Source organism: Populus trichocarpa, chromosome 11 (genome assembly GCF_000002775.5).
Source record: "Populus trichocarpa isolate Nisqually-1 chromosome 11, P.trichocarpa_v4.1, whole genome shotgun sequence".
Lineage (NCBI taxonomy): Eukaryota > Viridiplantae > Streptophyta > Magnoliopsida > Malpighiales > Salicaceae > Populus > Populus trichocarpa.
The window spans coordinates 6,257,354-6,321,728 of record NC_037295.2 but is presented as its reverse complement, the minus strand read 5'-3'; the positions used below and the strand labels follow the sequence as shown (position 1 = coordinate 6,321,728).

Here is a 64,375-nt window from a genome sequence, read left to right as displayed (position 1 = left end):
GGAACAAGAATTTTCTTTATATATTGTCTTCTTTGTGCTTGATGTGGGCTTTGTTAGGTATGTTTATGGTTACATGTTTGATATGATATTGGAACAAGAATATGATATCAAGACTGGGCTGTTAATTTGGATGCATATATTGATGGTGTGCTTGTATTGAGTTATGCAAAAGAGCAGGAGAGAAACATAATCAACTGTTTTTTGTTAGCTTAAAAAAGTCATACATTTTAGTTCTATCTTGAGGGTTTTTTTTTGCTAATCTTTCTCTTAATTTTCACTTATTTATTTGTAAAAAAAAAATGATGAATTTGATTACGTTGCAAGGCCTATAAAATCTTGATGAAGAAGAAACTTACATTCCTGCTGGATTTTTTTGTTGTTGACGTACTAGATCTTTTTATTACTGACTTGTTGGTTTCCTTGCTGACTTAAAGTTACTTCTGCTAGATTATTTTTTGCTTAGGGTTGAATCTTTCCACTAGTTTGTAACTTACAGTAGACAATTGCTTATTTTTGCTTATTTTTTTCTTAGGTTTGAATCAATTGATTGAATTTTCCTGTGTTTGGGCACTTGTGGATGTTGATTTTGTTCATTAGTTTATAACTTGCTTGGGTTTTTTTTTTTTTTGCTTGGGTTTAAATTAGTAGATTTGGTGGATTCTTATGCCAAAGTTCTGTCAAAAAAATTAAGTTGCAGGTCTTTTGGAAAATCTTCATTTAAAGTTATTGGGTTGCAGTCTCGCAGGTAGTGTTAGTTGATTCAATTATAGATTTTTTACATGTCCTGTTTATAAATTAAAAATTTAATATTGAAAAATTCTCATGCATGAATATTGCACTGTGAAAATTTAAAGGTATTGCATCATGAGTTGCATGGAGTTGAGCTCGTTTAGCTTAAAAAGCCTAATAAAAAAGCCTAAAAAAGCTAAATCAATAAGAAATTGTTAAAGTCCAATTTAAAATAGTCCCATTAAAAACAAAAAACCTATTTAAGGCATTTGGTTTCCCTGATTTTCAAAGGAAAAAAAACTCAAACTAACCTAAACTAGTTTAGTTTGAACTGGTTTCTAGTTTGGTCTGGATCAAAATTTCTAAAAATTAAAAAATTTGGTTCGGTTAGATTTTTTGATTCATATCGAACTAAACCAAACTGTGAACATCCCTAAATACTACTATTTCTGCAAGATGCCCAAGATATTTATAAGAAGGTCTATTACTTTTCCATAATTCATATGTTTTCTTCTCTATTTTTTTATGAAGTACTTTATTAACTAAATAATTGACAGTTAGAATTGACACCCTCATAAATTTTAAGATGCTCATGAACTTATCAAAATGACATTCATAATTTCATTTTCTACTATCCACTTCTATCACTTTTTATTATTTTTATTTTCTTATAATTTATTTTTAACTTTATTATTCTAATGTTTAAACATTTTAATAGCATCATATTTGCTTATAACAAGACAAGTATAATAACACCTGGTGCAATTATATATAAAAATAATCTAATGTTTTTTTTTTCCTATCTTTAGTTTGTTTTAAATCACTAATATCCAAGTGAATTAATCTAAAGTTTCACTCACCACTTATTTCAATTATTTGGAAAGAATCTTTTGTGAATTTTGATTTTTGCAAACCTCTCATTTATGATTTTTTTTCTAAAACATGATACTTGATAATAATTCAAGATTAATTAACCTTTGTATATAATTATAATTTACATGTCCTAACTTTCCATGCCATAACTCATAAGACTTAAATCAAGTAAGAAGAATATTTATTATTTTTTATTAATCTCATCCTTGGTTACAATGATCAATATATTTATTTTAAAGATGCAATAACAAAAATACCCTTTAATGAGTACAAATCTGTCACTTCTAAAGACCATTTTTTAAAACCATTTTTGCTTAAAATCGAGCCAGATACTAAGTTCTTTATAATGTCAACAACTTGAAGCACATTGTTGAGGGTGTGAAACTTTTTAGAAGTCTTTTCAGTATGACCTTCCCAACGTACTTTAAAGGTTGCTGAATTATCCATGTACAAGTATTCACTATCCACTTCTTTTTAAGTGGAAACCATCTTCTTCTCGGTGCATACATGTCTTGTTGTACTGGTACCAACTCACCATTTCTAAAGATTGTTGATTATGTTAACTTTGAAAACAACAATAAATAAATTCATTTTTAAAACTTTATTTATGAGGTAAACAACCTTGGTGACATTGGTTTTAGAAATACTTTTTTTTCCTAGGATTTCTCCCAACTAAGCTCTCTTTCTGCAATCCTTGACCTGATGTCCAATCTTGATGTAAATGAAGCACTTGCCATTGAATTCTTGAAAATTCCCTTCCCTTTCATTACAAGATTTTTCTTTTGATTTTTATTGTAGGACTTTGCTACTTGCTCCATAATGTTTGCTTTAGAGGCCATACTATAAGAGTTGACTCTTCTTTCAAACAATTTATTGTACTTTTCTATACCCAACCTCAAAATAAGTCCTTCAACTCTCATTTTCTTGTGCTTAAGCTTAATGTACTTTTTGAAGTTTTTTCACGATGTTGGCAATTTTTGAATAATGGTAGTGACTTGGAAAGATTCACTAATAACCATTTCTTTAACTTTAATATCATGCAAGATGAGCTAAAACTCTTGAACTTGACTTATCAAGATCCTTGAATCAATAATCTTGAAGTCCAGAAATTTAACGACTATGAATTTTTTCATACTAGCATCTTTAACCTTGTACTTTTAGTCTAAAGATTCCTATAATACCTTTCAACTCTTGATTGAACCATACACATCATATAATATAATGTGTTGTCTAATCCATTCAAGATATTGTTCTTGTACATAAAATCACTATGATTCCATGTTTTCATAGTTACCATAATAGCAAGATCTGATTCATTATTGGATAACTTTGGCACTTCTTCATATAAGAACTTTACCAAGTTTAAGAAAATTACATAGAATAATATCTTTTCATGTCACCTATTTTTATATTTTCACCATGCACCATAGAAGGTGATGATGAAGTTCTCTCTATTGAAATAATACTTGATGAAACAATATTGGTTAGAGCATTAATCTTGAGAACAAGACATATTGACATTTCTAAAAAATAATAGCCAAAAATTAAAACTTGATTATTCACAGTGATAACTTAGCACCAAATTAAACAATGAAACAAATAAAAGTTTTACAACTAACTTGATATCTTAACTACAATTTAATTGTTTGTTCCAGTATTAACAATTAAGATTAGAGTTGTTACAACCTCAAAAAAAAAAAAAAAAACTAAACTAGTTTGCAAAGATTTATATGTATAAATTTATATAGAATCTAATATCAATATAGATGAGTTATTTGTTTAGTTTAACTATAAAATATAAGCATGTAAATACTATAAACATAAGATCAAACTACAATCTTAAAACACTATGAGCATGCCTGAATAAAATTGAATAAAAAGGATTTAAAGTAGTATTTCAAGGCATGGAGTCTTGCACTGAGCCCATGCTCGCGTGGTTTAAATTCAAAATCCACTTCGCCAAGAACCTCATCTTTTTAAAAGCTTTGGTGCCATGCAGGTCTATTTTTAATTCTTTAACTTTCACTATATAAATTATAAAAAAATCTTGTATTCTTCTGATATGGGAAGGAGAGTTTTGAGTTTCATAAAAAAAACCAACCATATATTTTTTGAAATTAATTTTTTATTTACCCATAATTTATTTTAATCATATTAATATTTCATGCTAAAGAAATTTTATTAACTATTGGGTGTATTCAACCTATCTAACACTCATTTACCATAAAAAAAATGAAAAATTAACTATTTGTCTTGTGTGAAAGACATGAAAAATATAAACTTTATATATATATATATATATTAAAAGACCTAGTATAGTAACATTGATGCATATTGTAATTTCTCATTGATGCTTATGCAAATATTATAATACATTAAATTTTTTTTATATATATAAAATTTGTCAAAGTATTATTGAGATTATCAATAATCCTTTCGCAAATATTATAATACATTGATGCATATTGTAATTTCTCAATCTCAATCTCATATTCGCTTCTTTAATTTTTTTACATGGCACAAGTTGAACATATTTCGATTCAATTATATATGTCTTAATATAAACCAATGCATTTCTTTTTAATTGAGGTTTTAAGTCATAGTTTCTGGCATCGATCTTATGCACTTCGATTTTGTGGCCTCCTATATATGATAACACTGTCCTCTCCAGCACTACTCGGGAAGAAGCTGAATATAGGTAGATTACTGCTGCGCAAAATGGAGTCCTGACTGATCCTGATGGTCCTTGTTTATGTTGGAGAAATACATGCATCTTTATATATTGCTCTTCCGTAAGCTCTCCTGATGATGAGGGTAATCTAATTTAAGTGACTGAATTTATACTTTGTCATTTGTGCGTTAGTGCGCAGTCAAAAAGATTGAGAGAGAATGCAGGGAAGAAATAATTATCTACATTTTACAAAGGAATTGAAGGTGCTGGCATGCATCCTTCTGGGTTCAATAAAAAATGAAATGTTGGGCTCAATAAATGAATTCAAAACGAGAGAAAAAAGATTCTTCCCAGGACAAAGAAAAGGGAAGGCGAATGCAATCATTCTCTTTGCAAAATCATTGAATGAAGCTTTAAAGGACCGTATCAGTTCCATTAGGATATCTTGAGAAGAGTGATTAAGAACAAAAGAAAGGAAAAGGATTAGTAACCTAACGATCTTGATCAGGGATTTCTTTTGCTTTCTTCCTTTTTCTTTTTTTTTTCTTTTTTTGTTTTTTTTGTCCTTTATCAACTAGAATCAAACCTAAAGCCATGTTTATTTTCTGAAAAGTAGTTTTTGGGAAACCACTTTCTAAATTTTCTTATGTTTGTTTACTATTAAGAAAGTTGATCAACGGAAAACACTTTCCAGTCAAAGGAAAATTTGGCTTGGTTTCCAGGAAAGTGTTTTCCCTTTTGGCTGTATTTGTTTTTTGAAAAGTGGTTTTCGGGAAACAACTTTCCAAACTTTCCTATGTTTGTTTGTCATTAGGAAAGTTAGTCAACGGAAAACACTTTCCAGTCAAAAGAAAATTTGGCTTAGTTTCCAGGAAAGTGGTTTCCTGGAAAATTTGGACGGAAAACACTTTCCGAAAGTTGTGAAAAATTTAGAAATGTCATTATTTACTGATTATATCAAATTTAATCCTCAAACTTTTGATTGCTATATATATTTTGTTTTGAATATTTATTTTTTAATTTCATCTCTTAAAATTTAATTTTTATATTAACTTTGGTCCTTATTTTTATAATTGCTATTTACTTTTTCCTTATAATTTTTTTATTGAAATTTTTTTTCTATCAAATTTGGTCCTCATTCTTTTGATTGTTACTTATTTTATTTGAAAGAATTTATGAAATTTTAATTATTATTATTATTTTAATTTCTTCATCTTTCATTTTTTTTTAATTTTTTAGATTTGATCTCTATTATTTTGATTATTATTTATTTTATTTGAGATAATTTATGAAATTATATTTTTTTTCAATTTCATTCTCAATCAACTTTTTAATTCGTAAGATTTGTTCCTCGTTATTTTAATAAACTTGAGAAAAATAAAACATTAATAAGCTATTTTTCAGCTCATTTTCCATGACATAACCAAACACTGGAAAGTGTTTTCCAACTTATTTTTCATTACACTACCAAACATCAGAAAATAATTCACTTTTCCGGAATTCACTTTCCAAAAAAAAACTACTTTTCGGCAAACAAACGGGACCTAAAGCTATTTTTTTTTTTTTTCCGAAGTGGCCTGTGGGAATCTAGATCATTGCGATATATTAAAATCTAAACTCGTGGTGCTCTTGTTTCAAGCATGCATGCTTTGCCATGACAAAGTGCTTTTGATGTTCCAAACAGAGGCTTGTTTGTTTGCTTAGCAATGATGGTGTGCCTGGAGGAGCCGCCTAGGTGGTGGCTTTTAGGGGTGTTTTTATGATCATGCTAGAATTGTTTTATAAAATATTTTTTATTTAAAAATTAATTAAACTAATATTTTTTTATTTTTTTAAAATTATTTTTAATATTAATACATCAAAATAATTTTAAAATACTAAAAATTTATTAATTATTTTTTTTAAAAATATTTTAAAAATACAAAAATAAAATGCTCAACCTTCATACGATTCCACTAGCTATTCAGTTCCTGTTTTTTTTAATTACATTTTTTTTTTATGATTGTGAGTGTCCGGACCAGCTTACGTGCACCTCAATTAATCCTTCGAAGCTCTAAAGTTAACAGCTAGGTAAGCTTTCAGTAGCCCTGAGATTTATGACACTCAAACTGATGATTTTTAAAAAACAAACCCAGAATCTAACCTATACCCTTCTAATTATATTAGTTGACAGGACTGACTGCTACCATGTATTTACTTTTAATATTAAATAAAGATGGAAATGCTAAAGTAGCATGATAATTTAGAATTTATGTCAAGATATCTATCAGTTATTTATTTAGCTAACTTTAAATCTTGGCCAACCTTTTGTCCTGTATTACCTTTATTCTTTGTGTTTTTTCAATATTAAATATCAACACTACATTTGATTATTGCATTTGCGGCCTCCAAAGAGGAAAATAAGACTCATATAAAAAAATAAAAAAATAAACAAAATAAAACAAATATATGACTCCTAAGCCAATTATTAAAGCCTACTTGGTTGTATTATTAAAGTGCTGTGTATGTATAAGAAAAATAAATAATGTAAAGATATGTTTTTTTTAAGGCTCTAATAATTTTTATGTTCTTCGTCTTCATTCCAATTTACTCTAATAATTTTAAAATATTTATTAAACATGATATTTTAAAAAACCTTAATCCTTATAAGATATTCACTAATTATTAAAATAATTCGTGAACGAGATGACATAAAGATACTCTAGATAACTGAGGGGTTACATACATATATTCTTAATTATTTTAAGAATTTAATAAATTAATATATTTATAATATCTTAAATTAATTATTAAAAAACATTAAATTAAAAAAGTACAAAAACAGCTCATGCATCTAGCCTTAATAATATGCCTGAGTTTTTAGCAAACTCCCGGTCATCCTGGTTAGTGAATTTAGCGAGAAAAAATTTGTTCCCCAAATCAACAAACACTAAATCTCATTATCTTCCAAAGCATCTAAAGCCTTTTTAGAAGAAAAGTATACCCTACTTTTCTTTCCATAACCTTGATGATTAAACATGATCTCCAAGGTTTCCTGATCCTACATTTCTCCTTTGTAGATAATCAGATTAACGAACAGTCTAGTTTATTTTCCTCTTCATGCTTCTCCTTATCGGATATGTAATCTTCAACTTGTCCCTCCTCCATGGACACAAGATTGATTAAAAAATTAACTTCCCATAAGGGAGTCTCTGTAGATGATTCCAGTCCGAGCATTTTTTGTGTTGGAAGCCATTTTTACATAAGAGATTTCTTCATTACGGTTATTGTTTGTCCCGACTTTGATTTTCTTGTTTGATCTCGATCATAAATCAGCTTCCTCATTGTTTTTTTTTCCCACATACTCCTATGTAGAATTGTTTTTCCACGGACTCCATTTTCTCGTACGGGAATTAATGTTGTTAGCTTTCACTAAAGCCAAAAACAAATGCGAACGAGTCACACTCAGCTTTGACAATGTTAAAGCAGAGTGATCAAACAATCGAGTAGCAGTGATATCGAGAGTGGAGAGAGAGAGAGACACGGTTACTCAAACCCCATAGTTTTCGAAGTAGTTAATGAAGCACTTTGCATTTAATTGGGTGTTGAGAAATACAAAATCATCATGAACTTCTCCAGCTAAATTGTCGTCTTGCTCCTTATTACCCATATAAATACCGGTAGAAGACAGCTCGGTTGGTCATCAAGAGTGAAACAAGATTATATTCGTTGCTAAGAAAATGATGCCAATCATGAGAGTTCTAGCCTTTCAAATTTCAAGGTTTCTATTATTTGGTGGTTTCCTATGTTGCCAAGCTATAGTTCATCATACTTTTGTGGTACGCGAAATAACTAGGAGAGATTAGATGTTTTACTTTATAAGCTCATTCATAATTTGTAGTTTTGCGTATGTGCACATTCATTGTAGGTAAAAGATGTTCCATACACAAGACTCTGCAGCACCAAGAACATAATGACCGTCAATGGACAGTTTCCTGGCCCGACACTATACGTTACTAAAGGAGAAACCATCATCGTGGATGTTATTAACAAGAGCCCTCATAACATCACCATTCACTGGTAAGTCCCTCTATATATATCTGATCTTCTGTCTGGAAATTTGGGCTGTTTACGCTGCAAATCCACTATATGGCGGCCGAGATATATAGCAATATTAACACTGTTAATCCTAGGCATGGAGTGAAACAGCCAAAATATCCATGGTCAGATGGTCCTGAATATATCACACAGTGTCCAATTCAACCAGGAGGAAAATTCAGTCAGAGGGTCATATTCTCTGAAGAAGAAGGAACGTTATGGTGGCATGCTCACAGTGACTGGACACGAGCAACTGTTTATGGTGCGATTGTCATATATCCCAACGAAGGAACCAAATATCCTTTCCTTGCGCCTCATGCAGACGTGCCGATTATTTTAGGTATTCTAGCATCGATTTTAAGAGAAAACTTCGGTTTTTAAAGCCGTGGAAGATTTGAATGCATTGACCACTGATTTCATGAAATGCAGGAGAGTGGTGGAAGAAGGACATATTTGATATTTTTGATCAATTCCGTGCCTCGGGAGCAGACCCCAATGTCTCTGATGCTTACACGATCAATGGTCAACCCGGTGATCTTTATCCTTGCTCAAAATCAGGTACAATGCCACTATACAATTGCTTAGATTTTCTCTTTTACTTTTGCCTTATATTTCTTTAATATCCAGAGTAATCCTACCCCTTTGATTCAGCTCTGTTTTTTTCTTTTAAGAAAAAAACTGTGTTTAGATGTATTACAAAAATATTGTGTGTGGTTTAAAAATACATTAAATAATTTTTTTAGTGATTTTTAATAGTTTTAATATGCTAATATGAAAAATTTTAAAAAACTAATTTCAAGCAAAATCACTTTTGAAAAGTACTATGCAGCTGTGTTTGTTCTAGCAGTTCAACTGCGCTTTAGAAAATTTTTGATTTTTTTTCTTTAAATTAATTTTTTTTAGTGTTTTTGAATCGTTTTGATATGTTTATATCAAAAATAATTTTTTTTTAAAAAAATATTATTTTGATATATTTCTAAGAGAAAAACATTTTAAAAATAATTTTTATCACAATCTCAAACACGCTCTACACCACAATATCAAACACACAAAAAGAGTTCTATTCAAACTTGATTTTTATTTTTGTTTTTGTTAATTCAATTTGTTAATAATTTTTTTTTAAGATGACATTGAGATATTTCATAAACACACACTTAGTGAAAATGAATGGAGGGGGGGATATTGGAACAAAAGTACAAGATAGGGGGGCTGGTCGGAATAAACTAAAAGATGTGGAGACTGATTGGAAGAAGATGAAAGAGAAAGGATTTGATTGGAATAAATCAAAAGTTTTAGATGAAAATGAGACAATATATAAACCTGTGGGGTAAAATGAAAGTTACCCATGATTTCTTAGAAGCCTATTTTCTTTCCTCCGGGCCTAGACAATCAAATGGTTGCGACATTGCATCCTTAATTTATTACATGTTAGTGTTTTATTATTATTATTATTATTATTATTATTATTATTATTATTATTTCAAACTAGAGATTCAACTTGAAATTTGTTGAGAGAGGGAGGAATCTACAGCTCAGTGGAACGTTTGTATTATTTAAAGCTATTAAATCGAAACCTTGTCTTTCTAACTGCAGATACATTCAAGCTATCGGTGGACTATGGCAAGACTTACCTTCTTCGCCTAATTAACGCTGCCCTTCAAGACATTCTCTTTTTCTCCATCACTGATCATCAAGTCACGGTAGTTGGCACAGATGCCGGCTACACTAAACCACTGAAAGTTGATTATGTAGCAATATCACCTGGCCAAACCATTGATGTTTTATTAGAAGCAAACCAACCACTAGACCACTATTACATGGCTGCCAAAGTTTACTCTAGTGCCAATGGTGTGCAATATGACAACACAACAACCACAGCCATTGTCCAGTACAATGGCAACTACACTCCATCCTCCACTTCCTCATTGCCATACCTTTTTTATTTTAATGACACAACTGCACTGGTTAATTTCACTGGCCGTCTTAGAAGCTTAGCTGATAATAATCATCCAATTCATGTCCCCTTGAGCATAAGCACTACATTATTTTTCACTGTTTCTGTTAACAGATTTACGTGTGCAAACACTTCTTGTGGGGCGACTCAGTCTAGACTAGCTGCTAGTGTGAACAACATAAGCTTTCAGACACCTACACGTATGGATATACTAAGAGCTTATTATAATCAAATCAATGGTGTTTACGGTGATCACTTTCCTGATATACCACCACTGTTCTTCAATTTCACTGCGGATTCTATCCCATTGATTTATGAGACACCATCAAAAGGTACAGAAGTGAAAGTGCTCGAGTATAACTCGACGGTGGAGATTGTTTTTCAGGGGACAAATGTGGCTGCTGGCACTGATCATCCCATGCACATACATGGAACAAGCTTCTATGTTGTTGGTTGGGGATTTGGTAACTTCGACAAGGATAAAGACCCTTTGAGATACAATCTTGTTGACCCTCCTCTTCAAAATACCATTGCTGTTCCCAAAAATGGCTGGTCTGTCATAAGATTCAAGGCTACCAATCCTGGTAAATATAAGTAGCATAACCAATTAAATATACAATAACCAGCAAAGTATAAAATTACGAGGCAAATCTAACATCATGTGTCCATTTTATTTTGTTATAGGAGTATGGTTCATGCACTGCCATCTGGAGCGTCATCTGTCATGGGGTATGGAGATGACATTCATAATCAAGAACGGTCGAGGCAAAAAAGCCCAAATGCTACCACCACCTCCCTATATGCCACCGTGTTAAATGCTTCTTGTTTGTTTAGCATATGTTATGTCAATTATTTGGTGGCATTATTTATTATTGTATGATTTGCAAGAATATTGTAACCCTAGTTCTGCTATTTTGCTGTAAAGCTGGGAAATATCCTAGGTGCATGTAGGTTTTGGTTATTTCTATTCGTAGTCGCAGTACTGACCTCTGCAATAAAACTCATACTTGCGTGAATACGTATATATATTTAAAAAAACCTAGTATAGTAACTTCAACATTTAAATTTGTTTTATTTTTTTTTTTATAAAATTTGTCAAAGTATTATTGAGATTATCAATAATCCTTTTGCAAATATTATAATAAATTGATGGATATTGTAAATTATTTTTTTATATGGCACAAGATGAACATATTTCGATTCAGTTATATATGTCCTTTTGTCTTAATGAATTTCTTTTTAATTGAGGTTTTAAGTCATAGTTGCTGGCATCGATCTTAGGCACTTCGATTTTGTGGCCTCCTATATATGATAACACTGTCCTCCCCAGCACTACTCGGGAAGAAGCTGAATATAGGGTAGATTACTGCTGCGCAAAATGGAGTCCTGACTGATCCTGATGGTCTTTGTTTATGTTGGAGAAATACATGCATCTTTATATATTGCTCTTCCGTAAGCTCTCCTGATGATGAGGGTAATCTAATTTAAGTGACTGAATTTATACTTTGTCATTTGTGCGTTAGTGCGCAGTCAAAAAGATTGAGAGAGAATGCAGGGAAGAAATAATTATCTACATTTTACAAAGGAATTGAAGGTGCTGGCATGCATCCTTCTGGGTTCAATAAAAAATGAAATGTTGGGCTCAATAAATGAATTCAAAACGAGAGAAAAAAGATTCTTCCCAGGACAAAGAAAAGGGAAGGCGAATGCAATCATTCTCTTTGCAAAATCAAGCCTCTGTTTGGAACATCAAAAGCACTTTGTCATGGCAAAGCATGCATGCTTGAAACAAGAGCACCACGAGTTTAGATTTTAATATATCGCAATGATCTAGATTCCCACAGGCCACTTCAGAACAAAAAATAGCTTTAGGTTTGATTCCAGTTGATAAAGGACAAAAAAAAAAAAAAAAAGAAAAAAAAAAGGAGGAAAGCAAAAGAAATCCCTGATCAAGATCGTTAGGTTGATAATCCTTTCCCTTTCTTTTGTTCTTAATCACTCTTCTCAAGATATCTTAATCTACTGATATGGTCCTTTAAAGCTTCATTCAACTTGTTTTTTGCTTAGCAATGATGGTGTGCCTGGAGGAGCCGCCTAGGTGGTGACTTTTAGGAGTGTTTTTATGATCATGATAGGATTTGTTTTATAAAATATTCTTTATTTAAAAATTAATTAAAATAATATTTTTATTTTTTAAAATTATTTTTATATTAATACATCAAAATAATTTAAAAAAACTAAAAACATATTAATTTTTTTAAAAAAATATTTTTAAAATACAAAAATAAAATGCTCAACCTTCATGCGATTCCACTAGCGATTCAGTTCGTGTCTTTTTTTAATTACATTAGTATTTTTTTTTGATAATTGTGGGTGTTCGAGTCAGCTTACGTGCACCTCAACTAATCCTCCGAAGCCCTAAAGTTAACGATTAGGTAAGCTTTCAGTAGCTCTGATATTTATGACACTTAAATTAATGATTTTTAAAAAGTAAACCCAAAATCTAACCAGCTATGCTATACCCTTCTAGTTACATTAGTTGATAGGACTGACTGCTACCATGTATTGACATGCATCACAATAGTAGTATTTACTTTAATATCAAATAAAGATGGAAATGCTAAAGTAGCATGATAATTTAGAATTTATGTCAAGATATCTATCAGTTATTTATTTAGCTAACTTTAAATCTTGGCCAACCTTTTGTCCTGTATTACCTTTATTCTTCGTGTTTTTTCAATATTAAATATCAACACTACATTTGATTATTGCATTTGCGGCCTCCAAAGAGGAAAAGAAGACTCATATAAATAAATAAATAAATAAAATAAATAATGAAAGTTATTACACATAACAAAATACTCCTGAGATGAATTTTTTTATATCTTTTGTCCTTATCCTTGGAGAGCGTTTAGAGCCTACTTGGTTGTATTATTAAAGTGTTGTGTATGTTTAAGGAAAATAAATATTGTAAAGATATGTTTTTTTTAAGGCTCCTAAGCCAATTATTTTTATGTTCTTCGTCTCCATTTCAATTTACTCTAATAATTTTAAAATATTTATTTTTCATGTAGTTAAATTCAAGTTCATTTGTTAAAGTTACAAATAAAAATGTCACAACAATTCAACTATATTGTTTTGATAGAACGAACTTCACAAAATGGATGAACAAGCTGGTGTTATTGCTTGCTTCATAAAACATTTCTATGTTCATTATCCAAATTTGCTAGCATTATTTAAAAGAAGATGAATATAATACTATTAAGGTTGGGATTGAATACACTAATTGTTAGGTTTTGTTTTAAATATTTGGTACAAGTAACATAATACCCATATACTTAGTCTATTTAAAAATATAAAGTTGTTATATTTTAAGGTAAGATTTATTTGTGAGTGCTTTTATTCTTTTACTTTGGTGGCAAGAGAGAGGAGATAAAAAATGAGTTTTAGGTTACATTGAAATTTTAGATGAGAGAGCAATTATGCATGACACCTAATAATCTCTTATTTTCTCAAAGTGATTTTCTTTGATCGTCCGCTCGTGGAGTAAGCTTAAGTTATTGAATGATGTAAATCTCATGTGTTTTTGTGTTATTGATTATGCTTGTCTTTTATTATAAGGATCCTGATTTTCATATTAAATTTTAATATCTTGAATGGTTACAATCACGTATAAAGAGCTATTTTTTTACACTATCTTATCCCTATTTCACTCAACATAAATTTACATAGATTATGATACTTGTGGTACTTTAAAATCTGCATTCAAATATGCCAAGGGAAATTCCATTTAACAAATGATGAGTGTATCAAATTCATACAAATTCTAGCAAAGTTTTCCATGCATAAAGCTCTACCTAGAATTTCACCCCGCATAAAAAACTTACAATCACAATTGCAATCCAACCACATTCAACCCATGTAATAACAATACCCACATCAATGTAGTCTCCAAGTCATCACCCATCAATCCCATCAATAACATTTACAACACAATATACATATATAGATTTATAAAATCTTATTTAAGCTTGAGATTGACATCATGTAAGAGTTAACAACTCTCTTACAATTTGAAAATTATTTTTACTAAGTACTTATAAGAAACATATGTACAATAACATAGTTAAAATTTTACAAAATAACTACCTATAATGAAACTAATAAAACTATAGCTCGAACCATCTAGGTGGTGGTCCAGTGGTAAGAGCTTAGGACCAAGAGGTTTGCTCCCTCTGTGGTCTCAGGTTCGAGCCCTGTGGTTGCTCATATGATGGCCACTGGAGGCTTACATGATCGTTAACTTCAGGGCCCGTGGGATTAGTCGAGGTGCGCGCAAGCTGGCCCGGACACCCACGTTAAACTAAAAAAATAAAACTATAGCTCGACATCAAGATGACAATAGAAAATGAGAAAAGCCTATAAGTCACTATATATATACACACACACTTGAACAAAACCATAAATTGTTAATGGTAACTTAACATACAATCTTTTGAAAAATAGAGAACCGATAGTTCTCAATCGTTAGTCCTTTATAGTTCATTATTGCTATTAAACCCCTGCCACTTCGACAAGTTTATTGTCATGTATTAATTCTTACCATTAATACATATATCATATCACAACATATTTCCCACCAAAAGGCATCTTCATTTATAGTTCTTCCCTGAAGGCATAAAACTATTCAATTTTCTGCTTTGAAGGCATATCATTAATAATATCTTGCCTCTTAGACATGTCATGATTACTATCCTGCCTTGAATGCATGTCATTAATAATATCATAATATCCTGCCTCATAGTCCTGCCATTACTAATATTCAAAGGTATCGTAACCCAATTTTTGTAAAAAAAAAAATAAAAAAATCCAAAAAAATGTCTTTTCAATAATTTTGGCTATTTTGATATTTTTTTTATTTTTATTCATTTTTATTTAATTTTTGTGTGACAAAACATCTTGAAAATCATAAAAAAATTCAAAATGCAAAAGAAATTAAAGAAAACAATACAAAAATAATGAGGGTTTGAAATTAGACTGATAATTGAGCATCATAGACAAAAACAAAGTTTGAGAATTTTTGGGTCATAATTGAGGTTTCAATTGAATAGGAAATTGAGAAATAAACATAATTTGATTTAATTTGGCTAAGAGCAAAAGAAATTTGAAATTCAAGGATGATTTTGAAATAAATAGCCAAATTAGAAATCAATGAAGGGCTTAATTAAAAAAGAAAATCAAAATTAGGAGTTAGATTGGTCAAAATTACATAATTTTAAGAACTACTAATGAATTTACAACAAATATTAAATCTAGAGGTCTTAATTGATTCAATAGGATGCAATTGAAAAGAAAATAAGGATTTAGGACAAATTCAGTTAAAACTGCAAGAATTTGAGAAAACAATGACTAAATTAAAAATAGACTAAATCGGAAAGATTTGACTTAGGGATTAAATTAAGAGAGAGTTCAAGATTTAAACTTATTTAAGTAAAATTGAAAAGATTCATAAAACAAGGACCGTAATGGAAAGGAGAAAATATTCAAGGACCAATTGACTTTCATTTCAGTCCCATTTATTTCATTCAAATCAATCCAGCCCAATTTAGTCCAATGATTTTGTTAGATTAATTCGATTTAGTCCCTAGTTAATTCATGATTCAATTTCCTTAATTGTTCAAAATCCCAAAAATTGAATTCATATTTTTCAGTTACAATCCCAACATATAAGTCTAGATTTCAATATTTTAATTTTAGCTCAAGATCCCAGGATTCCTATCCAAATCTTCAATCAATCCCTTAGATTAAGTTCAGGAATTAATCTCAAATTGGGCATTCTCCTTTTAGCATTGCTAGAAACAGTTCAAAAGGGAGACCTACTCTCATTCACAAAGGGAGGAAACACGAAAACAACTAGGAAAAACAGAGCAAAAAATAACATCATAGCCTCCACTCTCTCTCCACACCATTCATAATCTCAAGTTTGCTGGGCATTTCTAGGTTTGACTCTAATCTGGGTTGATGTTCTTGCCATGAACTTTGCTTTAGGTAATTGATTTCGGTGTTATTTTGGTCAATTGATGGTTCTTACATGTGTGTGGATGCTTGTTAATCTTTAATCTAAGTTTTTTTTTTTTTTTTATGGTTTAAAAATATCAATTTAATGTTTTTTTTTTATTTTCATTTACTTCGTTTATCTTTTGAATAAAATCAAATATTTATAGCTTTTTTTTTATTATTATCGTGATGATCCAGTCCTAAAATCTTGCTTGAATGATTTCACATGTCTATGCCTTCAATTGGATGTAATTTGCTATGTTTTCAAAATCATGTTTCCGGGTTTTGTCTTTACCAGTTCTTCATGTTCTTCGACAGATTCAAGCCAAAAATGTTGTTTGATTTTCTAATTTTTGTTTTTGTTACAGACTTTGTTTGTGGGTTTGGACTAGGAAGCCCAACTCATGTGGTTGAGCTAAGTTCATTTATGCTAAGATAGCATTTGGTAAACTTAAAATTCTTAAAGAAAAAAAAGTTAAACATACCTCAAATAATTTCTAAAAATTCTGAAAAACTTCAGGGATCATTTTAAATTTATTTATGGGTCCTTCACATATTTTCCAACCATTTTATTTAACATTTAGGTTGTAAACTTACACTGTATGGTACTGACTCGGTATTACATATACTTACTTTTTCTTCAAAATTTCAGAAAACAAATTCCTAATTTGAAAAAAAAATACAAAAATAAATTTTATTCTCATGCACCAAATTATAAATTTTCTTATTCATATCTTATAAAAAATAAAATTTGCAATCTTATCATATTTTGAAAATACCAAAAAAATAAAAATAAAATCGGGTATGAGAACAAGTTTGTGTTTATCAATTAGGATTTTGCCAAAATTTTAAAAAAACCATAAAAATAAATATGTTTAATTAATATTTGGGATATGAATTTTACAGTGCAATGCATATTTCCAGTATTAAACTATATAAATTAACAAGAATACATATTTATTTTTTTGGGCTTTAGAATGCTCAAGTTTTAGGCTAATAAGATAAAAACTTTCTTACTAAGCAAGACTTTTTTTAAACTTTAGACATGCCAATGAATAGACACGTGACTATGACAAATAAATAATATAGCTTATCTTATGTACGATGTACTAGGGGTGATACGTCCTCTCTATATACAATCAGTCTTCTTATTAAGACTTTAAGACCAGTTAAGATTTATAGTGACTAAAATATCAGGTGATGACTCCATTCTATTTTTTTTATTAATAAGAAACAATAATTCCTTGTTCTTTCCACTCATCACGAAGAAAATCCTGATCCATGAGGACAATTATCGCGACGCCACACATTGCGACATTTAGACTAACCAATCCAATACAACCAATTTAGTTTAAGCATATTGTTCCCCATTCCTCACTTCCACACAATAGATCAAATTAAAATAACAAGTATAATCAAATTTCCAACTTTCCATCACTCCCGTACGCGCACACACACATTTTCCCACCCTAAGTACACTTTTAATGAATCATATTAAAACACCTCAAAACCATTCTTAAACAGTTTTAACATTATAAAAAACATCAATATCACACAATTTTATCAAATTTCCAAACACTTTAAAATCTATCATAGCCAACCACGGTAGGAATCAAATTCTCCAAAATTGATTTCAATTTACCCTAATTATTTTCCATCACAATATTCTTTATTCCAAAACAACCTAAAAAATTGATCAATTTCTATTTCTCTACCAATTTACACAAACCCTAGAAATTTGAAATTTTGGGATTTTCTTTTCCTCCTCTAAAAACAAAAAGAAATAAAATTAATTGAAGGTAAATGCCTTACCTTTCCAATACCTTTCCAATTTAACTCAATTTAATGAGTTTTTGCAAAGATACCCAAGAATCTTCTTCTCCTCTTTCAAATTTAAAGCTTTCTCTCTCGATTTCTCAACTCCCAAACCTCTTTATTCCTCTAGAGTTTTCTAATTAGGTTGGTTTTTTTTTTATTATGATTCACTTGCAATCACTCCCTAAATCCATAATTTCAAGCAAAGCTTGTATAATATTAAGAATTAAGAGAAGATTTTGAGCACCTTTTCCCTCTCATGGCTACTAGATGCCGTTAAAAAAGAGAGGGGTTTTGTTTTAATTGTAAAAATGCCGCTCCTAATTATCATATTTTCTATCAATTACCTGACCATCCATGCTTTTCACGTATCAATTTATTACTTTAATTCTTCCAAATTTTTAAGGTAATCTAATGGGTACTTTCGACCCTAATAATAATAATTCTTCTTGTTAACTTTTTGTTTTTTTTAATTGAGGGTTACACTATTCAATACTAGTTTATAAATTCTAGACCGAGGGTTTACATTTTTATTTTTATACTTGCCAATTGATTTGAGATTTTAAGGTTGTTTTCACTAGAAAGTGATATCAGAGCTTGTTTAATTATTAATTGGCTTTTACGATGGCAATAAAAATAACATCAGTATTGAATTTTGATATAGAGAAATTTAATGGTAGGAACTTTAATCTATGATGTATTAAGATTCATGTCATGTTAGTTTAACAATGTTTATTTAAGGTGCTGAAAGGTGTAGACAATCTGCTTAAGAAGATAAAAAATGAGGATAAAAAAAATTCTTATGGAACAGGCACTTAGTGCTATTCAACTTTGTTTATCTAATAAGTTTGTAGGATATGTTGTTGAAGAGACTACAACTGCTAAATTATGTATAAAGTAAGAAACTCTTTACATGACCAAATCCCTAATGAATTGATTGCATCTAAAGCATCTGCTATATACTTCCTGGATAAAAGAATGTATGCCAATTAAAGACTATATTGGAATTCAATAGAGTAATTATAGATTTGTAAAATGTTGATGTTAAGGTTGAAGATGAGAATCATGCTTTGATTTTATTATGTTTGTTATCTCTATTTTATGATCATTTTATTGATATTTTATTGTATGAACGAGATAGTCTTAGTTCAAAAGAGGTCAAAGCTTTCTTAAACTCCATGGAGTTGAAAAACAAGTGTTTGATTATAAGAAGTAGAATAAATAATAAAGGTTATGGTAGGGGAGGCAAGTATAAATCAAAATTGAAGTATATAAATATTAAATGCTTTAATTATTATGAAGTACAAAAAAAGAATTTAAATTCTTTGAGTCTTCTTAATTCCTTAGGTTTTGGTCATTCTAATAAAAGTGGAGTTTTGAGGGTGCTATTATCATTATAAAAGGAAAGTTGGTTAATGGTCTCTACTATCCTTAAGGTTCATAATTTATTGATTTATCTAGTGTATTATCCGTGGTTGATTCAGATAGTGCTTCTACTTAATTATGTCAGATGCGGCTAAGATATATAATTGATAGGAATAGCTTCAAACTTGTTATTGATATTTAATGGTGATTATGTGTTGGATAGAAAATACTACCTATAGCAAATACACCATGTTTGGGTATTGTAATGAATCATGGTGGGTTGATTTGATTGGATTGATGTTTTTGACTTTTAAATGAATATTTGGAATATTATTATCTATTGAATACTTTGGATAATTGTGGATACCATTAATGAATGATGAAATTGTGATTAATTTGGTTTATGCAGAACAATTTAAGATCACATTTGTTTTTTATTATCAATCACTACTTATGATAAATGTATTACTGGTGTGCATTGTCTTAAGTTGTGGTTAATAGGTAATAAAATTGATGTATTACTGGCGTGCATTGTCTTAAGTTGTGGTTAATAGGTAATAAAATTGATGATGTTAAAAAGCACTTTCTAAAATATTTGAACTCATAATATAACCTATTTATGTGGTTGTGTTCAACAACTCTGTTTATTAAAATCAATTTTCTATTTAATTAAATATAGTATAAATAAACACACACATTAAATTTATTGAGTAAAATCAAAGGAAAAATAATATTATTCAAAGTTGCACTTATTAGAAATATTATCTAAAAATAAATAAATAAATTTATTTTTAAAATAAAGTTTATTTTTATAAAACATAAAAAAGATTATTGGTGAATAGCATAATCTTTTTAAAAATTAAATACATATAAAATTTAAAAACAACTGCAATTTAAAAAGGACTAAATAAAAAGATAAAAAAAATCAGAGAGAAGGGGTACTTATTTAAATATAAATTACAAAATTATTTTTAAAATATACATATTAAAAAAGCATCAATTTTTTTAAAAATCAAAATTAGAAAAAGAAGAGAGAGAGAGAGAGAGAGAGAGACCATGTGCTACTACACATGGCCCATTTGGAAACGGCCTGGGCGTGTGAGCCTTTTTTTCTCTTAAAATTCTAATGGGACAAACAATTATGAAGGCAAACCAGAAATGATTATAAAGCTCAAATTCAAAACAACAATTGATGATGGAAGAAACGTTAAAAGTATTACTTTTTTTTTTAAAAAAAATCATAAAACAAATCCGAGCTAACTTAGACTAATCCATCAAACTCGCGATCTATGTTATGAGACTAAAATAAACGAATAGAAAGGAAATTGAAGAAAATCATGAAGCTCAATATAAAAAAATTATAACATTGAAGGATAAAATTGAAAAACAAAAATTAATTCCTAACCAATCTAATGTTGAATGATGAAATAAAAAAATCAATTTAAAAAAATTATAAAAGTTAATTCAACAAAGAACAACAAATAAAATGAATCGATATAACCCAGTCATTTTCAAGATTAGTGAGAAAACTCATATAAAGCAGATAAATAAAAACAACAGAGCTTAATCTCCACTTGAATAAATATTGAAGTCTGAAACTAAAAAACAACATGATCTTAAAAAAAAAAAAATCAAGTAAATTGGTGAACCTCCTAAACTTAGGTTAATCTCTAAAACTCATAACTTGTGAAATCCTATACCTGAACTCAATCAAAAAGATCAATTTACAACCAATTTAATGTTAAAGAATAATAAGAAATAATTTAAAAAGCTACCAAAGTGAAAAAATTGCAATTAAAAAGGGGGATCAAATTTGATAGGAAAAAAACTTGAGGATGAAAATGTAAAAAAAATCAATTTAAAAAATTATCTCAAATAAAACAATTAGCATTTAAAAGAATGAGGTCAAATTTGAAATATGAAAAAAATTGAAAAGTGGCGAAATTAAAAAAAAAATTCTAATTTTATAAATTATTCCAAATAAAATAAATAGTAATAAAAAGAAAATGGACCAAATCTGAAAAAATAACAAATTAAAGGGTTGCTTTGAAGTATTGAAGGGATTAACATGGAAATCAAAGAGGAGAGGAAAAAAGATCATTGTCGCCAAACTATATGACCTTTCGCCACATGTGTTGCCTTATCACGGAGAAGATGTCAAGATATTTCCAACACTGCCATGAAAAGCGCATTTAATCACCGTATGACTTCGCATGCGGCTCTTGAAGGGTGTGAGAGCTGCCCACACGAAGACATATACATTACACGCGTCAATTATTTTTTTAATAATATTTATATTTATTAAATTATAAAATCGTCACAAGATTTTTATTACAATTAACAATTGAAGTTAAACTCACAATGAAGAATTGATCATGAGCTACTACTATCCTGTTATGCCAATTGCATGGCCTGGCATGTCGAGAACATAATTTTAATAAAAGTAATGATACATTATAATTTGATTCCCCGTTGGTTATAGCCACCAAGGGAATGATTTCGACGTACCTAACAAACAAAATACTTTGAGTAGTTCAACCTTCCGTAAGATTAACGGCTGTTTACTTGTAATTCTTTGTTCATTCAAGCCTATGTTCATAGCTTGAAATAGCATCTATAGGACCTCTCTTCATTTTCCTGGTAAAAGAGGTTATTTCTTAGCAACTATGCCTGATATTAAATTATGTGGTTGCGTAAAGCCTTGAAATGGAACTCATGGATTTAGTAAATGTTAAAGCTGCAAGCGAGAAAAGAAAGAAAAGTCGTATTCATTTCCAAATATTTAATGATTATTTTTCATGATTTAATTAAAGGAACAAGCAACATATATTTATTATTGCCACTAATTTGGCTCCCATGCATTCTTGTTAAAAACTTGTTGTTCTCTAGTAGATGTGCCTTTGTCATAATTTTAGACAAGGCCCTTCGTGAAGGTTCCTTGTCTCAGCAGATATTAAATTCAGTGTCATAATTGTGCATGCACCATGGCCAACATCACGTATGTATGTACATGTAGATGCTCTTGGAGAACTCGTGTTTCTGTATCCAAAATATCAAGTGCATTGAAGGTGACCATCAAATTAAGTTTTAATTCCCAAGCTAACGGTTAATTTCATTTCTACTACTACATTTGAATGCTAAGAATGTATTAATACCATCACTAATTATGTAAGTATTAATATCAAAGAGTTTACTAACAGTATTAATACTGTTCGTATAAATAATACATCATTGTATTTTTTTACTTTATTTTAATTTTTTCTTTTCTCATTGTAATTTTCTCGGTATATACTGAGAAAATATTTTCGTTAGTATTTATCGATTAATATAGCGAAAAAATATTTTGTTGGTAAAATTCACTATAATTTACCGATGAAAATATTTTATTGGTATTTCTATTTGTATTTATTAATTTTCTAGTAATGATAAACTGTTTTAGTAAATCCCTAAAAAAATTAGCAAAATTAGCTTGATTTTAGTAGTTGAATAACTTTCAAAGGTTGGTTTGACGGTTAAAGAGATATTTTTCACATTGATAGGTTCAAATCTTAGGACCAACACCCATGAAATATTTTGAGTATTACTTTGCATGCCATATTTTTATTTATTACAATTTACATTCCTAGTCAACATCAACTTAGAATAATAATGAAAAAGTTAAAAATGCATGTTTTTATTAATAACCTAAGTCCAGACCAAAGACCAAAAACAATTCTTCTCTTCACTCTCTTCAGCAAATATATAGAATGACCGAATTTTTTGTAGGACACTCATGTATTGAAATTGTAATTATTAACGAATTTGAGCTGAAAAAGGATGTAATAAACTGGTGATTTCATATGCACATCGAAATTGTAGAGAAGGGAAACTCAGAATTTAAAGCTCAATGTATGGTATGATTAAACCCTAACTCTAAATATTGATTTGTAAAAATTATCTGTTGAAATTTACACTTAGCGTGAATTTTTTATGTTGAATGATGATTATTTAAAATCTTAATCAGAACCCTTTGATTGTAAATCATTTCTTGTTATTGTTTTCTCAACCCTAAAAAAAAAACTTCAATCTTTGTATTAAATAACTTTTTGATTGTAAATCAATTTCTATTGTTGTTTTTAAAACCTAAAAAAAAAACGCTAAATTTTTAATCTTTAATTAATTGTTTGCTATGGCAGGTTAAAACCCTAAATTTTTTATAACCAAAACTTTGTTTAACATTTATTTATTCTTTCATTAATTGTTTCAAGTAAGAAATGCCACATATAACCGTTCATCAAGGGAACCAAACATTCGTTGAAAGAAATGTTGGGACTAACTATATGTCTTTCATAGACATATTGTTTCTATGTAAATAAGTGTTTGATGTGGACTTAAAGAGATTTAGGATTCAAGATGACAAATGCATGAATTTTTTTGATGATGTATCCGTAGTGAAGATGATGCCTGCACATGAAGATGAAGAAGCCATTAATATGTAAGTAGATAAAGACCTCAAAGGGTCGCCTATACAATCTTGAATGCCCACATGTTATTCAAGTAACCCTAAGGATGGTAGGCCTCCAAGCACTTAGTATTTTTCTACTTATGATGATAATGATGGGATTGTAAAGGAAATTGTTAGCAAATAGATTATTGATGGTTTAAATATGTAGATATAGTTAGTGTCATTGGAGATAAATATGATGATGATAATAGAACTACTAAGAAATGGCTAGGCAATATTCAAAGAATTTACTAGGGAGTTCAATTTTATATTGTAGAAAAAAGGAACTACTATGAAAGATAAGACTAGCATTTGTGTTAGCTATAACAACTACAAGTAATATAGGTGATGATCTGGATGAAGAGTGATTTGGATGATGATTATATATTATTAGATGAGAAGGAGTTTGAATTTTTAGGTGAAGATGAGGATAAGTGGATTGACAACATTTTTAATAATGATGAATTATTTTATAAATAATTATTTACATGATGATTCTAAGAGTGAGAATAAATGAAAACTGAGTAGTGAAAATGATGAACATGATTTGAAGGACAAATATGATAGTAGTGACGATGAAAACATAAATACTAGGGGCAAAAAACTAGGAAAAAAAATGTAGATTCAACCTATAAATTGACATGCAAAAGATTTTACCTATCAGTCAATGAGTTCATAGAATTTGAGGAATATTAAATATTCAATAATGTGTATTAGTTTAGAGATGTTGAAGGAAATAAAGTTAAATATGATTTTCAACTAAAGAAAAATATAATTAAAAAGAGAAAGTGTTTGCATATTGATTGAGTATTGGTTGCAAATGGATGGTTTATACTTCTTTTTTACCTAGTTGTAAAACTTTTACAATCAAGTCATTAAAAGGTAAACATAGTTGTATTAGGCCATTGATAATCAAAGCACCTAACTTTACATGGATTAAGAAAAAAAACTACAACCTCTACTTAGTATTAATCCCAACATCTCAAATAAGACACTTGAAATCTTTTTAGATGGTTAGTTTAGAATAAAATCACTTAGTATAGATATAGAGGACTATAACTAATGCTAAAATTTTTATGAAAGACGATCATAAAGAGTCTTATAAGAAGTTGTCAAGATATGTTCAACTTTTAAAAGAGTTTAATCCTGATTTTGTTATTTTGTATAAGGCATATTTATGCAAATTTTTAGAGAAACCAATTATGAGTTGAGGCAAAAACTAAAGTTTTGGGGTACTTGTAATAAATTATTATTAAACCTTAACTACATGAACCACATTCAGGATATTGATGTTATTTATAATAAAACAGTTAATTGGTTGAAAAAAGTCCTTTCCTATACTTGGTCAAGGTATTTTATTTTACCCTAAAGTGAAGAATGATTATGTGATAGCAATATAGTTGGATCATTCATTCAATGGGTAAGGAGGTGTGGAAGAATGCTACCTATTTTGTTACTTAAAAAGATTAGGTTGAAAATAATGTAAAGGTTTCCATGATATGTTTGTTAAGGTTTCATAGGAGACTAAAGTCACTCTTTATATGAGAAAGGTAATGGATAATGTAATGGAAAACTCTAAATGTTTTAGATTGATTCTTGCAAGGTGAGATGAATATCAAGTGTTCAATGGAAAGCCTATACTTTTAGTAAATTTAAAGAATAAAAAATGCTCTTATAGCTAATGAACAATGACAAGGATTTCATGTACACATTGTATTACTTGTACCCCTCATAACAGAAGGTACTTGAAAGACGTTTGTCATTGGTTATAGTCAATTAAGAACTTTAAAAAGACTTATAATGAATTGGTACCCATTACCATAAGTTGATTTTCATCCATATAGGTTTTGGTTTTTCCTTCAAAAATTAAAATGAGTGTGGGTACATTTAGAAAGAATAGAAGAAGAGAATATAGTGAAGGCCTACTAAGAAGATCTTTCCCTGACTTAATAAGCATAATTTTTTATTTGACCATTTGATCGGGCTAACTTTTGCTAGGAGATTCTAGAAAACTTGTTTCTTATATTAAAATTTATTAGCCATTTGAGGTTAGGAAGGCCTTCAAATAAGGTCTATAAGTTATAATGTTAATTTATTAGTTTTTATTTTCTATTTGTTTGATATGAACAATATAATAATTAGATATAATAACATTTTAAACACTGAATATGCTACAAATAATAGCTTCATATTTGCAAAGTTTCTCTCTATACTGTGATTCTTGATCCAAACTATACATAATTTATTTTTATTTTTTTCTTCACTTCATGTAGTATTGGCCCAACATCATTATCACCTCCTTTAGTAGTGACTTCAATTTTATTAATAGGTTTACATTAATAAATGAAGGTGTTTTCACATGATCTATCATCATATTTGTAGAATAAATTATTTTTATTAGCTTCAGTTTTGTATATCATTACAACTATCCTTTTCCTATATTTCATACCCTTTTTATTTTTGAACTTGAGTCTACACCATCCATATATATTGTTGACATTTAATGCAGATAAAAACATGTTGATAATATGAATAAGGAGTATATGTATGACTGTTAGTTTTTATTATAAAGAAATGATGGTTGGAAAAGTTTACGCAATTGTTCATTCATATTAAGGTGAAAAAAAGATGAAAAAATTATGATAAGAAGAAGAAGAAGAAGAAGAAGAAGTCTATAAAATTGAGTGAAGAAGATGGTAAATTAATATTTAAAGATGTATATGTAACTATTGGTTGATATTTAAATGAAATGGTGTCAAGAGAAAGATGAGGATAAGGATGAGGATGAAGAAAGGGTGGTAGAAAAACTAAGAAGATGATGAAGAAAAAATTAAGTCTAGAGTTTATATTTAAAAAATGCTTAACAAACTATTGCAACTACTACTTTTCAAAACTTCACATTACAATGGCTAATCAAATGATAAACATATAATATTTTAGTTATAAGGTACCTTAAGTAATAACAAATTTGTGATATTTCATATATTTATGTTTGATTGAGTTGGCTTCAATATGTATTGTGAAATGAATTATCAAAATAATATATAAACTATATATTATAATAAGTGAAATTGTGGTATGTAAAGTATTCACGCATTTAAAATATAAGAGGTTTTTAGTAATTTTTTTATTTATTAAATTCATTTAAATGTACTATGAAAGGATGTGTTCTTAAGATCATTAAGGAAAAATGACAATCTTGATTGATGTGCAAACTAACCCGAAAATACCTCTACTATTAAATAAAACAATTTTCATTAATTGAATTGTTATAATTTAAATCCATTAACATATATACAAAAATATAAAGACATCCCTTAATCATCTCAAAAAAATTATAGCACATTAAATTACGCATATCTTTGATGTTTCCCTTCACCTTAGGTAGGCGAATGTAAATATCATATGTAAGTACGACATGACATGATGCCTTATTATAATAAGTTTTTAAATAAGTAGTTGATATGTTATTAAAAATATCTCTCCAATATATTTATTCAATTATTACTCAAAGATTAAAAATGATGAGTATTAAAATAATTATTCAAAATAAGTAAAATTATTCAAAATATAGTAAACCTACAATTTAGTTTGAATATAAAAAATGTTTCTCCTACAAGGGAGATTTATTTTATCAAGTTCTAGTAGAGAACATTATTATTTAGAAAATAAAAATGCTTTATGATGATAAAAAACATTGTGTAAGAAGATGTTATATGTAGATGTAGAGATTTGAATAGAGATCTCCAATGGAGATTTTTCATGATTTCAATGAAGACATAGAAATCTCATCGTGGAGATTTTTCATAGAGATATGTTTGAAGACATGAAGAATTCAATGGAGATATGAAGGTCTTGTCATGAAGATTTTTATTATGAATTAAATGGCGATATGGACATCTCGCCGTGAAAATTTTTCATGGAGTCATTGAAGACATAAAAAAAGTTACTACTTTTATTCAAAAAGTTTAAAAGATAGAGATATAATTTTGAAAATTATCTAATTTTGGCTAGTGCATCACGAGGGTTTTTTCTTGTTTGTTCAGGTTGTATCTCTTTCTTCACAAATTATTGAAGGTATTCTTTAGAGATTAATCTTTTAATTCTTTTTTCAAGACATTGCATTTTTTAGTGTCATAATGGTGGTCACGATGAAAGAGATGGAACTTGTTAATATTCCTTGTGTTTGTGCCATTCTTCATTGGAGTTGGATACCATACAAAATCCTTTTCCTGAATTGCAAAAAACACCTCAGCACATATAGCGGTAAGAGGTGTGGTTAAGAGCTTAAGAAATGTTAGGCAATCATGAATGGGTCTTTTGGTTCTCCTTTTAGATGATGCCTTAGGAGGAGATTGTTATATATTGTGTCATGTCATTATTGTTGTGTCATGCATGTCATTGGTGGAATATTAGTGATGGTAGTGTCATTGGCACAAAACATTGTGCCTACTATGCATAAAAAAAGTTATGTGTGCATAGAAAAAATTATGTACATGAAACTTTTGCGTGCACATATCCTATAAACAAAAAAAATGCATGAAAAGATATATGGGGTAGGATTGGATAGACCAAGGTCAATATCGAGCTATAAGTTCCAATTGTTTAGGTTGGAATCCCAACCATCTAGGCTGCCCAAATGGCTGGAAAGTTTAGTAACATTATTATCACTTGAGAATTTTTGTTGGAAGAGTAAACGTACACATTTGAGACTCATAATTTCATAAGGGAATTCTTAGAATAATGAAGGTTTTTTATATATATTTTAGGACTTGGACATGTGAGGCAAAACCTAGCAGTCAAATTTTCATTAATGGAAACTAAAAAACGACAAATTAATAAATTATGGAATACATATCACAAATACATATAATGGGGAAGTGAATTCATGTTCAGTATGGGTGAAAACAATATAATTCCACTTCATGTTTTTACAATAAACATGTATTTAATCATATCTATAAAGAATTTTTTTTTTTTGAATATTAGAGGTTTGGGAAGTAGTTCTAAAAGACATGTGATTAGAAATGTGATGTAGTCGAGCCTACTATAATGGGTGATTCTAAGTAGTTAAGTGTGAGTCTGTCACAACTAGATGAGGATCTGCCTCAAACAGATTACATGGATGGCCTAGCAGATATATTTATGGACTAATGAGACAGGATGTGACTTAAGAGGATGTCTGGTCTCGCCATACCAAAATAATAACTCAAAAAAGCCATAACTTTTAATCCAACAATTGAATCGCGCTCAAATATTTGCAGGAGTTTCTGGAGGTTATTTTCCTTATAGTAGCCACTACATCTCTACACGGACCATCAGATTTTTAGATATAAAAAATCTCACTCGCCCCCCCGGCTATGGTTTTGGTAGTTTTTATGATTTTCCTTCTTATTTTTAGATTTCTTTCTTATTTCAAATTTTATATTCTTTTGTAATTTTAATTTTTTTTCGTTTTCTAGTTAAGGTAGGGTTTCTGGCCTATTTGAGACTCTATAAACCTCTTAAGGAGGCATACTTTATTATCATTATTTTAGAGAAAATAAACTTGCGAATTTAGGGCTCATATCTACAGCTCCTTTCACCTATTAAAATATTATATGTGTTTTTTAATTGTATTTAGCTTCCGTTTGCATTAGAATGTCATTGATAATTATCAACTTGATGTCTAATGCATTGTTAAAAATAAGATTTCTAGGATTAATGATTCTTTTGTGTATAAATTATATACTAATTCAAATATTAATTGGCATGGTATGGACTCAGAAAGAAGGTTTGGAGATGGGGTTTAATTGTGTGGTTGTTTATTTGTATCTTGGGGGTAGTTTAGCAAACAAGAAAATATTGTGGGAGTAGTTAACTATTCTAGATTTTACTTTTGGAGGGCCATGTTATATTATAGGTGATTTTAATGATACTTTGGATCAGATTGAGCGGAGTGGAAGGTTTTTAAACAGTGTTAGTGAAAGGTATTTTCAGAATTTTTTGTCTACTTGTGATCTCTTAGAGATCCTTTTGCAGGGTCACTAGTATACTTGGTTTAGAGGTTCCTCTATGAGCTGTATTGATAGATGCTCTGCTTATTCAGATGCTATGTTGAGTTTTTCTTAGCACAAACTCTTCAAGTTAGATAGAAACCTCTTAGATCAATTTGTCATTGTCATTGGTAGAGAATGAAGAGATTAGATTAGAAAGCCTTTTTATTTTTTAGATTGTTGGTTGATGCATAAGTTTTTTTTTTACTAATTGAAAGATAATGTGGGCCTCTCTCTGTTATGACATGCCAAATCATTTTTGTATAATTAAGAAGCTTAGTGGATTAAGAAAAAAACTTCGAGAGTGGAATCTTAACACTTATGGGATCCTGGAGAATAATATTAAATTGACAAAATCTAGAATTAAGACTATTGAGAATAAGGGTGAAAGTAGGAGTTTAACATATGTTGAATGTGTAGAGTCAAGTGTTTAAACTATGAGATTGAAAATTTAAGTAAACATCATGAATCTCTATTGAGAAAAAAAAACAAGGAATAATTGGTGCAAGTTGGGTGATAGAAACACCAGATTCTTTCAACTCTCAGCTTCTCTAACAAACAAAAGAAAATTTATTGATACAATAGTTACTAGTGAAAATGTTATTTCTGGCCCTTCAAATATCAAATTTCAGGTTGAAGATTTCTTTTCCAACTTGTATGGTAGTAATATTGTTGATAGACCGTATATAGGAGGTATGAGGTTTAAGACATTAAACAATGATTATTCTTCTTGTTTAGAGAGATACATCACTTTAGAGGAGATCAATGATGAAATTTGGAGTTGTGATGGGTCTAAAGCTCCAAGACCGTATGGTTTTAATTTTATTATATATATAAAAGCATGGCCACTAATTGGGGAGGAGATCTTTTTACTAGTTTCAGAATCTTTCAAGACTAGTACCATGCCGAAAGGGATTAATAATGCTTATATTACTTTAATTCCTAAGATTAAAAAAAGCTAATACTTTCATATAGTTTAGGACTATTAGTCTTGTGAATGAAGTTTATAAGATCATTGTTAAAAAAATTTCTTAAAGGATTAGAAGAGTTATTAATGAGGTGATAAATGACTCTTAATCTGCTTTCATCTTAGGGAGACAGATTCTTGATTGTTTTCTTCTGGCAAATAAAATTGTGGATAGGATACGAGGACAATGTGTTCAAGGCTTTCTTTTTAAAGTGGATTTTCAAAAGGCCTTTAATTCTGTTACTTGGGATTTCATTTTGGAAGTCATGGCTTTTATGGGATTCAGTGGTAAATGGATTTCTTGGACTCAAGAATGTATATCTACAGCTAAACTTTTAGTGTTAATTAATGGTTCACCATCTAAAGAGTTTCATAGGCAAGGGAATGTATGTCACCATTTGTATTTAATATTGCAGTAGAAAGGTTAGCGATCCTTTTTGGTCGAGCAATGGAGAATAGTTTATATTCAGGAATACAATTGTTGGCTCAAAAAACAACTCTTTACAGTATGCTGATGATACATTGATTTTTTATCCCAATGATATACAGGTTCTTAAGAATGTTAAAACCATTCTTAATTTGTTTCGGTTATGCTCAGGATTGAAAGTAAATTTCCATAAGAGTACATTAATTGGTGTGAATGTTGATTTAGAATTCACTAAAGGTGTGGTTGGTGCTTCAAGATGCAAATATAGTGGTTTACAGATTAAATACTTGGGTCTTCCATTGGGAGAAAACCCAAGACTTTGCTCCACTCGAAAACCAGTTATAGAGAAGATCAAGTCTCGCCTTAAAACTTGGAAAGGGAGGATGTTATCTACAAGTGGAAGACTTTGTTTATTAAAATTTAGTGTTGTGTAACCTTCCTCTCTGTTATATGTTCTTGTTCAAATTATCATCTGGTGTTGCAAAGAAAATTATCTCTTTACAAAGACAATTCGTATGGAGCAAAGTAAGGTGGCATGGGATTTTTTATCTAGGCTGAAAGCTAGAGGAGGTTTGAGAGTAGATTCGAGAGTAGGTTCTATTATGAAAAAATAAAAATAAAAAGTTATGTTGTTCAAATGGTTATAAAGATATATCAATGAAAGTTCAACAGCTTGAAGGTCTTTCATGAATGTGAAATACCAGCCCGATAACAATGGTGTGATTCCAAAGTTTTATGGATTTCTTTCAGCAATTTGGGTTGGTATTTGTACCTCAATCAATGGAATGGAAGATTGCTCATTTTCCTTGCAAGATGCAATTTCAGTGGTTGTTGGAAAAGGTACTTAAACTCCCTTCTATCGATGGAATGGAAGATTGCTCATGTTTGGTTTTAATTTGTTTTAATGTCAAAGTTTGGTTTTTGTTATGGCTTCTTTTTAATAGAAAATTGTTTTGTTTGGTGCTCTTTGAATTTTTTTTTTTGTTTTATTCTCTGTATATAGTTATTGATCTTGACGAAGGTATCGTTTTTTATTTAAAAAAAAAACCGTGTCCAGTACACGTAGGCCAACAGGGACATTGGGACAACGTTAATTGAGGAGGAGGAGGAATGAAGCTGACAAACTTCAGTATATCTTTTTGACTTTTGGATTTAGCGTTGTTTCTGATAATTGGCCATTATTATTTATTCAAACTAGCAACTCTGTGAGCTTGTAGATCCCTCCAAGTTCTCTCTCCGACGTTTTAATTAGAACAGTTGTTTACATTACAGTCTCCAAAATGCAAAAATAGTTATTATTTATTTATTTATTTACTTATTTAAACAGTCGATCATAATGTAAGAAGCCACGTTACATCCCAAGAAAACCCGGCAACATTTATTTCTTTTTCTATTCTTAGCAGCTAGATCCACCTCTCTCTTTTCTCTCTCTTTTTTTTTGGGTGTGTTAAGAAGCAAGTTGATCCTTAAATACATCTCCATAGGCTTATGGGTCAGATTTAACGATTTTCAATAACGAAGCCTCCTTCTGTGTTAGGCTTGAATTGGCCCTTCCTCGAATTAGCATCGATTATAAACTTTTGCTTATGTCTTATTGTCTGCCAATAACGCCACAGAGCTACCAAACCCACTAATCCACAGCCATTGAACAGGAAACATACCTCAATTCGGAAGTCTGCTGCTCGACCACCTCAATCCGGCTAAATTGCGTAGGTGTCCAGAATTAGTGTTTTCTTTTCTTTTCTTTTTTCTAACCAAGCTCGGTACATAACTATTGTGTTTAGAAATATAGTTTTTTCAAAATATATATATATATATTTCAGATTATTTGATGTGATGATATCAAAAATAATTTTTAAAAAATAAAAAAAAATATTATTTAAATATATTTCCAAGCGAAAAGCATTTTAAACCGCGACTATTACCACATTTTCAAAAACCCCAATGTCATGTTAACAGTTATATGATAAGTGGATGTCGGGACCTTCTCAACTTCAAATGAATTTTTGTTAATCAATTTGCATATACAAGTCAGACTCAAGCATTTCTTACGGTGCATGAAACTTGTTAATTATGCACAGACAACAATTCCAAATGTTTCGTAGACAATGATGAGTAATTAATAGAGGTGTGTGTAACCAACAGAACATAATTGATTGCAATTGTTTCTTAACCCAAAAGGCTCATTTTTTGGCTCCCCTTCTGGTGTTAGAGAGAAGAAATTATTTTACAATTAATTATCTACAAGAGCTAGCAATTCTTTCCCAGGTTCTGTTGAACCCCGACGTTGCAATTATGTTACTTAATTTTTCCTTGCTTTTGTTGTGTAATTACTCCTGTATATTTTTGTTTTTAGAAACATTCACAAATTAAAAATGTTCAAGTGTACTATACAATTGTTTTTTTTTATGGGGCACGTTCGTACCAAGGATTTCTGTGTTAAAGAAAAATATGGAACGTTTTTAGGACCACGTTCTTGTACCCTCTTCCTTTACAAAATACAAAGAATATAGAAAAAAAAAAACGAAGAATATAATAAAGAGAGTGACTAATGATATTTTATTAACTAGTTTTTAAGATTTATTTTAAAAAATAAACACTAATAAGAGAGAGGATGTCGAAATGAAAATATTTTTATCATTTTTTGGATTATAAATTTGATTTTCTCTCTTTCTTATGTGTTTATTTTTTTAAAAAAATAACTAATATAATATCACTAGTTATTTTTCTATCTGTAAAAATTTATTTATTAACCAAGACCGAGCCACGTTAGCTGTTCTAATTTTATTTTGTTTTTTCCCATTTTATTCTTGAAATTAGTTGCTTTTTCCCAGACTTTATTTTAGTCACCACCATCTTTCGGCCATTTCTTTTGTAGCACCATTTTCTTCTGTTTGTACTTCCTAAACATATAATCATATCAAGGCTACAAGATTCATGTTTTTCCATCTTTCTCAGAAATAAAAATTAATTAATTATTAAATCATTTAATTCAAATCTCTATTCAATTTTACCTTGAAGAAAAAAAATTAAACACTACCGGTCAGCATTCAGCAACTTGCTAGAAGGGACAGAATTATCTCTATGCTTGCAAAATTACAAAATGCCAGCTCCTGTTCATATATAATATTCTCAGCCGCATGGATGGAAGCTTCTTCTTCTTGTCGTCGTTCTTTTTTATTAATCCAAGCTACACTTACTGTCTCTTTCCGTGTCCGAAGTATGAATTATATTTAATATTTTCTACAGAAGGTAAGGCATGTATGAATTATATTCTAGAATATGGAGCTAGGCTGTGCATGTTTCCCTTCATTTTTTCAGTAGCCGTTCAATTATATATATATATATATATATATATATATATATATATATATATATATATATATATATATAAAGAATATAACAAGGTCCATTGGAGCCTTCTTGGTTGCTGATTTTTGCTTTTTGGCCTACTTAAATAAAGCAAGAAAACAGAAGTTTGGTGTCTTTGAATTTAGAGCGATGCGAGCTGCGAGGTTTCACTTGTGGTTCCTAGTGAAAGGACTTTCATATACAGTATTTTTTTCATCATAATTGTATACAAGGTAAACTCTATCATGCTATATAGTAAAGAAAACGATTCATAGAGGACTGATGAAGTTTAATTCATGAGAAATCGAATACATGAAATCATACTTTCAATCGTAAGTTGCAAACTGCATGATTATTTCTTTTCCCAGAAGATAGAACAAATTAATTCCATGAATGGAATGTAAAACCTAGATGAAGATTTTACAAAGTACATAAAGTAGCTAGAGCCACAGTAATCAGAAAAGTTTGCGTCACAGCTCAAATCTCAACTGTAGATTCACTCGATCTGTCTGGTCCACCCAGGATTCCAAACACAACGATCACTTGATCGCTGTGTGATCCCCTCAAGATGACAGCACTGTCCTGTCAAGGTCTCCCACCGACCCAATGACAATTTATTATGAACTTTTTTAAGTCTTATTTTTAATTTCATATGCATTATTCATTTAATAATTTACAAACTTTAGCATAACAATTGACAAATGTGCCATGTCTCCTTCCTGTTTGCCACAAGAATTACACTGATACCTGCTCCATACATAATAGTCGTTAAACCTGTACTCAGATATTCAAACGCATATCGACCATTTCTGGGTCTGCATTTAATGGGGTATACATGATTAGATGTTTGCCAAATCAATCACCTTGTAATTGGCTCACTTATCACCGCCGAGATAAGGTTGACATGTGATGTTATACAAGATAGAATTGATCTAATCAACAAATTTAGTTCATCTAATAGATTAAAATTTGAGTTTTTAATAATAATAATAATTTAAATTAATATTATTTTTATTGGTTTAGATGAATTTAGATTATCCAAATATATAACCTTGATATTTGTTTGTAAAATAAAAATATCATAATTTCAAGCAGAGCAATAGTATCAAATAAAATAATGTATTCACAAGAAATTAACTTTTTTAACTATCTTAAAATTCATGTTGTTAGATGTTTGTGTTAGGTTGCGCGTACCTAGGATAATTTCATAGATCTTGAAATTAACAACTATGTAAATCTCTAATCACCTTAAAGTTTATAAAACCCAAACTAATAATATTTAAGAAGCAACGGTTAATTTATACCCGCTCAAAGTTAATTTTCACAATACACTAAATACGAGAGTTCAGTGGAAGATGATATATTGTTCCAGTAACCAAAAGGGAAAAGCAAGCAAGAGAGAGATCTTCTTTTTCTTTATTTCCCGCGCTTTAAATCCAACTTTTTTGTTGTTTTTGTACTTTAGCTTAGCCCACCTCTATCTCCGGCTCCAATCTGTGAGTCAAAATTTTGTGTCTACTTTTCTTTCTTATCAGATAGCGCAGTCACTTGTTGCAATCCCCAGAACCTTTTCTTTCTTTAATTTTCTCTAACAAAAGATCACTCAAAGAATTTCTTGCCCAAAACCCCATCCACAGTCTTCATTTAATTTCCTTCTAAAATTATGGAGACAATTAAATGTAGATCACTCACAAACAACAAGAGCAAGATAGCAAGAACAATCCAAAAGGTTATCAACCTCAAGTCTGCAACAAGAATTGCTTCAAATAATGGGATTGGCATTTGCTTGCTAACACCACACAACAAATTTGATCAAGATGATTTAAACACCACCTGCAAATCTCAAAACAGTACCGATAATCACAAGCAGAAAGATGCTAAGGCCAAGCGCAGAGCAATCTTGGAGGCATTGTTGGCAAAGCTATTTGCAAGCATTACTACGATTAAAGCAGCTTATGCAGAGCTACAAATGGCTCAAAACCCTTATTGTGGTGATGCTATACAAGCTGCAGATCAGGCTGTTGTTGATGAGTTGAAACAATTGTCAGAACTTAAGCGTAGTTTTTTCAAGAATGAGCTTCACCTTTCACCACAGGTGACCATGATGCTGGCAGAGATTCAAGAACAACAGAGCTTAATGAAGACCTATGAGATCACAATCAAGAAACTGGAAGCAGATGTTGAGGTTAAAGGTTCAGACGTTGGTTCACTCAAGAAACAGCTTGACGAGGCTATTGCATTTAACAAGTCAATTGAGAAGAGACTAAATGCAAGTGGGCCTCTATCAATGTTTGACAACATTCAGTTTTCACTCCTAAACCCATCTCATTTTGCTCAACTCTTGCATTATACTTTAAGATCTATGAAGAGTTTTGTGAAATTAATGGTTCGAGAAATGGAGGTAGCCCACTGGGATATTGAAGCAGCTGCAAAAGCAATTGAACCAGAAAACATTGTGTTTGCAAAGCCAAGCCACAGGTGCTTTGTCTTCGAATCTTTTGTGTGCAAAACGATGCTTGAAGGTTTCAATCATCCAAACGAAGAGCATCAGAGTGAATACTACTACTTCATTGAATTCAAAAAGATCAAATCTGTAAACCCAAAACAGTTCTTGACTCATAATCCAGACTCATCATTTGCAAGATTCACAAGGGCTAAGTATCTTCAACTTGTCCATGCAAAATTGGAGTGCTCTCTGTTTGGGAATTTAAACCAGAGAAAGCTAGTGAATTCTGGTGGATTCCCAGATTCTGCTTTCTTTAATGCATTTGTTGAGATGGCTAGAAGGGCATGGGCCTTGAATCTCTTAGCTTTCTCATTTGGCGAGGATGTCAGTATTTTTCAAGTAAGCAAGAATTGCAGATTCTCTGATGTCTACATGGAGGCTGTAACACAAGACTCAGAATTAGAAAATCCCAATTCTGATACTGATCTCCGGGTGGCTTTCACAGTGGTTCCTGGATTCAAGATAGGCAAAACTGTGATACAGAGTCAAGTGTACTTGTCTCCGGTAAGTTCTTGATGTTTTTTTTTTTTTCCTCTTTAGTATTGTATAATTTTGTAATATAATATTGGACAGAAAAAATTATCTAGTGATTGTCGAAAAAAAAAAACTCGGTTTATGGTAGACCAATCAAATTATTTAGCCACTTTTAATCGATTTGGTCAATATAAACTGAGTTGTCATATCAAACCCTTGTAAAAAAAGACGGTGATTAGTTCATGTGCTCTAGCTAGTGCGGTTTTGAAGTGGGGCTTCTCAAATCTGCCAAAGATTTGATCTTCACTTGAAAAGTCCAGTTAGTCAGTTAAACATGGAGGTGCGTGAGGTGGCGCGTGGGTTTAACACGGTGCATGTACCTTGTTGCATATATGTGGACCCACCCACCTTTGAAAAATGGTGTATGTTCATGCCGTTGTATTATTGTAATATAAAACCAAATGGTGCGAGGAGAGAAATTATCTTCATTAATTTTGTTTTTTATGTCTTAAGGTCAAGATTTTTTAAGCGAAAATGCATTGCATCGTGACTGAAGAACATGTGCTCTTGGTTACGGGATCATAGACTCATAGCCATGGAGAATCTGGCAAGAATGGTGGTGTTCGCTAGCTGTTGGGTTACGATTAGCTTCCTTTGCGGTGCTTTTAGGTAGGGCCAAGCACTGCCAAGCATTAGGTTACAGCCATAAAATGCCATATTCTTTTAGCGAGGTGGGCTAAGAGCCTCAGGCCGTAGATAGAAATTCTGAGCAGTACTGAGAATGGTTCACAAGTTGTGTGTATAACATTGCGTGCATCTGTTTGTCTGCTAGCTAACTTGCAGTCCCTTTCTTCTCGTGACCAGAAACTAAATGACATAACTCTAATGGTGGTTAACCATATCTATAGCCCATCTTCTTGTTTCCTGCATTGAATTTGAACCCCTATGGTCCCATGTATATTTAGATTTACTAAAAATCAAGAAGATTTTGGAACTGGAACTGTCTCCTATTAAGAGGGTGCAATAACCCACGTGGGAGATATAATGAACGATGTAGAATTGAATGCATGAATGAATGAATGAGACAGGCTCCAACACTTCAATGCCGAATCAATGATTTTATCAAAGTAGATACAGCATGTCAAAAAAAAATCAATACTTGGATAAGAAGCAAATATATTGCTACCTGTGGGACTGCTTTGTTGGGAACACCAAAGATTTGATATCACTTTGTTGGTAACTAAACTTTGATTCCACTTATTAGGACAGTAAAGAACTGTTGGTTTTTACCCGGAGGCTAAACACAACAAATTTAACATGGTTCAGAAACTTGTCTAAGTTTACGGAGCGGTCAATATTATTGGATAAGAGAAACATCACAATTTACAATAGTAGAGGAGAACAAATCTCAAACCCTTACTCTCTTTTACCTCTCTCTCTCTCTCTATCCCTCACATTTTGTCAGCCTACACAAGTTATGGTTCATAGTAGTTACTACTGCTACTCAAGCAGCTCGCTGCCACAAAGGCAGTAGCCTCTATTGCTTTTCTTTGCTCTCTTCCTCTCGTTTATCGCTTCCTTTTTTTTTTGTCAATCAACGGTGCCGTCCATTTTTAGGTGCTGCACATGCATTTACATTAATAGTGACAAACTTAACAATCACTCGTTTTGTCATTTATGTGGGGTAATCATCTTCTTTTCTTCTTCAGTACATGATTGCATCTTGCAGCTCTTCCAAGCTTACTATTTTGAAAGCGTCTTGAAGAAATCACTACTCCATCAGATCCTTGAATATATGGAACTCAACTGCTCCTTTGTGTCATCATCGTGCTAATCTTCAACTATTTCATTACAAATTGTTACATATATAAAAATAGAACCATATAGATAATCCTTCAACTAAGAAAGTTCCTAGAAAATATTGGAGATGTCACATCGGTCCCGCTTAAAACTCAATCTCATATACAGAACTTCTAAAGTCATATCTATCCACCATATTGTCTATCCGTATATAATGTTTTGGTTTTCTACCTGATTTCTCAACATCTGGTGAGACTACCAATGCTTCAGATTCGTCAAGATTGGTCTTCATCATTTTCTCACTCTACACCCCTTATCTTCCATGTTTCAGATGATCAGGTGTTTAGAGTATCCCAATTTTGTCTTCCTTCAAGCTATTAAAATTCTCCACATAGCAATTATACACATGTAATTGGGAATTGTGTGTGACTTTTTCATCTTCATCTTCATCTTCATCGACTACCACAATGACCTTTGGATGCCTCATCATCACACAATCTCTCTTATTAATTAACCACCACCATTTCTAGTCAAAATCTCCATAATCGAATTATAACATTGCATCCAGAACAATTAAATTAGCAAGAAAACAAGTCTGAAATCATCCAACTCGCTTTCCAAACAACTATGATTTGATCAAAATAATTTTGGCTCGATAAACGGCCCAAATTCAATCTCAAATCCGGTTGTATATAGGATCACTCACAATGGATCCGAACTCTTGGATTGTGGCTTGATTATATGGTGGTGGGTCCCACCATGTTGACATGGTGTTGGCTGGTCACTTGCATGGCCTGGTGATGTGGCGTGCATTCGGGTTGACTTTTATGAAAAAATTTTAACCAGCCGTATGAATTCGTTTTAACTTTGATTTATACGTTGTTTAAATCATTGTGCTCCTTTCGACCTCCTCTTCATAATGATATGCCCAAAACATAATTTGGACAGCTTTTATTTTTTAAAAAAATCAAACACATGATTTTTCTACAACCATAACTCTAATACCACTTGTTAGGAACACCAAAGCTTTGATACCACTTTGTTAGTAACTCCAAAACTCTGATTCCACATGTTAGGACTGTAAAGAACCATTTATTTTTTCCTGAAGGCTGAACACAACAAATTCAACATGATTCGACAACTTATCTACATACATGGAGCAGTCAATATTATTTGATAGGAGAAACACCACAATTTACAATAGTGAAGAAGAACAAATCTCATACCCTCACTCTCTTGTAACATGATTCGACAACTTATCTACATACATGGAGCAGTCAATATTATTTGATAGGAGAAACACCACAATTTACAATAGTGAAGAAGAACAAATCTCATACCCTCACTCTCTTGTAATTGTCTCGCCTCTCTCTCTCTATCACTCACTTCTTACCAGCCTACATAAGCTACGGTTCATGGCAGCTACTGCTGCTGCTCATGACAGTTATTGTTACTACTCAAGCAGCTCACTGCCATAAAGGCAGCGGCCTTTACTACTTTGGCTCTCTCTTTTTCTCATTTGTTTCTTCTTCTTTGTTAATAGACGATGATGTCCATCCTTGGTTGTTGCAAATGCATTCACATCCATAGACAACCCCCATGAAAATAATTTGAAGCTCAATTCCTAGCAAATTAAAAGTTGAAGAATAAAATTTTTTTAAAAAATAAATATAGGACAAAAAAAACTCGACCCGAGTCCGCCTTGCCAAAATTGTGACCTTGTCGTGAGAAATGGATAACCTCATAAAAAGAAAATTAAATAAAACTACAAAGCTCAATTATCAAACAACTCAATGGTGAAGGGAAAAATAACTCAATTTTAAAAAAAAAACAATGAAAAAAAAGATTCGTGTCAAACCAAATTAACATGTCAAGCCCACGTTCTAGAATATTATATCAGGATAATCCTATGGAAAGGAAAGCAAAAACAATTATGAAGTTTAATCCCCGATCAATCCAATGTTGAAAGATAAAATTAAAAAAAAAATTAAAAAGGACTTAAAAAAAGACTAAAGTCAACTCGGCTTAATCTTCAAACTCGTGACTTGATTCATGAGTTTGGGACCAACCCCTTAGAAGAAAAAAAATCACGAAGTTAAATTTTTAATACGCTAAGGGATGAAATTGAAAAAAAAATCAATAAAAATGATAAAAGTAAATAGAAATCAAAAGAACGATGATTAAATTTCATATAAAAATTAAATGAAACTAAATGGTGAGGGACTAAACTGAAAAAAAAAAATCAATCAAAAACAGGATGTAAAAAAAAAAAAACAATAAAAAAAATAAGAACCACATTTGATACAAAAACAAAATAACATGACATCTTTTAATTTTTATAGGCCAACACAAATCCCAATGAGTGGAGAGAGAAAAGTGGGTGGAGAAGAAAAAAAGATTGTTGAAGACCCACCGCCGACATGTTTTGGACCAATAAGAAGAGGGTGGTGAGACACTTCTAACATCACCATGAAGCTAATGTTTAAATGCCATATGGTCACTCACGCGACGCCTAAAAATGATCTTGCCCATTTACCATAGTCCCTATATTTGTTGTAGTTTCAATTTTAGTCCTTTAACCCATAATTGTTCTAAATCAGCAAATTTTTGTTTTATTTTGCAAAACCAAGCATAGAGAATTTCCCTCAATATTGCAAGATCTCTATATCAAAGCAACCAAGACAAACCACCAAATCAAGTCTCAAATAAAAGCAATGTGTAGGAATCAAATTGAGAAAGAAGATGAGAGATAAAATTGAAAAAAAGAACATGAGCTTTCCCCCTAATCGTGTAAATAAGCCCCTAATGTTGGCTTAAAAAAGGATTGAGTATTTCTTTAACCTTCAAATTTGATCTCTTAAACTCTAATTATTTTAAATCAATTTTTGTTTTGTTAAACTGAGAATTAACCGAGCAATAAAATATATTTTTTATACCTCGAAATCCCTATACTCACTCATGAATTAACCGAGCAACAAAATATTTTCTCTATACCTAGAAATCCCTATACTTACACATGAAAGACTAATGCAAATCAAAGTAATGTCAAATGACTAAAATAAGAAGAAAAAAATTAAGAAACCAAAGTGTAAAAAAATATTAGAAAAAAAGAGAGAAGGAAACCACTCTTTAAATGAACAGTGAATCTCTTAATATTCTACATTTTTTTTTAATGCTAGCTAGAACATGTTAAGTTTGTTAATGTGAATGTATTTACAACAACTAAGAATGGATATCACCACCGTCGATTGACAAACAAGAGAAAGAGAGAGCTAAGAAAAGTAGAGGATATATTTTTGTGGTATTAACAAACATTTATTTTTTGAGTTGATTATTATCAATTTTCTTTGTTTAGTTCGATTTATTTATTGTCATTGTTTTTTTTTTAATCATATTATTAAATCAACTAAGCTTATTTAACCTAATCAAGTCAATGACTCAGGTCTTGAATTTTACATGCTTCTTTAAAAATGCTAGCGTCGTCTAAGTATCCTTTTTTATATTGAAAAAAAAAAGGTATGACTCACAATGTAGTACGAGTCACCAATCTAGTCGGTATGTTTGGTAATGCAGTTCAATTTATTTTTCAAACTGCTTTTCACATGAAAAAATATCAAATTAATTCTTTTTATTTGATTTTTTATGGTTTTCATGTGTTAATATTAAAAATAAAAAAATAAAAACATTATTTTAATTTATTTTTAATGAAAAAACACTTTTTAAAAGCTTCCAGCGCCACATTATTAAACACACAGAAGAAACTAAGAGAACATGCGGTGAAAGTGCTTGGCATTTTCAATTGGATTTGGACCGCTGTAAAACAAAATAGGTATTAGCATTTTTTATGGGAAATTAAGTGAAAAACACTATTAGCGATGGAATAGAATCAGCGGTGGAATGGTTTTCGTCACAAAATTGGCAGAAACAAACTCAATAATAATGTTGCTAATTCCGTCTGTATTGACGACAGGACTAAATGTGTCGCTAATTTTCGTTTCTAAATCACGTTTTTCTGATGGTGAGTGGATGTAAGACAGGAGTAGTGTCTTGTCCTCTGCATGGGCAAGGATCTCACCCCTCCTTTCTCCATCTCAACTCGAGGGGATAAGATGAAAGGAAGAAACTAATCTGGTTTGTTGCTAACATGCTATTTTCACCTAACATTCTGACATCTACCAAGAACACGAAAACTAACATTCTAACATCAACATATTGCATCAAAACAAGGTGGTCCTGTTGATCTTATTGAGATATGTCGTCTTTTTTCATAAAGAGATCTGATTAGAGTGGCTGATTGCTCCCTTTCACCCTACGGACATAATGAAGGTGGTCCTTAAGATGTCTGGATAGAAGTGCAATATGCAGTCCCCGCATCACCAGAGTATAAGCATCTAATTGTTTTCACGTTTTTAAAAGTATTTTTTAAAAATATTTAATTTTTTATTATTTTTTACTTCAAATTAATATTTTTTTAGTAGTTTTAGATTAATTTAATATGCTAATATCAAAAATAATTTTAAAAAATATATAAAAAAACTATTATTTTAATACATTTTCAAATAAAAAATAAAAACAACCATTTTAAACCAACTACAGTATTTGAATCACCCCTGATTATCTATCACAAATTCACACGAGGCAATATATCTATAACCCAAACAAAATTCACACATTTCAGCCTAGGCCCGTCGCTTCGGACACATGTCCGCCAGTGTTGCTGCTTCCTGCCGGCCAGGTCGTGCAGAACTATCCTTTCAAATAATATTTATTCGTTTTTGAAGGGTTAATATCTAACGTACATGTTTTTAATTTATTAATTTTAAATTAACCTATTCAAAAGAAAATTGGTTTTGCAAAAAATATTGCCATGTACCAGAAAAAATACTTTCATTATGAATTTGTAGTATATATTTCTTACTTTTTTTTATTTTTCTTTTAAAGTATTTTATATTATTTGGATTCAAAAGATATTTGAGAAACAAATAAAAAAAATAACATCTTATAAAAATTAAATAACCATAAAAAAACATGATATAGCGTATAAACACTTTATACACGTACCAAACTTAATCAATGCCTTGCATTATGACCAATAAATCTCAGCTAAACAAAACCAATCAAAATTATTTATATATATCAACTTTATTGATATCATATCATATTTAATATAATATACTTGAAAATGCCTTAATCTGGGGATCATATCCCAATATATGAAAAAATCATCCCAATTCTCTTGTGTCAAATTATAAGATTTATATCCATTTATAGTTTCCTTTCATATATTCGGATTTCAATATTTATATTTTCTTCTCTTCCTCCCTGCATCATTCGTTACTAGAGCTTGTCCAACGCTATGAGCCCACTTTCCTTTCCTTAATGGCAAAAAGAAAAGAAAAGCTGAAAAGAATGATGAGATTCAAACACTTCGAGGTCAAGTTAAGCAATCTGCTTTGTGTCTTGAACAACAAAAAAAAACATGTTGGGAGTGTTATTCAAGTTATGGCTTTCTTTATTAATGAGTTCAAGGATACAATATTACGGGTTTTTTTTTTCTTAATTATGAAGAAAAGATTCTTAATGTCAATTGGGATCTTTCACAAATTTATTATAATGAAAACTTAATCTTCATTGATATTTAACAAGTTCAAGCATGATTCTAATTCAATCAATTACCATCATTTCTTGGAGAAACTTTTGGTTCCCCAAAAAGGGAGTAATTGCGTTGAAGGAATTCATCCTTGTACTAAAACAATTGGGTGCATGCACAGAAAAGCAGCGAGTGCCTTTCTTTTCTTTCTTTTTTTTTTCTCTTTTTCATTTATTTCCTTTTTCTTTTTCATTTTTTTTCTTTTAATTTCATCTTTTCTTTTCTCAATTTCATCCTCCTTAGTACTAAAACAATTGGTTGCATGCACAGAAAAGCAGCGATTGCCTTTCTTTTCTTTTCTTTTTTCTCCTTTTCATTTCTTTCCTTTTTCTTTTTCATTTTTTTCTTTTAATTTCATTTTTTCTTTTCTCAATTTCATCCTCCTTAGTACTAAAACAATTGGGTGCATGCACAGAGAAGCAGCGAGTGCCTTTCTTTTCTTTTCTTTTTTTCTCCTTTTCATTTCTTTCCTTTTTCTTTTAATTCCATCTTTTCTTTTCTCAATTTCATCCTCCTTAGTACTAAAACAATTGGGTGCATGCACAGAAAAGCAGTGAGTGCCTTTCTTTTCTTTTCTCTTTTCTCCTTTTCATTTCTTTCCTTTTTCTTTTTCATTTTTTTTCTTTTAATTTCATCTTTTCTTTTCTCAATTTCATCCTCCTTAGTACTAAAACAATTGGGTGCATGCACAGAAAAGCAGCGAGTGCCTTTCTTTTCTTTTCTTTTTTCTCCTTTTCATTTCTTTCCTTTTTCTTTTAATTTCATCTTTTCTTTTCTCAATTTCATCCTCCTTAGTACTAAAACAATTGGGTGCATGCACAGAGAAGCAGCGAGTGCCTTTCTTTTCTTTTCTTTTTTCTCCTTTTCATTTCTTTCCTTTTTCTTTTTCATTTTTTTCTTTTAATTTCATCTTTTCTTTTCTCAATTTCATCCTCCTTAATACTGAAACAATTGGGTGCATGCACAGAAAAGCAGCGAGTGCCTTTCTTTTCTTTTCTTTTTTCTCCTTTTCATTTCTTTCCTTTCTCTTTTTTCATTTTTTTCTTTTAATTTCATCTTTTCTTTTCTCAATTTCATCCTCCTTAGTAATAAAACAATTGGGTGCATGCACAGAAAAGCAGCGAGTGCCTTTCTTTTCTTTTCTTTTTTCTCCTTTTCATTTCTTTCCTTTTTCTTTTTCATTTTTTTCTTTTAATTTCATCTTTTCTTTTCTCAATTTTATCCTCTAATATTTTTTTTTTACAATCATTTGGGTTATTTTTGAACCACCTAAGTTAACTGTGCTATATTAGACCAACTTTAACATAGTTTAATTTTAAACTCGGGTTAGGCAATGAGTCGGATTGAGATGTTTTTTTTGTTATGTTAATTTCATCCTCTCTTTTTTCAATTTCATCCTCAAACATTTTTTACTGATCAGCTGAGTTGCTTTTGGATTAATCAAGTCAATTGTATCACGTAAAGAAGACTCTCAAAGGGTTTAATTTAAAACCTAAGTGAGGCAAGGAGCTGGGTCTGGAGACTTTTCTATCAATTTCATTCTTTTTTTCTCAATTTAATCCTTAGATTTTTTTTTACTTGTTGGCTAAGTTACCTCTAAATCTATCAAGTTAACTAAGTCATGTTAGGGCAACTCCCATACAATTTAATTTTAAATTTGGACTAGACAAGGAGTCGGGTTTAAAGGTTTCAAGATTGACTCATTGAGTCAATTTTAATAATAAGGCCAAATAGTTCTCTACGGCCTAGACATTTTGTTACATTCAAAATTTCATTTTGATCCAAATCAATCCAAATCATAATGTATCTTAGGCCTATAAACTAGTCACCAAAACAATTAAAAGGTGTGGGGTCAATTTACCTATTTATTTGAACAGAAAACCAGGTTAACATGTTTTTTTAGTCATTTTAAATCAATTTTGTGTTATAATTCAAGTGGTTAGCATGCAAGAAAAATATGAGGTCATGGCTTCAAATGATGAGGGGCATGTGCAATTTTCTTTAAAACAAGCACAGACGATCTATCGTCTGTTTTTTTTTTTTTTCTTTCAAAACAATGAGGGGCGAATGACATGTCTTCCTCTCCCTTAATTAACAAAAACATTACTAGGTTAGGCGCACAGGCCAAGAGCTGGGCCTAGCTTTTTGCTATATTTTTCTCTCTTTTTTCTTTGGTTTATTTCCTCGTAAAAAACAATTATCAGATTCACTTGGTCTTCAATTTTCATATGATTCTTAAATACTATTATAATTTTTATTTAAATTTTAATAATTGTTTTCAATTATTATATATCAGACATAAAAATAATAATAGTAAGAATAAATTGTTCATGAAAAATTGATTCAATTGTTTTTTTATTCTTAAAGTTTTTAAATAGATTTTGAATATGATGTTATCACATTTATGATTTTTTTTTAGGTTTACATCACACATAAAATATAGACATACAATTTGATATGTTTTGTTAACTTGCTTTAACAATCATAAAATATTTTTTTAAGAGAATCAATGATTCTAATTAAAAACATTATGTCAGCTAAGATAAACAAAAGATACTTTAATATGAAAATTTATCTTGATGGAAAATAAAATTAAAAACAACTATATTTTTAAATTTAATAACAATATTAAAGAATTTCCTGAGACGCAAACATTTTATTTTAGATTTAAAACATTTTGGTCCCATATAGTGTAGCGCGGGACTACAAACTAGTATCTTCCTATGCGTGCAGGAACGCCTATATGTTCATTGTTGTAGATATGTAACTGTGTTAGCAAAATTTAGTTATAATCTTTAAATTATTCATAGTTAAAGTGTTAAATTAAACTTGAGAAAAATTAATCATGTGAAAAAAAAAGAGTAAATAGTTGCACATTAAATTTATAAAATCCTAAATTACTAAATCTACATCACCATTTTTTTAATTTAACATATGTAATTTTTAGTACAATAATATTTTTAATCACATACCTTAAATTTATTGGGAAATGGTTAGTTCTTTTGTCCCCACGCTATGTGTGGTATTTAAAAAATTAATTATTTATTATAGATAATTAACGAAATTCTTTTGTAAAAAAATATTGTATTCAAAAACTTGTTATAGAATACAATTAAAGGTTTGGCTGAGTTACTGTAGCTTGGCACTGTTTAAACACTCACATAACATTGTGGGTCTACTAATTATTTTCTAATAATTCATTTTGGTTCTCAAAGTTATATTTTATGCAATTTGATCATAATTGAAAACTAATTGCTTCTGATTTCTTAGTCAACGATGAAATTAAAATAAAAGGGACCTAAATGCAAAAGACACAAAACATGGGTGGTGTGCCAGAGATTGTATGAAAAATACACTTAGGTTCTCGATCTTTAAAATAACATAATTTATACAATTTAGGTCCCTTTAAATTTTAAAAAATTAATTTTGGTACACAAGTTTATTTGTGTTATTTTTCAATCCTTGATTGAGAGGGAGAGAGAGAGATAGAGAGAGAGAGAAAGAGTGATTGCCGAATTCCAAGCAAGAGAGAGAAAGTCATTGTTCACTCCATTTTCAGCCACCAAAATATGTATTTTTGGTGTCCATGGGTTCTATAAGATGAAAGAGACTTCATGATAGTTGTTTAGAGCCTCAATGTTGCATGAAAAAACATATTTAAACCGACAAAAGCATAACTAACTCAATTTGATTTCAGTTTTATGGACCATTTTTGAGGTGTTAGTTGATGGAATGGTTTGTGGGTGTTATAAGGGTATTGGTGTTGGGTTCTTGAATATAATATATACGGCGGAAACAATAAAATAAAATTATTTAGGAGTCCCTAGGATCTCGTTGGACATATCTAGTGTTGTTTAAGGATTTGTTACTTGAAGATCTGATATTCTTTGACTTTGAATAATTCTTTAAAGGTTGAGTTGTCTCAAACTAGAAACTATCCAATTGTTCGGTCTCTAACAGTAATCCACACGAACTACCAATGAGAAACTCATAAATCCCTATTTAGGAGAGGTGGATAGCTATGCCTAGAGTTCTAGTTCTCTATTATGTGACTTACATAATTTTTCTGTCTAATAGACAATAACTCCAAAAAATAAGTGGCATAGCTTACTATTTATAGGAGAATCCGAAAAAATCCTATAAATTGGTAAAATATCAATTTGCCCCTTGAATAATATTTATATATTATTTAAGGGTAGTTTTAGAAATTTAATCAATCAAGTCCCTACTTGATTATTCTTAGACAAGAATTATAATCCCTGAATTAAATATAGTGCTTAATTTTTAAAATTATTTTTAATCAAGTCACACTTGATTAATTATCTTAGTTTAATTTCTTACTAATGGTTTTTAATGTGTATGACCCATTAGGTTTCTAATATGTTGATCCATATATAAATTAAAATTCTAATTAAATAGAATAAAATAAAATAAATAATTTAATTTATTATCAATTCAACAATTGATTAATTTATATTTGAAGATCAGGTGTATCGTTTAGCAATGTGTTATGATCCTCCAAATATTAGAATAGTCATTAGTAGTTTGACTTAACCTTTCATTGACCGTTTCTCAGTGTAATTATTATCCTTTCATCAATAATATTCTGATTTAACACTAAAGCATAGAGTATGTTTGTCATGTTAAATCTTACTTGTTTTCTACATAATAGTCATTGATCATTTGAATAAGATTTGAAACTCTTTTCAAATATCATTCAACATTGGTTAAGGATTTCTCAATCAATACTATTTGAGAATAAATGGAATATTTTCCAAATTCACCTAGGATGATGAATCCTCTCTTAATCACTCAAGTACCTTCATATAGTTCATGTTATACATAATGTTTGTCCCTTCATCACCTCGATTAAAATAACATGTAATAGGATCAGAAGCATAACATCTTCTATATAAGATAACCTAGTGATCTTAAGTTTAAGGATCACTAATATAATCGTCATGTAAGTCTTCCCATTGACATAGGTGATCTATCCTTATGGAATTCTCATGCAGGTCAGTTTAGTGTATATGTCTTATGACAAACACTAATATATTAGCTATAAGTATTGTCACGGGGTCAATTTTTCGCTCTCGAAAACAGACCTCGCGCGGCAGTCTAGTCCCACTAGACTTAGCCTTTCCCTCACCGATTCACTCGTGTTTTGTGTACGACTAGTTTGTCCCACAAACCCAAGAGATCCCCACACCCTTTCATTGTCACAAGCAAGCGGAATAACACAACTGAATGGGAACAAAATAAACAACACAACAATTTACAGGAACAAGTCTCAACCTTTTCATTAACTCAATTAAAGGATTACACAAAGTCCTTCTTGTGTGCTATGCCCATTTCCGTTCTGCATGCTACACACTTTACAGCCTATCTATTTACAAGATAATGGAAGTTACAAGTATAAACTACCCCTAACTCCCTGCACAGCTGGAGCACCCATTATCCCATGTTCTGGCCAACTTCTTCCCCACATAAGAAATTGCCGCAACTGCCGATAACTGCTCCCAGAACTGCCGCAACTGCATTGGCATGTTCTCCCACAAGCCAACTGCCCACTGCCAGCACACATGCTGCCAGCGTAACTACCTCGCATGCCTTGGACCGTCTGTTGTCCAAGTTATCGTCAGCCCCTGCTGCCGATTTTGTCGACGCTGCTGAATTCCTCGACGCTGCCGATTTCACCAGTGCTGCCGAATTCCCCCACTGTCTCATTGTGTCATCCCAGCACTGTTTCTTCAAGCCTTGGACAATCCTTGCCCAAGCCCCAACTCTCGTCAGCATACTGCTGCGCTAGCTGTTGTGTGCTGCCGCACACACACTCTGCCGATTTTCGCTACTGTCACGCGAGCTGCCACCCCGTAGCTACTGTCCAGCAATGCTTTTCGTCAGCCTATGCCTTGACGGATTTTAACCCTGTGACAGGTATCCTTTATACCTCAATTCATGAGAACAAATTATTCCTTTCATAAAAAAAAAAAAAAAAACATAATATGTATTCAAGGATGGGAACTTTTCAATATATGCTATTGTTATATTCTATAACAACTCATTAAATATGATGCAATAGATATGATGATGTATTCATTAATGGTTTTGCTTAATTATGTGTTTTGAAATAAACGAGTTAGATTTCTGAAGGGTTAATAATTCAATTTCTTTTTTATATATAATGAGGTATTTTTCCAATTTGTTTTTATATATTTAATTAAGCTAATTTTATCTTTGAATATATATTAAGTTTCTAAAGAACCTTTGGGTGAGATTTTTAGGCTAGCTTATCAAAATCAATCATGTAATTTGAACGTGTTAATGAGTTTATACTTAGATATATGTTAAGTTTTCAAGTCATGTACTTTTTAGTATAAATTATGATAGTGTTTGGTATTGTGGTAACAGTTGTTTTTCAAAGTGTTTTTCGCTTGAAAATGCATCAAAATAATATTTTATTATTATTTTTTAAAACTCATTTTTAACATCAGCACGCAAGAAAAATCTAAAAACACCAAAAAAATTATTTTAAAGAAAAAAATCAGATTTTTTTAAAAGCACTGTGCCATTGCAAAAACAATCATTGCTTATATGACTCATTTCGATAAACTGACTTAAAAATCTAGCTAAAAGCACGGTGCCACTGCAAAAAAAAAACTATCATTTCCAAGAGAGTATGATATCTTCAATCGAAGAGATTGAACAGTATAATGATATTTTTGTTCCTTTTATAGAAAAAAATATAAGTTATTGGGGTTATTAAGATCATTTCACATAGTGAATTATTTTCAATTTAATCAGGGATAATTATATTTTTTTTCATTTCAAAAGCACAATCTGAAATGCTTTTAAAAGCAAAAATTTCAATAATGATATTAAAGGGTAATTTGGTACTTTCAAAATGATTTTTTATTATTATCATGTAAGATAAGAGGTAATTTCATATTTGAATATATATATATATATATATATATATATATATATATTAAAACAACCAAAATGCTCTTAAAAGGAAAAAAAAAAAAAAACAGCCTCAATGAGCTTTTTTGTCCTCTCACAAAAGTTTTTTCAATAATAATTTGTCAAATTAGATGCAATTTCTTACTTCAATATTTGATTGATTGGAAATTAGACTTTATAGTTTTTTCAGATTGAGTGCTTCTAGTCAAATAACTCTGTAACAGGTTTGAAACGTTAACACAAGTTTTTTTTTTTAAAAAAAAAAAACTTTGTAATCCTATTTATTTTTTTATCAGGTTATTCTAATCTCATGATATGCGTTGGATTTGACAGGATACCTCAAGTTGGCTCATCCCTGATTATCGTGGTTATAGATTCATCATCATCATACTAACTCAAGTTGACCTAGATTAATTTTATATTCTTTTTTTTTACCCCATTTCATTGTAAATTGAGATACATCATTTATTATCTTTTGAAAAAATGATTTTTTCCCAAGTTATGATAATCATTTTTCTTTTTAATTCATCTGCTATCATTTTTTTACCTTAAAAAAAATCAATTTATTCATTTATTTACGTCTATGACTTAAGTTTGAACATTTAATTTTAAAAAATATTTGTAAGACCTGAACATTGTTTTTACATAAAATAATAATAATAATAAAAATTCAACCGCACTTGACTGCGCGACACGAGACTATTCACCTAATCACCTAACGAATTAAAGCCATATGTCGTAGACCTGAAAATGAGAGCACCTAATTTGAACTCGAGGGTTTCTACTATCAAATCCATCCATTGTGAAAAGCATATGCATCTGTCTCCGTCTTCCGCCATTGACGAGACACTTAACATATTGCATGCTTCTCCTTCAACAACAGCACTTAAGAATTCAAGGAAATTACTGTGAGAAAATAACGAGCCTAAGCACATTCGACATCGACGATTGCAATAGGATTGAGCACAGCATTCACTCTGAGCGAAAGCAGTGTGTGATTTAATTTAACTTATTGAAACAATAATCAAACAGATATTTTAACTATATAAATCTTCAGATAGCATCTTCTGTGGTATGAAAGAAACTTACTGTACAACTACATAAACTCTCTCTATGTCAACAGATGTAAAAATAAGACATTAGACACATTAGCAAGCACAAGACACGAGGTTAAAAAGGTCGTTCTCTACAGTTCCTAGATAGTTTACAAAACCATCAGTAAGAACACATTTTAATGCAGTACAGAACGCAAAAGTGTCTACAAACTAAAGACAAGTAAAGAATCAACCAGCAGTTCAGTTAACATGGCACCAACGTAATTGTACAATAAAATGGATGCAAAATCAACTAAATTCCCATTTTCACTATAAAATTTACAGATTTGACGAGCATGGGAATAAAGTGAAAGTTGTTTTAAGAAATTCACTCAAAAATTTAAAAGAAAAAACTGGCACCAGTATAGTCTCTGCTTGACATGGCAACTTAAACCATCTGATACCATCTTATGTCACGGCAGGAAACCAACTTCCCGCCATCAGAATTACCCAGACAAGATTGCAGTTGAATATGCATACCACCTAAATCATGTATTGGATCCTACGCAGCTGGCCTTTACATGCTCGCAATGGAATATTTTATTTCTTTCAATTCCAAGTCAGTCTCCTCCTATAAATGCATTAGGTCCTCTGAAACCCTACATATCTGAGCTGATTAAAAAAAATTCCATTTTTTAGGATTCTCCCATGTAAAATCCCACTCCCTGAACTGTTGTCTTCATCGATTATGTCACAAGACAAAATTCAAGCGCTAAGACATTTCTCAACAGGCCATAAAATGATCAAGAAGGCTGTAAATGTATCTTCCAACAAGCCACTTCCAAAAAAAGCAGAAAATGATCGCTACTCTCTATCACAGGCAAATATGGTATTCTTTCTTGATCCTCTTAAAAATTTCAGGGGGAGCTTCCTGCAGAGGGTGAAGGGTCGGAAGCTTCTGCAAGAGCTTCGAGCATGTTTATGACATCAGTTGTGTCATCCAAATAATACTTGGCTTTGCTTGGTTTCTGACCAACAGTGCAAGCGAAGACAGATTTGCTTGAGGTTAGGATACCGTTCGCTATTGCATTATCAATGCTTTCAAACATATCCTCATCTGATCTGTCATCCCCAATACACAATACAAAATCAGCCTGTCTTCCACTTTCAGCCATTGATGTAAAGATCTTTTCTGCCACAGAACCTTTACTAATTCCCTGAATGCCACAAGAATATTAGTGTCAAGCTTTATGGTTAAATCATAGTCAAGACAATAAAACACTTGACTGGGAAACATTCTCACAGGTTATCCCCAGTAAAAAATTAAGAACAAAGGTAGGTTAGTTACAACAGTTCACCCTGAGCATTTGCATGGTTCATTGCCAACAAATACATCAAGGTCCATTCAATTAGTGATGATATGACATCCATGATCAACGAGCTTTAATATTTTCTGCTCCTGATGCATTAATAATGAACATTCAAAGTGGCCAATTATTGAACAATACTGACCTTAATAAGAAGAAACCATGCAACTTTTATGGCATCATAATCACCATAATTGCTTCAGCGTGAGAAGTAATGACAACTGATAAGGCTAAAATCATGCATTCTACCAACACTAAATTTATTTCTTCTATGGTATTGAAAAATGAATTAGTGGGGATCCTCAGATCAGCAATTGACAGGAAAAGTCATTAAGGTAGAAAGACGGTTACTTGGAGTTGAAGCAGAATATTTACCTGGGGCTTAACTTCCACAATGCATTGACCACTTTTGACTGCAACAGGCTCATTTGCAAGCACGCTCTCAAGATGGTCCAACAATTCCTTGGCCTGAGCAGCTCCAAAACCTGGATCTGCATCTCTGTGGTGCCAAACCAAAGCGCTCTCTTTCGTCTCGATGGAAGATCCATCAGTGGCTTCTGTGTACAGATTCATAACAGGTTCAGCTATTTGAGTCCATCCAAAATCACTACTCTGCCCGCAGTTCTCCCAGTCCTCATCCACAGACCACCTGAAACATCAGTGTTAGACAGAAGCAGAAAGGTAAGAATAGTGGCAAACAAAAGCAATAAAGACCAACATACCTCATGAAGTACCCATGCTCAGCAGCAATTCCAAGTTTCTTGCAATGAGCAAACCACTTCCCTAAACTATCCCTTCCCCTTCCACTGACAACAAAGACGGTGTTCTTGACATCACTACAAAGAGTATTTATGATTGAAATGACCTCTTGGTTTGGGGTCTTATTGATGGTGGTTTGAGGCATTACAGTTCCATCATAGTCCAAGAGTATAGCTCTGTTTTTGGACTTTATATATGCAGATTCAATTTGATCTATATTTAATTTTTTGAAATTAGGATCAAGCGCCACAACTCTGAAACCAAAGCTCAAGCCAATTCCCCAGCAGCGCCTTCTGAAATGGTCTTTGCAAGTCCGCTCCATATCTTGATAGAAACTCCTTGACCAATATGCCACATCATGCGTGCTGACATACCTGTAGTGCTTTTCATGGCGCAATTGTTTCTCGGAATCTGCCATTGAAATTGCCTCATTCATTGCTTCTGCGGTTGCTTCAATGTTCCATGGATTGACTCGAATTGCACCACTGAGTGAAGGGGAACATCCAATGAACTCTGATACAACCAGCATGCTCTTCTTGGGGCCACTTGATCCTGAGCTAGACTCTGACCCAGAAACTCCCTGTCTGCACACAATATACTCATAAGGAGTGAGATTCATCCCATCTCTCACAGCTGCCACAACAACACACTCAGCAATGGTGAAATATGCAGATCTTTCACTGAGAGATACTGGTCGATCAATAAAGACAACTGGTTCATAGCCAGGTCGACCAAAAGTCTCATTAATTCTCCTGCAGCTTTCCTGTATTTCAGCTTGCACTTCCTCAAGATCTCTCCCTCGTCCCCTGGCAGGATTAGTTATCTGCACCAAAACAGCCCTTCGTTGCCACTTTGGGTGCTGTTTCAGCAGCTGCTCCATTGCCAAAAGCTTCAAATTAACACCTTTAAAGATGTCCATATCATCAACCCCAAGTAAAACCGTCTTTCCTTCAAACTGTTGTTTGAGCTCTTCTACCCTCCAATCCTTATCCGCAAGTTTCAAGACAGACTGAATCTGCCCCATATGTATCCCAACTGGCATGATCTTTATTCCAACAGTCCTGCCATAATACTCTAACCCAATGTAACCCCTCTTTGACTGATACTCCAACCCCAACATCCGACTGCAACAAGATAGAAAATGTCGGGCATAATCAAAAGTGTGAAAACCAATGAGGTCCGAATTCAACAGTGCCTTAAGGATCTCTTCCCTAACAGGCAAAGTCCTATATATCTCAGATGAAGGAAATGGACTGTGAAGAAAGAATCCCATTCTCAATCTATTGAACCTTCTCCTCAAGAATGTAGGCAGCACCATCAAATGATAGTCATGAATCCAAACATAGTCATCCTCTGGATTTATAACTTCAATCACCCTTTGCGAGAAGATCTTATTTGCTGCCACATATGCCTCCCACAAAGACCGATCAAATCGCCCACCATGATTACCCGAAATAGGAAGCATGTAATGAAAAAGTGGCCACAAATACTGTTTACAAAACCCATGATAAAACTTGGACAAAATATCAGGAGGCAGAAATGCTGGTACACACTTGAACCTGTCCAACAAGATCTGTGAGACATCCTCTTGTTCACTCAAATCAATATCTGCCCGCAAAGAACCGACATATAAAACCTCCATTTCTTCAGGCAAGCCATCTTTTAACTGCAATAACAACGAATCCTCATCCCAACTAAAGCTCCATCCTTTATTATCCGGTCTGCGCTTTGCTTTTACCGGCAACTGATTCCCTACAATGATTATCCGGTCCTGAACTACCGATGAAGGTACATCTGAGGTCACACTATTAGCCACATCATCATCAAGCTCAGAAATAACCCCCGGAACTGTCATTACACGAGGCAACCGCTTTCTCTCCCGAGGTTGACCCATTGCCGGAAAGTTACCAGAAGCTAGATCTAATAGATTGGTATATGATCTAGACATCATCTTGACCCTCTTTCTTTAACAAACCTGAACTACAACCACTCGTACTGCTACTCAAAACAATCCACCACAAGATCTCAAAGCTTATTTTTAAACCAAGCCCCAAATATTGATTTCCCTTTGAAATCACTATAACTTGACAGGATCTGAAAAGGGTATAAAGTAAACATCATCATTATTAAAACCACAGTAATTAAGAATCTTAATTCAAATATAATCAATGAGTACAATCCAATAAAACAATTAAATGAGATCCAAATATAGCTAAAACAAATGAATCAAAACAAAGACTCAAAATTTACATTCAAATTCAACAAAGAAAAACAATCCCTAGATTAATAAATTTTCTTGTATGACATTAAATTCAAAAAAAAAAAAACTAACTAATAATTCAAAAACTAACCTTTGAAAGGCAAGAAAGTTCGCACCTTAGAATCTTTGGATCTGAAATGAGATATAATTAAAAAATAAATAAAAATTTGTAATCCTTCACAAGTAAGAAAGAAATCTAGGGTTTGGCTTTGTTTTGTTTTCGGTTACCTCTCTGTTATCTCAAGTCACATTAACGCACGCACTCTCTCTCTCTCTCTCTCTCTCTCTCTCTCTCTCTTCCTTATTTTCTATGTAAACAAAATGCTACAATGTCTCTTTCTTTTGTTTTATTGTTTTTTTTTTAAAGAAAAAATAAATTATATATAAAAGAGAAGAGGATAAGATCGGCCAGTAGACTACCCAGTAACGCCAGCTGGCAAAGTGGAGTTCTTGGGGTCACGCGCTCTCACTCCGTATTGCAAAGGTAGATGTACTCGTGTCAGGTTCTGAAAATAGCCACGTGGGTTAGAACAAGGTACAGCCTTTCACCACGCGTCGTTGGTTTCTGTAGAAACAAAGGAAAGTATCTCGTTATCATTTATAGGCTAATTGCATTTACTGCTGCTAACCAATGCATGTTCATTTCTTTTCCCAATTTCAAACCATCTATCTATATTTTTCGTTTTCCATCATGAATCAAGGGAGTATTTGTTTTTTTTGGTTGTATTTAAAAAAAATAAATTAAAAAATTTATATTGATATTTTTAAATATTTTTTATTGTTTCGATATTAAAAATAAATAAAAAATTAAAACAAATGTTATTTTAATACATTTTCAATTAAAAAATACAATATACAGCATTACTAAACATACACTAAGTAACCGTATAGTATTGTGGTAATTTTTTTTTTTTAAGGTTTTTATCTAAAAATATATTAAATTAATATTTTTTAGGTGTTTTTTATAGTCTTAATGTACTAATGTTAAAACTTAAAAAAACAATCTAAAAATATATGACTTTAGTATATTTTTAAATAAAAAAATATTTTTACAAATATTGCATTGTATTACCAAATAAAACAAATTTAAGGAAGACAACTATCCATTAAGCCAATTTATACTTATAGCATACATTTGCCACAGGGTTAGATTTTTCACCATAAAATTCAGTCATATGTGGTAGTCTAGTTTATACTAGACTAAGCATTGCCTTTTTTTTCTACTTGTGTTTACCTACAACTATGTGTTTTCCTCATCCAAGGAGGTTCCTACAATTGGCTTGTCATAAGTAAAGAACCAACACAATTAAATAAACTAAAAGGCACACATCATAAACAGGAAAATCTTTCAACATTTATTAATCTCTTAAACAAAAGATTTGCACAAATACAAGTTTGTGTGATGTGCATAAAGATTGCATGCTACATAGTCAAGGATTCCCAACCCATTTATAAACAAAGATATATGAATTACAAGGCAAAACTATCATCTCTATTTTTCGGGACATAGTGGGACATTTTCTCCTCTATGTTTTCCTTAAACTTAGTGGCCTATTTTTTCAGCAAGTGTTGAGCGGTTTCTCCCCTAGATGTCCTATGACCTTAATGGCTTGTATAGCAATCTCAGTCATGCCCCACGTTTAGCTACCTATCCCTCATGATTTGGATGTCTATAACTGCCACAACGAACCCACAATCTTGTTATAACTATAACCCACAACCTGTATGTCTAACTGTCAGCCCCTATTAGTAGTTTTGTTTTGTGTTTGCTGCTAGCTTTAAAGGTCCATGATCTAAGCCTCACATCGTCAATAACCTAATAACCCCTACAAACCATTACATGATGCATGTTGAATTCATTATTGTCTATGCAAGGTTGTCATTGTCCATCGCTGCTGAATTCTAGGTAGAATGCATTCATTGGCACATCCTAATGTCTAGGCCTCTAACAAACCACACTCACTAGAAGAGTCTAATGTCATTGTCGGAATAGAGGTGAGGTATTCATGTACTTTGTCTTCGAATTGCCATAAATCCATGCACTATCTATCAACTCCAACCAATTTCACTATGTGTCTGTCATGTAACACCTTGAGTACTCTTTAAGCAATGCATTGATTCTTTTTGTCTGTTCATCAGTTTAGGGATGATTGGTAGTGGAGAACTTCAAACTCGTCCCCATCATGTTGAACAATGTTGTCCAAACCTGCCCATAAATCACTTATCGTGATCACTCATAATGTCTGAAGGCAACCCAAAATACTTTACCACACTACGGTAGAACAACCAAGTGGCAACTTTAGTTGTACATATCATTGGGTTAGCAATAACATTGTGTACTTGGTGAATATATCGACAATAATCATCACGGTGTCCATGTTATTAACCTTCAGAAACCCAACAATGAAGTCTATTGAAACTGACACCCAATGTTTGTTTGGAATCGGCAACGACTATAACAAGCATATCTCTCGTTGTCGTAAGGTCTTGTTTTGCGAGCACACTGGATAAGTCTTGACGTAAAGTTTTACATCATCATCCATCTTCGGCCAGTAATAAGTATGGGATAAAATAGCAAGTATCCTCTCCCTACCTAGGTGTCCAGCCCATTGCGAGTCATGAGTCTCTTTTAAGGGTGAGCAAAAAAACCAAATAACCGATTAAACCGAGAAAATCGAGAAAAAAACCGAAAAAACCAAACAAAAAAAACCGAATTAACCGATTAGAAAATCACAAAAAAATTTCGGTTTGGTTCGGTTTCTAAAGTCTGAAACTGATTAAACCGAACAGGTTCAACCAGACCAGCACTTAAAAAAAAAGTATAAATAATATGTTTTTCTAACCCTAAACCTAAATGCATTCTCAGTCGCCCCCTCTCCCTGCTCTGTCTCTCATCTCTCAAATCTGTCTTCTTCTCCTCCATGCATTCTCAGTCCTGTGTCAATTTAGGTCTCTCCTTCTTCTCTAAAGGACGGGTAATGGATTCTTCTGGGTTTCTTGAATTTTGCTGATTCTTGTCCAATCTCTCTGAGTATTCCACTTCTGATCTGAGTTACTTGAATGAATTTTCTCATTTATTTTACACGGAAAGATGCAATAAACGATTTTAAAGATGTGGGTCACAACGATGATGCTAGAGAGATGATAGAAAAGTATGTCATTGGTGAGGTAGATGTAACAATAGTCCCAACGAAACTCCTCTACGTAGCACCAGGTTTGGGAGGAACAAACCCTAAAGACGAGAAGCCTGGGTTTCTGATTAAGATCTTGCAGCTACTCGTGCCACTCCTGATTTTGGGCTTGGCTCTTGCAATCCGAACCTACACCAAGAAAGAGTAGAGGCTATGATTTATCAGGATCTACCCTTTTGAGGGGTTAGATGGGGATTCAATCAGTTTAATTCTAAAAACACTCTTTTGTTTTGTTCCTCCCTTGTATTGTGTTTGTGCCGAAGATGCTTTAGTTCAATTTGAAAAATAAAATAAAAAGCCTAGAAAAGCTCAATCGGAATAATTTTGGTTTGAACTAGTTTGGAAGGGGAAAAAAACCGAACCGAACCGAAATTAATCGGTTTGAATCGGTTTTCAGTTTGGCTCGGTTCAAAAACTTAAAAAAATTTTGGTTTGGTTGTTTATTTTGGTCTAAAACCGGCCCGAACCGAAAATATTCAACCCTAATCTCTATCATCAAATACTTTTGTAGCTCTACCTTTGGTATAAAGATTCAACCCCTTTTTTGTATAATGTAGGCCATGTTCCAACCAATATTCTGAATTTTCCCCTCTCATGTAAGATTAACTAATTTTTTATACGCTGCATCTTTCTCAATAACTTAGCGAAGTTAATCTAGCATGTTTGACTCCACTTGAACAATAGCAAAAATAGTAACAATTACCTCGCATCTGCTTAGTGCATCCGTAATCTGATTATCCCTCCCTAGTTTGTCCTCTTATACAAAGCCATACTCGACCAAGAGTTCTTACCACCGAGCTTGCTGTTGTGACAACTTTTTTTGTGTCTTGAAGAAGGTGTTAGCAATGTTTTCGGTCTTGACAACGAACCTTAGTCCCAACAGATATACTTTCCATATGTCAAGGCAGTGCACTACTACCATCAGTTTCTTCTTATGAGTCAAGTATTTATATTCAACATCATTCAACTTCTAACTCTCGAAAGCAATCAAATGTTCCTCTTGTACCAGTACTCTTTTAATGGCTCTATCCGAATCATCGATATACACTTTGAATGGCTTTTCAAAATTAGGCAACCCCAAGACTAGAGTCAATGCTACTATTGTCTTTAGCTTATCAAAGGTCCGTTAGAAATCAATTGATCATTTATATCTCTGATTCTTTTTTAGAAGATCTAAAAAATAAGTTGTTTTCTTGTTGTAGCCCTCAATAAGTCATCTATAATGATTTGTAAACCCCAAAAAGGTTCTTGACTCTGGGACTGTCTTCGGTGCTGATCATTCAATGATGGCTTGAATATTTCGTTTGAATCTTTCATGGATCTATCTTCACATGTCCCTCCCTAATTCAATGGTCTAAAAACATAATCTCAAACTTCGCAAACTCATATTTTTCTCCATTTACAAACAATTCATGTTCCCTCAATCTATTCAAAACTTTCAAAAAATAAATTACATGATCTCTCATCCCCTTACTATAGATTATAATATCATTTTAATAGACAATAACAAAACTATCTAAGAAATCATATAAGACATCATTCATAAGATTATAAAATATTGTTGGATAATTTGTTAAGCCAAATGGCATCACCAAGAATTCGTATGCACTAAACCTTGTTACACACGTCGTTTTGTGCTTATCCCCTTTAGCAATCATGACTTTCCAATACTTGGATCACAAGTCTAGCTTCATAAAGATAGAAGCCCCATAAAATTTGTCCATCAAGTCTTAAATAAAAGGAATATTATATTTATTTTTAATTGTTATCTTTTTTAGTGCTTTATATTCAACACACATGCGAAAACTCTAATCCATCTTTTTCTGAACAAAATCAGATCACATAGAAAGCCTTGAAATGATGGATATATCCAGCGTCAATCAACACTCCCAACTGTTTCCTCAATTCCACCAACTTTATAGGTGACATTTGGTAGGGGGTTGAGATGGTGGCTTTGTTGCTGGAACCATAGTTTTGAAACCCGATCTGGTCGTCGACCCGGTCTAATGATCGGGTCACGGATCAGATGGGTTGACCCGGGTCAACCTAAAAAAAAACCAATACAACACCTATAAAAAACACATAACTAGTTACAATGCAACACTTATATAAACCAAATTTAAATTTTAAACCAACAACATAAATTTAATTCAATATCCAAAACACAAACCAAATATAAATTCTAAAATATTTAAAACAAAACATCCAACAACATAAATTCTAAATCAACAACACATTCACTTTTATTGAATGAACACATTAAGTTCTTTTGTGTCCATAGGAGCAAAATTTGAATCAAATATCGATGGAATTGATCCAATCTCGTCAACACCTAATAAATCATCAGCATGCTCCTTTGAAACTTCATCGTCATAATCATCTTCAATCTCATTAATATTTATGACATCTACATTTCAAACACAATTAACAAATAAATATTATGTGTTAAACAATATTTTATTTTAAATAATATTTATCACTAAATAATCAATCATTAATTACCATCATCTAAAGTATCTTATATGGTCATAGTTGATAGAGCTTGGTGAAAACTCTCTACTTCTTCACTTGTCAAAATTGACGGGTCATCTTCTACTACCCAATTTTCAATGTCACAAATTGTCTCAACATTAATTGGATCATAATTTCATCATTTCCAATAATTCCTATATATTAAAAGTGAAGGTAAACACAATATAAGTATTAATAATGCTACTAAATAAGATAAAATAATATTTAAGGAATTAGAGAAAAGAAAAATATTTTTTTTTCAATCTTAGATTGCAGTGGACGTAAATAAGGTCATTAAGCCTTTGGTACTCCAATCTATTTCTCTTCTTGGAGTGAATATATTCAAACATACTCCAATTTCTCTCGCATCCCGAAGAACAAAAAGTTTGACTTAACACTCGTATAGCCAAATGTTGTAGATTTGGAGCACTAGTTCCATATGTCATCCATCCACTATTCATCTATACAAAAAAAAAATAAGTAAGAGTATAAGACTATGTCCTCAACATTTCTTCTTTTGCATGATGAATATCATCATACAAATATCTCATCGAAGGTCTATCATCACCATCAACCATTCGTAGAACTCGAACTAAAGGTTCACTCATTCGCACAATTATTGCACATTCTTCCCAAAACAAAGAGTCTAGCCAAATGTTGTAGATTTGGAGCACTAGTTCCATATGTCATCCATCCACTATTCATCTATACAAAAAAAAAATTAAGTAAGAGTATAAGACTATGTCCTCAACATTTCTTCTTTTGCATGATGAATATCATCATACAAATATCTCATCGAAGGTCTATCATCACCATCAACCATTCATAGAACTCGAACTAAAGGTTCACTTATTCGCACAATTATTGCACATTCTTGCCAAAACAAAGAATCTAGCACACTCATAACAAACTTTTTTCCTTTGCTATCTTTAGCATAAGTAGATAAGACCCATTCTCTAGATGTCACCATAGCTCTCAACTCATCTTTATGAGCTAAAATGTTTTGCAATGCAATGAAATTGGTAGCAAAACAAGTAGGAGCTGGACGAAGTATTT

The 64,375-nt window shown here is 31.5% G+C and overlaps 3 protein-coding genes across 4 annotated transcripts; 2 read left to right on the top strand and 1 right to left on the bottom strand.

The window, feature by feature from the left end:
* Window positions 1–7,140: 7,140 nt before the first annotated feature.
* LOC18103187 (laccase-15) lies at window positions 7,141–11,265 on the top strand. Its single transcript, XM_006377473.3, has 6 exons — window positions 7,141–8,091; window positions 8,181–8,332; window positions 8,446–8,690; window positions 8,780–8,908; window positions 9,944–10,888; window positions 10,989–11,265. Exons 1-6 carry the CDS (start codon window positions 7,993–7,995, stop codon window positions 11,117–11,119), a joined length of 1,701 nt encoding a protein of 566 aa, XP_006377535.2. The 5' UTR covers window positions 7,141–7,992; the 3' UTR covers window positions 11,120–11,265.
* Window positions 11,266–36,144: 24,879 nt separating this feature from the next.
* LOC7455892 (protein GRAVITROPIC IN THE LIGHT 1) lies at window positions 36,145–37,979 on the top strand. The gene has a single exon (XM_002316775.4). The coding sequence runs from the start codon at window positions 36,468–36,470 to the stop codon at window positions 37,824–37,826; it is 1,359 nt and encodes a 452-aa protein (XP_002316811.4). The 5' UTR covers window positions 36,145–36,467; the 3' UTR covers window positions 37,827–37,979.
* A 15,494-nt stretch (window positions 37,980–53,473) lies between these two features.
* Window positions 53,474–57,964, bottom strand: LOC7455893 (probable alpha,alpha-trehalose-phosphate synthase [UDP-forming] 7). Of its 2 annotated transcripts, XM_002317356.4 has the most exons (5): window positions 57,846–57,964; window positions 57,709–57,749; window positions 55,321–57,451; window positions 54,974–55,247; window positions 53,474–54,448 (listed from the first exon to the last, which is right to left on the bottom strand). In XM_002317356.4, the coding sequence occupies exons 3-5, from the start codon at window positions 57,306–57,308 to the stop codon at window positions 54,149–54,151; spliced, it is 2,562 nt and encodes an 853-aa protein (XP_002317392.1). In that variant the 5' UTR covers window positions 57,309–57,451; window positions 57,709–57,749; window positions 57,846–57,964; the 3' UTR covers window positions 53,474–54,148. The 2 variants fall into 2 exon arrangements, with proteins under 2 accessions (XP_002317392.1, XP_024437358.1); XM_024581590.2 differs by having other exon boundaries at window positions 57,734–57,928.
* Window positions 57,965–64,375: the final 6,411 nt, after the last annotated feature.

Bases quoted from the DNA above. Each gene is read 5' to 3' on its own strand.
- LOC18103187 (XM_006377473.3), top strand. From the start codon at position 7,993: ATGATGCCAATCATGAGAGTTCTAGCCTTTCAAATTTCAAGGTTTCTA. The intron at 8,691-8,779 runs GTATTCTAGCAT...CATGAAATGCAG, and splicing joins AGACGTGCCGATTATTTTAG to GAGAGTGGTGGAAGAAGGAC. The intron at 10,889-10,988 runs GTAAATATAAGT...ATTTTGTTATAG, and splicing joins ATTCAAGGCTACCAATCCTG to GAGTATGGTTCATGCACTGC.
- LOC7455892 (XM_002316775.4), top strand. From the start codon at position 36,468: ATGGAGACAATTAAATGTAGATCACTCACAAACAACAAGAGCAAGATA.
- LOC7455893 (XM_002317356.4), bottom strand. From the start codon at position 57,308: ATGATGTCTAGATCATATACCAATCTATTAGATCTAGCTTCTGGTAAC. The intron at 55,248-55,320 runs GTATGTTGGTCT...CTGATGTTTCAG, and splicing joins GAGCATGGGTACTTCATGAG to GTGGTCTGTGGATGAGGACT. The intron at 54,449-54,973 runs GTAAATATTCTG...TGTGGCATTCAG, and splicing joins TTGTGGAAGTTAAGCCCCAG to GGAATTAGTAAAGGTTCTGT.